General features: G+C 47.0%; 3 protein-coding genes across 3 annotated transcripts; all 3 read right to left on the reverse strand.

Annotated features, from left to right (window-relative positions):
- Positions 1-10,468: 10,468 nt before the first annotated feature.
- TMEM275 (transmembrane protein 275) lies at positions 10,469-11,183 on the reverse strand. Its single transcript, XM_042781770.1, has 3 exons — positions 11,180-11,183; positions 11,084-11,090; positions 10,469-11,006 (listed from the first exon to the last, which is right to left on the reverse strand). Exons 1-3 carry the CDS (start codon positions 11,181-11,183, stop codon positions 10,469-10,471), a joined length of 549 nt encoding a protein of 182 aa, XP_042637704.1.
- A 10,764-nt stretch (positions 11,184-21,947) lies between these two features.
- KNCN (kinocilin) lies at positions 21,948-25,022 on the reverse strand. Its single transcript, XM_042781771.1, has 4 exons — positions 24,872-25,022; positions 23,649-23,717; positions 22,902-22,976; positions 21,948-22,027 (listed from the first exon to the last, which is right to left on the reverse strand). Exons 1-4 carry the CDS (start codon positions 25,020-25,022, stop codon positions 21,948-21,950), a joined length of 375 nt encoding a protein of 124 aa, XP_042637705.1.
- A 7,096-nt stretch (positions 25,023-32,118) lies between these two features.
- On the reverse strand, positions 32,119-57,520 carry MKNK1 (MAPK interacting serine/threonine kinase 1). The gene is made up of 12 exons (XM_042781765.1): positions 57,418-57,520; positions 54,470-54,567; positions 48,884-48,963; positions 47,252-47,325; positions 44,411-44,515; positions 41,802-41,857; positions 39,349-39,444; positions 37,282-37,476; positions 35,237-35,401; positions 33,983-34,026; positions 33,582-33,584; positions 32,119-32,359 (listed from the first exon to the last, which is right to left on the reverse strand). Exons 1-12 carry the CDS (start codon positions 57,515-57,517, stop codon positions 32,119-32,121), a joined length of 1,257 nt encoding a protein of 418 aa, XP_042637699.1. The 5' UTR covers positions 57,518-57,520.
- Between the last annotated feature and the right edge of the window lie 13,677 nt (positions 57,521-71,197).

The following is a 71,197-nucleotide window of genomic DNA, read 5'->3' on the forward strand; positions in this document are numbered from 1 at the left end:
CCCCGGTTTGCTTCTTGGTTATATGATATTGGAAAAGGCCCACTCTAAGCCTCAGTTCCTGTTTCTAAGTTGGGGCTTGGACTTGGGCTCAAAGACAACTTCTAAACTTAAGTCCGCTGGACTGGACAGGGTGAGAGCTGCAGATATATACCAGCAGGAACTCAAGTAACTGGAATTGCAAAAGCAATGCTGCCTGCCTCACTTCCCTCTTCCCCACTGGAGTCACTGGGGAGTGGACTAGGATGGAGTTAGGAGGCTACCTAGTGGAGGGCATGGCCTGCTGATGGCCTGAGGGCTGCTGGTGCAGGTTCTCAGCCTAGATATCCTCAGTAGTCTTTAGTCCGGCCTCCATCCAGGGCAGGAGTGATTAACATGCAGCCTCTGTCTACAAACTTGCAGGGACAAGGAACTCACTGCTTTTCAGGGAAGCCAACTTCAAGTCTGACTATTAGGAAGTTCTGCCTCATATTGAGCTGAAGCCTGCTACCAGTGCCCTTTCTATTAAGCCTAGCCTGGCCTAGGGGCCACAGAGAACATGTCTATTCACATTGTCTTGGGACGTCCAACCAAACTGGACCATATGATGGCCCATATACTCACCATGCCCTTTCCCACCCATCGTTGTCCCTGCTAATCCCTCCTGGAAAAAGTCTATAAATAATAGACCATCCACATGCCACCCCCTTTAGGAAGGCTTGCCTGATTACTCTAGGGAAGGAGGATGCCCTTTCCTCTCTGGACAATTTCTTGGCTACCTGGTACAAGTCTTATCTGTCACCAGGTGGTGAGCTCCCTGAGCAGGACTTGGCATGGTGTACAGCCTGGCTCAGAGTTGGTGTTCAACCAACACCATACTTGTTGAACTGATTTGGAGCAACACAGTGTGAGTGACAAGCTCTGCCAGGGACCTAGGGGAACCTGGTTCCTGTCTGCTTTGCTACAGCCATACAATGTGGCCTTAGGCTCTTAGCCTGTTTCCTTTGTAGAGGCTGGAGAAGGTGGTCTACATAGGGCACCTGCCTCAGACAGTCTTGTTTTCTGGGTTTTCCCTTCCATGTCACGCTTACTTCTTAGTCTCCTCAACTACTTCACCCAGGACCTCTTCCCAGGCCTTGGAGATAGATGGGCCTTAGAGGCACTCATTTGACAAAAGCCCAGCAATGGTCTAAGGAAGTAGGGTAAAAAGGTCTCCTGAGATGACACCCATGAGCAAGTGAGCATTCTCTGGCCAGGAAAGAGCTCTCCTTTCTCTGGCTTGTCTCACCCATGGCATCCTTAAGGGATGAAGCTGGACCTGAGGTGGAGACCATCCTGCAGTCCCCTGTCCCTTCCTGAGGACATGGCCCTATCCTGGCATGGACTCCCTCCTCTTACTCCTAAGCACAAATGTCTGCAGTTTAGGGATCCCACCTGGGACTTTGTGAGGTGGCTGGGAGGGGGCTCAGTCAGTTAATGTTTATTGAGCACCGTCTGTGTAGCAGGTAAATCTCAGACAATGGGGATACAGTGCTCAACAAGACAGAGGCCCTATTCCAAGGAGTTTACAGGCTAGTGAAAAGACAGACAATAAATAGGTAAGCAATGAAATAAATAGTTTTGGGCTAATTAAAGATCATGAAGAAACTAGAGAGGGTAGGGAGAGCTCAGTGCATGGCTAGGGTTGGGGTTCAGTGAAGGAGGCAGATGGTATGACTAGACCAAGAGTGAGGCCAGAAATGACTGGACAAATACACAGCCAAGTGGACACACCGACCACGGGTAGACAGACGGTGAGGCGAGAGATGGCCCAGGCCTGGAAGCAGGACTGAGACTCCTCAGGGGGAGGGGGCAGGCAGAGGAGGTGGGCTCTATTAAGCTGATGACTCTTAGACCTAATCCTGCACCAGGCCTAGACGGGTTTGTATGTGTGCTGGGGGGAAGGGGCGCACCCCTGCTGGGGTGTAATTTCACGCTGAAGGGCCTGATGGGGCATCCTGGGGACTGATCCTTTCTGGATCAGAAAACCTACTTCCCTTTGTCGCACTCAGGGCGATTAGCGCCTTAACCCTTTGTGGGCTGGCCCTGGGCCAGCCCCGCCCCATTCCACCTCCAGCCCCTTGAGACCTAGCCCAGAGCCCTCAGCTTCCAGCCCAAACCACTCCAGGTCCTGGTCTCTTCTGCAGGAAGAGAGGGAGCTGCGACGGAAGTTGAGCAGGATCCTGAGACAACTTCTGTCCAGGTGCTGTTACCTGTGCACAGCTCCCCCTAGCCCTTAAATGCCCAGAGAAGTGAGCTCCCCACCATGATCTACAAATTCCTCTTATAGGTCAGCTCAAACCCAGTCTCCTTAATAATCCTGGGGTCTAGTCTACATTACACTGCTAGAAGTCTGGAAACCCCAACTCACAGCCTTCCTTACACATCCTATGATGCAGAGCTTATTACCTCCCAGGGTAGTCCATCCACTGTGACCCAGCAATAACGTCATAACCTTAGAGGCTTCCCTTTCTACTCCCACTGGCCTATCAATGGGGAATTATGCAATTGGTCAGCCCTGAACACTCACAAGCCATGCCTCCAGAGATATACCAGGCCATTTTGTCCAATGGTGACAACTCAGGACTGCACAGGCCATTGCAATCAGCTCCCTGCCTCTATGCTCTCCTTGTTCTATCTTTGTTCAAAGTCCATCAGGAAGTTCTTTTACCTTCTTTGGCTCCAATGTCTCCTTCCCCTTGAGGAGGTCCCCTCAATTCTCCCTAGTCTAACTTCGATGCAGCATAGGCTCTCTCCTCCAAAGCTCCCCTGGGGTCAGGGAGAAGGGCCCACTGAGCTGGGCCTCCTCTAAGCTCCCTGGGTCTCTAAAACCCCATCCCCATTAAAAGAAAGCCCCTAAATGTTATTTACACTTCGGAGTCTTAAAAACCATTAACAAAAGCCACTTAATTCAATTATCTTCCCGGCTGGCTCTGGTTCTCAGCGCTGAGCGTGGGCCTCCCCTTACAGCCCCATCCCTCTGCCTCCCCCCACCCACTGTCATTGTGTCGGGCTAATGAGGTAAACTGAAGCGAGCCCTGTCCCCCCTGACAGGTTTATGAGAATTTAATAAAGCGTAGCCGGGACCAAATGAGTTGCCTCAGTCTCGGAGAGCTCATTGTCTTCGGCGTCAGCGTTTTTGACTCCAGCCGCCCCCTCCCCCGCCCCAGCTCCTGCCTGGCTCAGCCCCCACCCCTTCACCCCCTCCGCCTCCACCCTCATTGCCTCCCAAGGTGAGTCAGAGGCCGGTGTGCCTAGCTGAGGTTGGCTTGGACCCCCCAGAGGCAAATCTCCCAGGCTGAACCCTGGGTAAGGCAAGAAACGGAATTGGTCAATGTTCTCTGGAAAGGGGCTGTGTGGTCCTTTGGAGGACTTCTCCTACATGAGACCTCTGAAATATTAAAGACCTGGACCTCTGCTTCCTACTTCTTGAGCCACACCTCCACCTTCTCCATGCTCCTGCCTCAGGGCCTGCTGAGGCCTGGTGGGTGCCACACTTGACAGTTCACTTTTTCGGCCTCTGTGAGTGAACAGCCACAGTGAGTTCCCGGAGTGAGGGGCCTTCTTTTCCTGCCACTGCACAGGGTGGTCACATGGGGCATCGATCAGGGCCTGGGCTCTCTTCACACAGAATGCCACCTTTTCCTCACATTCCTTGTCGGGATCAAGAAGTGGAGAGGTCAGTCCAGTGTGTGGAAAGGTTCCACAGGAGTAAGAAGTGCAGATGGAAGAAGCTCCTAATCTGAAGGCCTCCCAGACAGACAGGCAGGGAGAAAGGCCCCTGGAGTTTCTGGGTGCCTAGAGAAGGCCAGGTGCCTTCCTCCCTCCCTCGTGTCCTGGACAGCCTAGAACCAGCCTTTCTTTACTTGGCCTCTCAGGGAGTCCCATAGCCAGGAGTTTAAGGACCATGCAGACCCAAAATTTCTTGTCTCCCACAAAAGTGGTTTCAGAGTAACTTCCTCCTGGGGCTGAATGTTGGCCTGACACAGGAGCCTCATCTAGAAGGTCCTTATGTCAAAAGAGGTGGTGTGGGGAGAAAGTCTTAGAGATCAAGGCTCTGCCTGTGACCAAGATAAAGTTTTTGTCCAGGATCAGGGATCAGTGTATGGTCAGGGTCAGAGTTCAGTCTGGGGCCAGATTCAGGGCTCCGTCTATGACCAGGGTTAGGCTCAGTCTATGATAAAGATCAGGGTGCATGCAGTTCATGGGATCAGGCAAGGTCAGAGCTCAGAGAGCAACCAGGGTCAAGTGCAGTCTATAATCAAGGTCGGGTTCAGTCTGCGACTAGACTTGGGACTTACTTGTGACCTTGATAAAGACTCAATCTATGTCCAGGGTCAGGGCTCCCTCTGTGATAAGGTCAGTCTCTGGGATCGGAGGTTAGTAAACATGAGTAACTTCACTCTCACCCCTGGATTCCCCAGGGCTTGGGTCCTCAGAGAAGAGGCTAAGTTGTACAGGCTGGCTGGGCAACCTGCCTCTATCCCATCATGTGCCCAGGGTGCCCTCTGGTGGCATTCCTTAGCAGAACCAATTCCTCAGATGGTCCATCTGGCCATCTCTGTTCTAAGAGCCTGGCCCTCAGACCATCCACCCACACCATTTTGCCAGCTCTGCTTTCCTGCTCATCTCAGACCCTTCTGCTCTTCTGACTCCCCACTACCCGCACACACACACACACAAAATAATAAAAATAAAAGAAAGAAAGAAAAGAAATAGAAAACCTAGGAACTGACCAGGGGAACTTGGTGAAGACATCCCATATAGAGAATTCAAAGGCAGAACTATTTCTTCCATACACAGAATGAGCTTCTCTCTCCTCTGCCCAGAATCAGACATCTTGATAAATCTGTTACTGGGGACCTGGAGTCTCAGTTGCATGGTGAAATTAACATTTTTTATTCATTCAACAAATATGTATTCTTCCTTACCTTATATAAAAGGTGCTCTGGTGGTACAGTACCTAAAGCATTTGACTGTTAACCAGAAGGGAACTCTGGGCATTTGATTCCTAACCAGAAGGCTGGTTGTTCAAACTCACCAGCCACTCCTGGGAAGGAAAATTGGGCAAACTACTTCTGCAGAGATACTGCCTCAGAAACCAAAGAGGGGTCACTATGAGTCGAATCAACTCGACAACAGTTAACCAGAAGGTTGGCAGTTCAAACCCACCAGACTCTCTGTGGAAGGAAGATGAGGCCAATCTACTTCCATAAAGATCTACCACCTTGGAAACACAATAGGGGTCACTATGAGTCAGAATCTACTTGATGGCAGTGGGTTTTTTCTTTTTTTGGTTTACCTTGTATAAGGCACTATGCTAGGCACGATGGTACAGTGGTGGACAAGACAGAAGTCCCAAATTCTTAGAGCTCACATTCTATTTACTTCTCCCTAATTCCCAACCCCTAGCCCACATTCTTCATTAAAAAGGCCTTAACATTAGCAGAAGGTTGGGTGAGACTCATAATTGGGTAACTTGGAGTCCCTTCTCTTCCCTAGATTCAGAGGTTAGATTATTCTAGGTTCTGGGTCCTCTGTGTACATCTGTCATCATCTGCCTCATTCGAGCCCATCGCTTAACCACCGTTCATATGACAATGATTCTTCAATCTGCATCCTCACATCTCTCCGTAACTCAGGCTGTGGGTCCACCTCTCACTGGACAGCTCCACTGGGCTGACAGGCCTTTTGCCAGGTCAGGACCCTTTTCTGGCAAAACCCATTCCTCCACCATAAACCCAGGTGCTCAAATTAGAATTCTAGAACTTTCTCCAGGATTCCTCTCTTTCACTCCCCCTAAATTCCCCAAATAGGGACACTTGTCCATTCTACCTTGAAAACAGGTCTAGAAGCTGTTCGCTCCACACTCACCACTCTAGTCCCAGTCCTGCCATATCTCACTGCAGTAATCTCCTAACCCGCCCCTTGTTTTCCCTCTTGCTCGTCAACATTCTATTTTCCACACAGCAGGCAGAGCAATCTTTACAATCATAAATCAGATCATGTCACTTCCCTGGTTAAAACCCTCCAATGGCTCCCATCTTATCGAGAATAAAATCCCAACTCCTCACCCTGACTTACTAAGCTTTACATGATCTGAGCACCCTCCTCCTATCCCTACCTCTCCAACTTCATCTCCCACCCCTCTCTCTATGGCCCTTATTTCTGCTCCCTAAGCAAGCCAAGTTCATTCTCATCTGGCTGTTCCTGAGTTTGAAATGCTCTTGCTCCATGAATATTTTGATCAAAGATTCTGTAACAGAATCCTGATCAACAGGGGGAAAATGCAGAACAGAAGTTCAACTTCTCATAAAGTTCAGGCTTCCTGGAGCCGTGGAGGCTGGATGAACCCCTGAAATGACTGCCCTGAGATAAACTTTAAACCTTAAACCAAATATATCCCTGAAGTCTTCTGAAAACCAAACATTAGTTTACCTTCACTAGTAAACAATGTCTGCCTTGAGCACTGTGCTCTTTTAAGAACTAGCTATATGGGATCCAATTGACAACAGTAACTGAAAAGATTAGGTAGGAACTGTGGTAGTTAAGGTTGTGTGTCAACTTGGCTGGGACTGGTTGAGTGGCTGGGCAGCTGGATGTAGTATTCACCATAATGAGACTGGTAATCAGCTCCATGGTGGAATCTACTGTGAGCAGCTGAGTAGTTGCCTTAGGGATGTGGTCTGCTTCCTATATGTAAGGAGAAGCCTTGGTAACAGTCTGTAGGTTTTTGGCATACTTGAACCCTGCATGTAGCTGAGTCTTCATTCAGTAGCCTTCCATGTTCTGGGACTTTCAATGGAATTGAATTAATTGCCTGCCATGTGGTTTGATAACATTGGGACTGTGCCTTTTTACTTGTCAACCTTGGCTTTGTCAGCCTCAGCAGCCAGCAGCTGCCTGACTGAAGAAAGCCTCCAGCTTCAGTGGGCCGGGAGCCAGAGGCAGAGCTGAAGCCAAGGCTGAGGGGTTTTCATCCAGCCCCTAGAGCCCAGCACTTTGCACTTGGACTTCTAGCCTCCAAACTTTAAGAGAATAAACTCCTGTTTGTTAAAGCCATCCCATTTGTAGTATATATTCTTGTCAGAGCGGCACTAGGTAACCAAAACAGGAACCTCAGGGGGCAGTTTATGTTAATGGGGAAGGAAAAACTCAGAAAAGGAAGGTGTGAATGGTTGCACAACGCAAAGAATGTCATCCGTGTCACTGACCGTATAGGTAGAAACTGTTGAGTCGGTGTATGTTTTGCTGTGTACATTCTCAACAAAATATATAAATAATAAAAAAAATTCTTGCTTTAGAATTGTGCATAGCTGACTCTTGTCATTCAAAGCTCGGTTTGTTACTTCCCCAAAAAAGACTTCTGAAACTACCCAATAAGTCCCTCTATCTTACCTTCCTATGGCAATTTTCTGTATAGCATTATTCATAGAGCAATTTTTTTTTACTTGCTGGATTACTTTTTATTGCCTATGTCTCCTAAGAATAAGATAAACTCCAGCAGGACTTGTTCACCACCATATTTCCAGTGCCCAGCACATAGTAGGGTTCAGGAATTATTTGTTAATCAGCAAAAAATGGTTCTGCCCTCGTTCTTCATAATGGGGAGAGGGGGAGGGGACCTGATTTCCCAGCCCTTTAGTTGGCTGCCTTGTACAGGCCTCGCAGTACTTAGCAGGTAGGGTCACTGTGCTGTCTTAGAACTCCCGAGGCTCTGGGGAGCACCCCTCCATCCACAGGACCAGCTATGTGTCTTCCACTGCAGTCCTGGATCTCTGATGACAGGCCCTGGTGTCTCAATTCTCAGAGTCTCTGGGCCAGGATAGCAGTAGGGGTTTAGCCCTTATCCCACGGTCCCTATGAAATGTTGCTACAGGAGTCACCAGTCTCTACTCAGAATCCTCAAGGTCAAGAAGTTTGATAGCCCTGTTGGCTACTCCACTTGTGAGTATCTGTATCCTCACCTTCAACAGAAACTTGTCACCCCACTGGGCTCCCTCAAGCCCCGGATCTGCCCTCAGAACCGGGAGGGCCTGCCAAGGCAAGTGCACAACCTCCAGCCTCAGTGCAGCAGAGTGGGGGTGCTCTTAGGTCTCGCTGGCTCCTTGATGGCCATACTGCTCTTGCCCAGACAGGAGTGTGAGAGGAGGAGCTCCTCTATGGGCAGAGATATGATGGGGGACAGCTGCTGAGGCAGACTGGAAAGTGCGTCCCGGAGCACTGGACTATAGAGAAGATATCTATGTTTGTGTGTATGTGGTGGTGTAAGGCACATATGGGATCAATGATGACTTTTAGTTGGAATTGGCAGTAGAAAGAACTCCATGGAGCCAGTGCCCCCCTTAACACACACACACACACACACACACACACACATTCTACTCATACACACCCTCACTCTGTGGGCCACTGCCTTGAACCCTTATCACATGCTATGACTCTTTCTTGTCAGCAGCCAGGCTTCCAGAACTTGATCTGGAAGTCTTCTGGGTTGTTTGGAGGGAAGAAGAAAAGAGTTATGAAGGTGTAATTTCGGGCATCTGCTAGAAGGTGGATGAGGGATTTGGACTGGGCCTAGAGTTCCAGGACTAGAATCTGGGGTATCTTCTCCCAAGGAGGTGGTGGGAGAAGGGTAGAACAGATGACACCCCAAAGTAGCATCAGTTGTGGCCCCTATCATCTCCTACTCTACCAGGGCAGCAGGTGGCGTCTGAGGCTGCAGACCAGTGAACCAGGAGATGGCTCTGGAGCCTGGAGAGGTGGCCTTCCTTAAACACATACAAATACATACACACAGGAGGTGGGGTGGGGAGGTACTCTGAGAAGAGGCCATTGGCTCCAGGGACTGGATGCTTCAAAGGTTAGGGTCCATCGACCCACACCAATTAATAGAGATGACCTGCTTAGAATCCACTGAGATGGATTTGCTCCTCTCTAGGTCAATGGGAGGGGAGACATTAGGAGAAGCAAAGATGGAGGCAGAGGAGGGAGATTGAGCTCCAAGGCTGGCAGGAAGTGGCAAGTCTGTGGCACAAGAGCAGCAGAGCCCTGGAAAGAGCTGGAAAGAGAAAGGAAAATTGATGGAGCCATGGGTGGATGGGCAGGGAGCTGAGGCCAGTGTATGCTACTATCATTATGTACTGCTGGCCTAGGTCTCTGCAGGGAGAAGAGAGGTTGGGGCCAAGTCTTTAGTTCCTTCCTGAAAGGCACCCCTATCCCTCTACCAGATGCCTCACCTTCCTGTACAGATCACAGGCTAGGCCCACACTCTGCAAACCCAGCCAGACCAAGATAGAGGTCTGGACTCTGAATAGCCCTGGGGAGCCCTCCTTCCCTCACCATCCCTGGGTGACCCAGCTCTCAACCACCACACCTCCTTCCCCTACATACTCCCACATTCACATTCAATCTCAGACACAGTGTTACTCAAATACTCCCACACTCCCCACTTGTCCACATTACCAGGCAATCACCCATAGTCACACTCATCTATTCATCTGACACACCTGTTCCCACAGACATTCAAGGGACACAGAATCTCAGATACACAGTCTTTTGTTCACGGTCACACACTCTTCTCCCCTAGGATCCCTTCCAGTTTTCCAAAAGGGTCTGGTGCTAGGATGATGAAGCACTGGGCCACAGGCTGGGAGGATCCCAGAGAACCGGTTCTCCTGTCCTGCACCACCACAGAGGACTGACTCCAAAGGTGCTTTATTGAGAAGCGAGGCACATCAGGAATGCATAGCGTAGCACAGGTGGATGTGGCAATGCTGCCTGCAGCGATGATCTCAAGACATTCAGGATCTGTGAAGCCCCTCAGCCCAGCCTCAGCTCCTCTCTCAGTCAGGCAGAAATAGTGAGATGTGCTCAATTAAGCTCTGCCCTAGGGGCTACCCTGGCTCAAGGCAGATCCTTTCCCAAATTAATCCCAAAAGGTCATGGAGTAGAGGCCAGGAAAGTGGAGATGGTCAGGAAAGAGAGTTGAGGGCCTTCCACAGTGTGCAGGGAGGGGAGACAGCCCAGGCCCACATTCCTTTCTCACTTCTTCCTCTTCTCCATGGGGCACTAGGCCTAGCTAATACCCCTCTCCATATAGATGGATTCGCGGTTCCTAAATTCCTTTCAAGTAAGGGACTCTCAGGGTTCTAAGGTCCAGGGTCCCAACTTCCTCAAGTCTGAGGGTAGAGGTGAACTATGGCCTTGCAGACTCCCTCTGAGAGACGAAGGCTCTGCTCCCTTCTCTGAGGGGTTTGCCCCATACTGTCACCACATTCTCCCCTCCAGAAGTTTCGCATAGAGAACGAATGAGGACACTTGTGCACAGCACGGGATCTTTATAAAAGAAAATAATTTGTTGTTGTTTTGTTGAATGGCACTGAACGGAGGGAGGGAACCCAAATAGGAAGGCCAGGGCCAGGGGATCTGGTCCGCTAGTGGATCTGGCCCGCTAGGGGGCGGTCCGCTCCCGGGGCAGGTTGAGCTGGATCCTTTCCGAGCGCGGCGCATACACAGCGGCGGTAGTGGGGGCGTCCACGGCGAAGGCGCCGGGGCCCGGGCTGGAGCGGCCCGAGGATGCAGCCGAGGCAGCAGGGCTCAGCTGCACTGCCGTGGTGTCCAGCGCCGTGCGCTCGCTACTCTCCATCTCCAGAGCCACAGCCCCGGCGCGGCCGCCGCCCTGACCCGGGCCTGAAGCCGCCGCCGAGCGCTTACTGGGAGCGGTGCCCCGGCGGCTACATACGCAGCAGGCCGCGAAGAAACCGAGCGCCAGCACAAGCAGCACCGGCCCCACGACGAGTGGCACATTGTGCCCAGGCAGGAAGGAGGCGAAGGCGCCCACCAGCGTCACATTCACGCCCGCCAACAGCACGCAGAGACCGCAGGCGCAGCATAGCGCCGGCGACGGCAGCCCCCGCTGCCGGCCTAGAGCCCGGCTCGCAGGCACTGATGCTGAGTGCCCCGCGCTCTTCTCTGGGGGCTGCATCAGCCTGGGAACGCCAGGCGCGCATCAAGCTCACTCCTGCTGCCGGCCCCGACCAGTTCAGAGGCCAGGGGCTGGGCTCACAGTCGTCCTGCAGGCACAGAGCAAGAGGGCGTGGTCAGCAGGGCCTGAGTGCATATGTCTTTTTGGCCTGCCCCTATTTCTGGGAACCCCTCTCACCCATGGTTAGAGTCTGCCTATTGTTTCCCCATCCAGCCCCTGGAATTCCTCTAGGCTAATTTTGCCATCCTCTGTCCCTCCCTACTTCCTCTAGTCCTCCTGTGAAACACAACTCATCAACCTCCTCTCCTCCAGGAAGCCTTCCTGGGCTAATTACATTAAATGGGTGAATGGCTGTAAAGTGTCTAGCCCATTTTAGGTGCTCATTAAATGGTCATCAGCAGGAGCAGCTATCCTAATGAAGGGCAGGAGGCAGCTCTTGGGATTTAGATAATCCTCTCCCACAACTCGGAAGGAAGGTTGGGTAATCCTACTGCCTCGGAAACCCAAGGAGGGGTCGCTATGAGTTGGGGCCGACTCGACGGCACATAACAACAACAACAACAACTCCCACAACTGGAAGAGGTCTTTAGAGATCATCTGGTCCAGCCCCTCCTTATTCTGATGAGGAAACAAGCTCAGAGGGTCTAGCAATCTGCCCAGTGCCAGGAGCAGGACATAAGTAACCTGCTGCCTGGCGTGGGTATCCTCCCACCAGGCTCCAGTAGGTATAGCAATATCATTCACTTTCGTGAAATCAGATGAGGCCTTACAGTGAGTAAACGCATGCAAGTGAGAAGGTCCTGATGCTGCAGGTGTCCATGGAGAGGGGGCAGTCTTTACATGGACTAGGTTGGGCTAGAGCACACCCAAGGTCCTTGGACCCTTTCTAGCTTGGGCATTCCATTATTTTAGATTCCAATCCCACTTCCACAATCCCCAGGATTCTAAAGTTGAACCTGGACTACAAAGGCTTGATCATTGGATGCCAGAATTCCTTTCTAGGACTCTATAGTTCTATCTGGTTCTGGGATCTATCACTGGATTCTCGAATTCTGGGAATGCATGCAAAACCAAGGGTAATGTAAGTAGAGTCTAGGGATTTATGACTTCTGTTGAGGATTCTTTTCTGTAACATGAAATCAAAGATATACGCCACCCCACCAAAACAAACAAAAAAAACCCCACTGCCATCCAGTAAATTCTGACTCAAAGTGACCCTATAGGACAGAGTTCAACTGCCCCATAGGGTTTCAAAGGGTGTAATCTTTACAGAAGCTGACTGCCATATCTTTCTCCCGTGGAGTGACTGGTGGGTTTGAACCACCGACCTTTCAGTTAGCAGCCAAGGATTTTAACCACTGTGTCACCAGGGCTCCTTAATCAAAGATGAGATCATAGTTAGTGGACTGTGGAAGAACTGTGAAAACATGTCAGAGTAGGGATGAAAGGGGAGTAGTCAGATGGTACCACAGGCGGAGCAGACCATGCTGGGTGAGGAACAGGGAGTGATCTGGACAAGTGGCCTGACTCCCTGTGCTTCAATGTTATCACCTGGAATGTGGAGCTAATAACAGAACCTATGTAATAATAGTTCCCATAGTTAGAACTGCTTTAAGACAAATGAAGTAATTCTGCTCCTCACACGTGGGGCCACCATGGGTCGGAATCAACTAAATGTCACTAGATTTGTATAGATGAGGAAACTGAGGTACAAGAAAAGTTAAATAAACTCACCCAAGACAATGGCAGTGGTGGTATCGGGACTCAGATCCTCGTGTCCTGACGCCAAAGCCTGCTTTCTTACACTATTAACCCAGTGCAGGGCCTGAATAAATGTTTGTTGAATGACTGAACCACAGGACATCTAGCTCTCCTCAGAGGCTTTGTAGGTTAAGTTCCTGTAATTAGCATTTACACTGTTCAAATGTAAAGAGCATAAGGAGGTCATGGTATGTTTTCACTCTCTCTAGGAAGGTAAACTCACTTTGCTGTTTTGACTCAGCACACCTAGTTCAAGGAAAGCAAATTCCTGCCCAAGGGCTGAGCTTCCAAGTGCTGATTGCCAATGAATGATTCTTATCTACTCCTGGGAGCCAGAGGTGAATCCTAAGAAAAACAACTCCCAGAGTCTCCACCCCAGCAGAGAAAAGACTAAAGGCAGGCATAGTGGCTAAGGCACTTGACTGCTAACCAGAAGGCCGGCGGTTCAAACCCACCAGCCACTCCTCGGAAGGAAGGTTGGGCATTCCTCCTTCCGTAGTGATACTGCCTCGGAAACCCAAGGAGGGGTCGCTATGAGTCGGGGCTGACTCGATGGCAAACAACAACAACATTCCTGAAGTTGACTCTGCCCTGGATAATTGGTATCTGGGGTGTGCAGGGGTGAGGTGTTAAGGTGGTCCAGCTGTTGCAACTCGCACTACTATTTTCATCTGAGAGACTGTGGTCCTCCAGTTACCACTGTTGCAGTGGTTGGTCCTGTTTTGTTGTGGGTGTATTGGCTAGCTCTGTTGGGGGGTGTCATTAGTGCTATTCACTAAATATTTTCACTTCTCTCCTCTTCTGGTCACACAGTAAGATTGCCCTTCCAGGACACTTGTGATTAGGTGGGACCATGTGACTAGTTCTGACCAATGAATTATGATATGTGTTTCTTCCAGATTGGCATATTTCATTACTGAAGCAGGACCCTCCAAGTTGAGCTACTGCTAATCCAAATCCTTCAGGCCCTTCCCATTTCATTCCAAGTCCGGCCCTCAAACCCACAGCCTGACCAGGGGGGAAGATAAGTGCTCCAGATCTTGAGTTCTTAGAATTGGAACAGATCTTGGCTTTAAAGAGAATTCCAAGCCCTTAAGGAGCTCTGGTGGCATAGTGCCTAAGGCATCTGACTGCTAACCAGAAGCCTGGTGGTTCAAACACACCAGCCACGCCTCAGAAGGAAGATTGGGCAATCTACTTCTGTAGAGATACTTCATCGGAAGCCAACGGCAATGAGTTTGGTTTGGTTTTTGGTTTCCAAGCTGTTCAGCTTATAGAGGTCACCTAGGCTAATCCCTCCATCTAGAGATGGAAGAAAGTGAGGTTAGGAGAGGGAAAGGTCATGGAGGGAGCGTGTGGCCAAGCCAGACTGGAACCTAGCCATGGCTCTGACCACTGCTGTGGGCAGCTGTCTATGACCCTGGCCATGTAGTTCACCCTCCCTGCTGTTTTGCCAGGGAAGACATGAGGTCTCCACTGAGTCCAGGTCAGAAGAATCTGGGTCTCAGATGACTTTGGTCTAGTGTGCAACTTGGGAAGATTGGGACCCCTTTCTAGGCCTCAGCTGCCTGAGTGTATAGAGAGGAGTTTAATGAGGTTATTGTCCCCGAACTGAGTTCCCTTGTCCATCTTCAACTACCTGAGGTTTGTAAAGATGGAAATGGGAACCTGCTCAAGAATTATTGTCAATATAGCAAATGGTCTCATGCAAATAGTACATTTTTCTGTAATACTGCTGTACCTGCTCATTGAGATCCTCAAATTTTTTGCTTTGGGCTGGGATTAACCCTTCTCCTTAAGTTACCTGCTGTGTGGCATTATAGGAAAATTGCACTGAACACTGTGCTAAGCACATCCCTACATTAACGTGTTCAATTCTCACTACAACCCTGTGTGCCAGGCAATACTGTCCCCAGTTCACAGTAAGGAAACAGGCTCAGAGAGGAGAAGAGACTTGCCCCGGTTTATTCAGCTCATGGTGTTTCTTCTACACCAGAATTTCTGCTTACTGGAAAGTACATAGATGCTTGATTATTAAACAATTCTAACAGTTGATCACAATCACCCAGCTAATCATTGACAAGCATGAGGCTCAAGGGAGGTGGTCCTTAGTAGTGGAGGCAGGAGTTCCTGAGGAGGGGGGGTCTCTGCCCAAACCCCTCCAAGTTAGCCTACCATATTTCATGGTTCCAGGTTGACAAGCAACTGGCCCCTCAAATTCCTGCTCCAAGGGCCAAGAACCTCTCCGGGAGGGAGCTATGGCTGCCAGTCCAGACCCCAGCCACTGGTCCCAGTCCTCTATCCTCCATATGTAAGTGAGGCCCTCATTTGCCCAATCTGAGCTCTCGCACCTCACCGCGAACCCCTCTGCGTCCCAGATCCCCTGCGAGCCCCAGTGTTCTCTCTATGCATAGCACCCTCTCCTCTCCACTAGTACCCCATCCTCAGGGAACCTCCCACATCACCATTACTCACTGCCTGCTGGGGCTTATTCACCACCTGCAAGCTCTCAGTTTCTGCCAACTGATTCTGCCTCTCCTCACCCAAAGAGTTGCCACTATCCTACTCTAGCCAATCCTACAGGCTTTCCCTACCCCAGGCGTGAGGCAGGGACAAGCTGGTGGCTGCATTACACATACACACTCACACCCACACCCATCCCCTAAGCTAGAAACAAGGCTTGAGAATGAAGCCTGAAGGTGTGGCTTCCCAGCTCCTCTGTCCAACTCCTGGGCCCTATCATCCTCATCTCTGAGAGTATGCATGCATACGTACGTACACATACACTCTTACTAGGCATACCCAGACATAAAAATGCAGACCCATTACACACTGAATGTTGTAACATTCAGGTTAACCCACAGACAGTCAGATACACAGAGACACTCTCAGATGCCTGCCTCTCTGGTGGAGATGAGCTGCTGCCCAGCAGAGGTACCTCAGGAGACTTCTCTTTGCCTGGGAGTGAGGGTGTGGGGGAGATGTGCTCTAGCGGTGAGAAGAGCAGATTCCAGAGAGGTGATAGGGGAATGTGAATTCAGCCCACATACCCCCTGCCTGATGCCCTGATGGTGATCTCCCACTTACAATAGGCCTCCATGCCTGTAATAGGCAAGCCTCACAGAACCCTCTCTGGGACTCAGTTTCATCATCTGTAAAATGGGATTTTAGTTTAGATGACAGGGTCTATGACTTGGAACTGACTCAATGGCAATGGGTTGGGTTTGGTTTTGGTTTAGTTTCTGCAGGCCTTGTAGGTTTTGGTTTGGGGCACAGCTGAGGGGGTTCCAGTAACACAGGGCTCTGCAGCAGTCTCTGTAGAGATCTCACTGTGTTCATCAGACTACCCTCTGCATCTATTCAGCAGAAGTGTCCCCATCTAGTCCTCCCTGGTGCTCTCAGATCTGCCCACCAGCCTCCTCAGGCCACCGCTCCCAGCAGGGGTCATATCTATGGCCAGACTTTGATCTTCAGCCTCAGTCTGGGTCTCTGCCCCCACCCCAAGTAACTCAGCTACCGAGAGCCAGAATAAGGGGGCGGAGGGAGTAGCCTTTAGACTGGCTGGAGTGGGAATTGCCCCTCTTGTCTCTCCAAGGCTTTGACATGAGCACCATTTTCCCCTCCAGCCTAAGCCCTATCTCCCCTGAGGGACTTCAGCATCTTGTGCACAGCCATCCAACCCGTCCTAGTTCCCTCTCCAATACCCACTTCCTCCAGTCTCCTCAGCCACTCTCCCCTCGCTACACCTGGGACCTTGTCACTCTTGTCATCACCCTCAACCACTCCACTTCTGAGAAACCTAGACATCTCACTCTCAACTATAACCTAGACATCTCACTCTCAACTATAACGCCACTGCACCACTATATAAACTGCAAAGAACCTACTGTGTGCTAAACACTGTTCTAAGCCCTTTATATATTAACTCTTTCAAGCCCCACAATAACCTAGTTAGACACTGTTAACCATCCCCATTTTACAGATGAAGAAACAGAGGCCCAGAGGGCTAAAATTACTTGCCCAAGGTAGGGGGTGGGATTCAAACTTAGGTGAGTGTCTCCTTAAATCTGTGCTCTTCACAACTCCACCTGGTGTCTTGCTGTAACTGTTCTCTGGCCTCATGAAATTCCTGGAACTCTACATTTTCCCCATCAGTCTCCCACCTCTGCTTCTTTCTGCTCCATCAGAGCCCACACTGTCTAATTTCAGGTGCTCTCTTGGAATACCCTTAACTTGTTCCTTTGCCGTTCTCCCAGAGTTGCCCAGCAAAGCCTCAACCTTGCACACATTCAACTTTCTGCCTCCTCCAAGTCTATTCCCAAATTGGTAAGCTCATGAGATAAAATGAGCTGGGTAGTTGGGTTCTGTGCTTCCATGTCTCTAGCATCACTTGGGACCCTAAAGGCTTCCCAGAGAACTATCTCTTCCTAGTCAGCACTCACTACCCCTTATAGTGACAGCACCTCCTCTTGTACACACTCACGCCGCTCCCGTCTTAAAATAAAACCTTCCTTCAACCCCACAACTCAGCTATTAGCCTCAGCTAATACTTTGTCCCCTTCTTGAAGGAGCTGTCTACACTGTCCACTTCATTTCCTTCTCAAGAGCCAGCCCATTCCAATCTGGTGTCTGTCCCATCTCACCAGCGATGCCTCCTGAAACGGAGTTCACTGAACACTGTTCAGTCCTTAGCTCACTGGACCTCGCCACAGGTTTTGTCCTGGGAAACCCTCCCTCCTGGAAACATTCTCTTCCTCTTGGAAATGGGCACCTTAAACTTCATCTTCTCCCACAAAATGCAGATTCCCATTCCAGAAACCTGGGATTCATCCTTGGCTCCTCCCTCACCCTCAGGCCTCCCTCCACACTTCCAATCCATCACCAAATCCCGCAAATTCTTCTAATTATCTCTAGAATCCATCCCTTCCTCTCTAGTACTCTGGCCACCCCCACTCCACTCCAGGTCATCTCTCCCTACTGGTTAAAAATCCTTCTTGACTCCCCACTGCCGATGTCCCACCCTGGCTTCCTCTAGGTACTAGCCCTCTTGTGTTTTGCTCTAGTTGGGTTGAACTCAGCAAGTATGGTCCAGTGAACACTCTGGTCCCTGTGCCTGAACCCTGGGTGGTGCAGTTAATGCACTTGGCTGCTAAGTGAAAGGCTGGAGGTTCAAGTTCACCCAGAGGCATCACCCAGAGGTGTCTCAGAAGAAAGACTTGCTGATCTGCTTCTAAAAAAACAGCCATTGAAAACCCTATGGCACAAAGTTCTACTCTGATACACATGGGGTCACCCTGAGTCAGAACTGGCTTAACAGCACTAGTTCGTCGGTGCTTGAATCATGCATCTACTTTATCTTCACCTGGCTTACTCTAGCTCAACTTTCAAATCTCAGCTGAGACAAAATTTCCTTCAGGAAGCCTTTCTTAATTTCCCAAATCAGGGCTCCCAACCTCCTGACTCCCTAATAGCACTGTAACTCCCTGTACCCAGGTCTGCATCCCTTGAAGGTCTTCCTTGAGGACCAGGATTATGTCCACCTTATTTATGGCTGTATCTCCAATAGAGTGCTTGCCTCTCCCCAGGTGCTCACTGGGACACTAAATAAATGGTTAAATGGTGATTGTGGCTGGGGGTGGGAATTAATAAGAAGGGTCAAGTCTGCCTTATCCCTTCCTGGCTTTACCTTTGTCTTGTGCTTGCTCTGAGCCTACTGCTAATTCCTTTCTCACTTTGGACGTTGGGGAAGGTGTGGCAGGTGCCCAAGTAGACTCTAAGGCAGATTCTTACAGAGTCAAAGTGGGGCAGGGATTAGAGTAGAAAAGAGAGCACTCAAGGCAGCCACTCCAGACTGTGTCTCCCTTTCCCGTGTTTCCTCTCTGTCTTTCTCTTTGGTTAGAGAACTCTTGTCATAAGGCTACATACAGGTCCTTGACTCCTTGTCTTGGTACCACCCTCTTGCCCACTGAGTTCAGAGCTGGGCTAAGCACTCTCTTCTCCATTCCTTAAGGTATCCCTTTCTCCCTTACCTTCTCCCTCTCTTTCCCTTCCATGCCCTTTAACCTTTTCCGCGCACCCCCCCCCCCAGCTTCCACTTGCCTGAGCCGCACCAGTGGACACTTCCCTGCCAGTCGTGACCCGGCTGACCTCTGAGCACCCTGGGCCAGCCAGAGGGAACAATTTCGTAAGGGCAGAGCAGCCAGAGGTTCCCCCTGAGCCAGACCTCCTCCGTAGTCTGCCAACTTCGAGGACGCCGCGGGGAACTGGAGGTGGGCAGCGCGGGTCGGTACGGCAGGGCTTCTGGGCGGGGTCGGTGAGCTGAGCAGCTTGGAGATCCCGGATCAGCCCGAGGGGTTGGGGCAGCTGCGCTGTGCTCGCTCCTTCGCGCCAAGGGCTGGGTGGGAGGGCAGGGAGGGGGCGGCGCCGGCGATGGTGATCCGTGCGGGGAAGAGTCGAGTAAACCTGCGTCCACTCCTTCCAAGCGGCCCCTACTCCAGCCCCCGCCCCTCGCGGCTGCTGTAGGAGGGGAGACTGCCTGAGCCTTAGGAACGCCGGTTCGGAGCCACCCCCCTCTGCTGCCCCTGCCTCTCTCCGGGTGTTGGTGGCAGACCTTCGCTCCCCTTTAGCAGGGAAAAGTAGCGTTGTCACTAAGTATCCTCCCCACTCCAGCTCAGCAGCGCCCTTCTCTTCACTCTTCTAGGTTTCCCGGCTTTCAAGCATCCTTGCAAACAACTCCTCGCCCGCCCACACAGTCTCCCAGCATAGTCTTGACCAGTCCGGATGGAGTCGTTGTAACTCACTTATAGCGAGGGGCTCTATCTCCTGGTGGAATTTTAAAAGCCTGTTGAGGGTGAAGGATGGGACAGAAGGTTGGACTGTTAGAAAGAGAGCAGGGGTGGGAGTCTGCAGTGGCAACTCTCCAGATCCTGGAGTTCAGTTGGACGACATCTCCTCCAATCTCCCCTTCACTCACTCATTCATTCATAAACCCTCTGATCTGAATTAAGTGCTAGGCCCTTTATCCTGACAGTGACCACATGAGGGAGGTACCACAATCATCCCTGATTTGCCTATGAGGAAACTGAAGCCACACAACATCTTGCTCCAGCCCCTCTGGGGCAGAACTGGGAGGTGAGTCTTCAGTCCTCCTCCAGACTAGCCCAGCAGGGATGTGACTTTAAGTGGGCTGCCTGAAACAAGCTCTGTCCACTTTTGGAGCTCCCATAGCATAGTGCCTAAGGCACTTGACTGCTAACCGGAAGGCTGGTGGTTCAAACCCACTAGCCACTCCTCGGAAGGAAGGTTGGGCAATCTACTTCCATAGTGATACTGCTGGAAAAAAACCAAGGAGGGGTCACTATGAGTCGGGGCCCACTCGACGGCATACAGTAACAATTGTGTTCTCAGCACCCAGCCCAGGGCCAGGCACAGCCACAGTTTAGGTGTCACAGTAGGGCTGTTGACTAATTTCATTCAATGAACAGGCCACTGGGAGAGCTAGGTCTAAGGAACTGTCCCTGGTCACAGTACCCTCCCATGCTGAAATATCAGAGAGTTCTGGAGCGTTTCCCCAAACATGACCTTTCACTGTGGGACTCAGATGAGTCCTTTTACCCACAAGGACTCAGCCTTCCCATGTGAACAATGAGATGGTCCCTTCCACTTTTGGTTTGGTTTACCAACATCTTCTGGGTGCCTGGCCCTGTGTCCCCACTTTGGAGAAGAGGAAATAGATGACAGCCTCTCAGAGTGATTTGTGCTGTGATGGACGGAAGGCCTGGGGCTGTGGGAACAGCAAAGTCAGGAGAGGTATCCAAGAGGAGGTGCCATCTACACCAATCCTTCAAGAATGTGACCATTCCTAGCTTGCCTCCTGCTTACCAAACCTAGGCAGAGGCCACACAGAGCAGGTCTCTCTATAGAGGTCAAGCAGCTCTGCTCTACCTTGAGGGTGCAGGCATATGAGGAGTATGCTGGGGAGAGGAGTGATGTTTACTGCACACTCACACCTGGGCCAAGGCCTCATTTGCCCCAAATTCTGATGAGACCTTGGAATGGCTCTCTCCAGGGAAAGCCATTAATTTTATGCCACTAACATTTATTGAACACCTCTCATGTGCCCTGCCCTGTGCTAGGGATAGAAAAAAAGCTAACATACAGTAGATGCTTGATAACTGTTTTGTGAGAAAGTAGACTCAATATCTCTATGCCTGGAGGGTGTCAAGAAAGCAGGAGACACAGGCTGCCAAAGCAGATGAAAAGAGTATTGTGGTTAAGGGGATTCTTGGAATTGGGCCTTTAAAAATGGGAAGTTTGGTAGACAGGAGGCAGGTGGGCCCTCTGGCAGAACACAGCAAAGGCCTGGAGGCAGGAACATGTTTGATTATTCAAGGAGCAAGGAGAGCATAGAGAAGAAAGGAAAGGCTAGAGGTCTTATTGGAGCCCAATAACAAACAGCCTTGAATAGCAGAGTTAAATACCAAGAGTCTCAGGGCAGGGCCCAGTTCAAGAGTCACCTCCTCCTGGAAGTCTCCCTTGATCCTAGGCCAGACAAGTGCTTCACCTGGGCTCCTATGCTGTCTGTTCCCTGTCATAGCAGTAGTCATTGTGCTTATATCTGTCCCTCTATGAGTCTCTCTCCTCTGGGGACCAGAAACCCCTCAAGGACATGTGTCCATCATGTTCATTGCTGCCCAAGGTCTATCCCCAGGGAATTGTCCAGGAGGTTTTGATATTCTGAAAGGAATCTGGTGCAGCCCTCTATCTGGTGAGTTCTAGAGACTTAGGACCAGGGGGCTGAAGGACTCAGCTGGGCCCCCATCTGTGGTCTTTGTGGGTCTGTGGCCAGGATGAAGCAAGGGACTAGGGCATCCGTGGTTGTCAGTAAGAGCTCAGAGCCCCAAATTCCAGAGAAACCATTCAGTAGATCAAAAAGGGAAGGAAGCTAGGGCTGCAGTCCAAAGAGAAAAACCAGGTGAAGAGCCTGAAACAAGGGAGCTCTCTGGGTCCTCCTGGGATCGCCATGTGAGGCCCTGCCCAGTGGGATACACTCAGAAGAGTCTTGGTTGTGCCTGGCTTCTCCAGGGCCGGGTTCACCTCTGGTTTGCATCTTCTAACTGGAGGGCTCTGAGGTGGGATGGCAGGCGTGGTGAGAAGGAAGGGCAGGGGATGAGGGCCCAGCCCCTTAGCCCTCCTCTGTGCCCCGGCCCCCTGGCTTCAGCTTCTCCAGGGTCTTGCTCACGGTGGACAGGCTGCTGCGGGTTCCTGGGGGAGAGACCAGGCATACAGCTGACTGAGTAGACAGATCCCTAGTGAGTTACTGGGGTCACAGGAATTGGGGATACCTGGTAACCCCAGGGCAGAGCTGGGATAGAATGGGGAGAGAGTGCCATCCCGGTATAAAGAGACTCAGATGGTGAAAATGGCCCTTTAAGGGGGGAAGCAGTGTAGTGTGGGGCTTAGAGAGAGGACCTCAAAGCCGACTGCCTGGGTTTCAGTTCTGGCTCCACCACTTCCTGGCTGTATGATTGTGGGCATGTTCCTTAATCTCCCTATGCCCTAGTTGTACCATCTATAAAATGGGGCTACTTCTAGTATCTCATCATGTAGCTGTTATGAGATTTAAATGAGTTAATATCTGTAAAGTGCCTTAAATGGTGTCTGCAACGGGACCCCTTGCTGAGTGTTAGGCATCCTGCCACTGGCTGCCGAGACTGTGGCCTGAGGTCACCTTTGAGAAAGTCCTGCCCTGGAATTTTCCAGTATGTGGGGATGGACGATCAAGAAGATATCCAATTTCAGGTACCAGCTCTGAGAATTAAATTCTACAATGGAAGCAGACAGCGGGAAAATAAACCAGGCCACAGGACATAGTGGAGGGGAAGAGGCTGGGAGATGCCCTCTGCCCCAGAGTCCATAACAGGCATGACAGGGAACTCTGTGGGTCAATAAGAGGAAATCAGTTCTGCTTGGAGCAAGAAGGGTTTTGGTTAAACACATGGAAGAATACCTAACTATGTGGACTCTTGAGATTGGGGAAGTCCTTTCTGCATCCCCCTCAAGGTTTTCCCTGGAACCACGGTGCTGCTCAACCAGAGAGGGAACATGAGAGACAGATTCTGGAATTTCTGGGACTTACCCTCCTTATTGCCATTGGCGGTGGAGCCTCCCTCCCCATGGTCTGGCCCTGATTGAGGGCGGATTCTCAGACTCCCTGCAGGATGAGACCACCCCAAACCCCATGGTTACCAAGTCATCCTCAAATCAAGCCCAAGAGAAGTCCTTCCTGCTGTCTAATATTCATCCCTAAAGAAGAGAAGTCTCTGCTCTTCTGATTCCCCCACATGGTCTGGGTTGATTATTTTTGGGGCAGAGGGAAGAAATGGAGTCACGAAGGAGAAAACAGTTTTTTTTTTTTTTAAAGGAGATAGGGGTTCTGGGGAGAAGTTGGGGGATATGTACAACCCCACAGATTGATGGAGGTGGGAGTCCATCTGGGGAGTTGAGATAAAGTGGGGAGTTATACAGGGTCCGGTGGTCTTAGGGGACACCGAGGGTCTATATGGGGGCTCAGGGATGAAGAGGGGTTATCTGGAGAACCTGGAGGCTTTAGGGGAGATGGAGAATCTCTTAAGGGAGATGGGAGCGCTAGATGCTTTGAGCTACTTCAGCCACCTTTGTAGCAGGCAGCAGGCTAGAGTCTGCTGCATTGTAGTCATGGCAACGTCTGCAAAACACACACACACACAGAAACTCCAGCACACACAGCCAGGATAAATCACACACGTGGGCCTGGCTCAGCTGCACAGTGGGTCACAGACATACACATAAAGGGTCTCGCCCAGTCCTTGGCAGAGGGTCTGCTGGAGGCGATGAGAAGACTCACCTATCATAGGCAGGATGTGGTCCAGGTTGAATCGCGCCTTCAGGAAGGGGTAGGCGAAGAGGAGCAGCCCTGAGAAGAGGGACACAAAGGGATTTTGTGATGGGGGGTAGGGGAATGCTCAGTGTGAGGTGCGGAAGGCTGTGGGTGGAATTTGAGCCTGGGGGTGGTTTGGGTGTGCATGGGATGAGCACAAGGATGCAAGGTTAGGTCTGTGGGTGTATAAATGTGGGCCTGCCAGTGTGTGTGGTGCAGCTCCCCGTGCCCCCCTGTGCCTCAGTGGAGCTGCCCAGGGCTTCTGTCTCTGCTCCCAACACCTAGTCCCTGGAAAGGATGAAGGTACAGTGCCTATCTGGGAAGGGGGCCCCAGACTCCTGGTCTACCCTGCCCAGGTGAAGAACAGAATGGCTTCCTTTCTCTCTCAGTGGGCTGGCAATGGGCCCAGCTGACACCAGCACCACCAACTCTCCCCTACCCCACCCTCCTCTGGCCCCCCAGGGCAGGACTGCAGTTAGGCTGGGGGCTGCTCAGAATGCTCTTCCCCACCTAGATCTGGGGAGAGGGTGGCAGTAGGGCTGGTCCTACCCTGCTGACTTCCACGTCAACCCCAGACCCAAGTGCCTGTGACCTTTGGCTGGAACTTGCAAAGATGTATGCCCAGAGCCCATCCAGCCCAGAGCCTCTCGTTTTACTTTTGGCCTAGAGTGGTGAGGTGGAGTGAGGGAAGGAACTCAGCATCCCTGTGGGGATATCAGTAGGACTGGTTCAGACCGACGGACAGACAGATGGCTGGTCAGACAAATCTGCTGCTGAGACAAACAGGGAAGGAAAACTCTTTATCTGAGTTGGAGTCCATCTTGACCCAGAAGATCCCACTGAGGACTCTGTCCTCTTTTACCTGACATCCATCACCGCCATCCCAAACAGGCTTGTGAGTCCCACCACAAATCCAAGAGCCCAGGGCTTTGGTGCTGGGGGCCAGAGTGACAGGATCTTCAGAGGAGTGTGACATCCAATTCCTTTCTCCACAGCCCCTTAACCCTCAGCAACCCCTGACAAGGAACTTCACCCCTAACCTTTCTGCCTCTCCTCATGCCCCATGGCTGCCTTGCTCATACCTCTAGCTCCCATTCCCCTCAACTCAATGCCTGGTAACCCAGCCCTTCCTCCATTTCTTGTTCACCTAACAGAACCCTGTCTCTCTAGCACCTCCTCCTCCCACTTACCCAGACCAGCAGCACCAATGAAGACACCACCCATGGCAGCTGCAGCTTTGGACACAGAGACACCGATGATGATGCTGCCAGCCACCAGGCCAATGGCCACACAGGCCAGTTGCAGGCAGCGGAAGTCTCTGCTGCTGATGTGGATGTCCATGCAGGTCTGCCCAAGGCACTGCTTCCAGCCAGTGGGTTATGTCCCCAGACAAGTCCTATAGGTCTTGTCCTCCCGTATGTCCCTTTGTTGGAGTTTCACCTTCAGGGTGGGAGTTTCTGGGCAGTAAGATCCTGTGCTGGTAACCCTTGGATTTATCTGCAGCCCAATCCCACAGCTCTCCTAGGGAATTCACAGCCCCCCTTGACCTGGGTCTTTATCAGGTCATCCCCGGCTTACTCTTCCTCCTCCCAAACCCTCTGAAGATGGAGGTCACCCATGGGGCTCCCGTCTGGCCACATCTCTCCTGGGGAGCTGGGCCTGTCTCCTCCACCCCAGTCCTCCCCTGTCAGCTTCCTCTCAGGAGAGCGCAGACCAAGCTGCTTCCTCCTCTGCTCCCTAGAGAGCCTGCTCAACTGGCCAATTAAAGTTTAAAGTGATAAGGTTGGAGGGGTGGAGTGTATGCAGAGGTGTTGGTCCAGGAACAGTTTCCTCAGAGATATAGGCAGCAGGGAGGTGCTGAGTTATTCATGAGGTTGCAATATGAGCTGCTACCTTGGTCCCAGAGGCCTGCTGGGGTAGCCAGCCCAGGTTCCACTAAGGGGGCAGGTTTCTGAGGAGGCAGGATTAGTAGTGGCTTCACATGGAGTCCACAGGCCAGAGATGTGAGCAGACTCCCTGGTCACATGCTCAGGACCCATTTTGCTATGTTCTGACCCCTGGCCTGAGTGCACACCTGAGGCCTATGATTAGAGACCTGGAGACTGAGACATGGCAGGAGACATAGACAATGCTCAAGAAACAGGGACAGAGACTGGGACAGAAAGAGGAACAGTCCACCCTGTACGCCTGCCCCTACCTCTCCTTGCCCCTCTCCTCCATTCTACCATCCCATCAACCTTTAGGGTCTCAGGTAGGGCTGAGAGTCCTAATTTCAGACTTGATATCAGGGGACACATTCCTCCTCATGTGGGCTTGGTACCTGATCGATCCCCTTTTAGCTGCCAGTGGGTTGAGCTCCCTCGTGGCCCCACCCCAGGATGCCTGGCTAGGGGCTGACAGGAAAGTGTGGTGGTGGTGGTGGTGGGCGGGGGGCAAGAGGAAAACATGTACTGGTAGGGTTGGAAAGGGGAATGGCAGGGTGGGTGTCAGCTGGCTGGCGGCAGGAGACTCTTGGCCTCCTGGATTGAGCACCTCTAACCCAGCCTGTCTGACCTACTTGCAGGATCCAGAATTGGTAACTCAACCCAGCCCTGTCCTGCCCCTAGTTCCAGCATTGATCATTAGTTGTATTCTCTAGCTCTTTATGGAATAGTATCTCCTCAGTCCTAGAATATGGCCTTGGTCCTACCCCTGGACCTGGGCACAGTTCTCAGGGACCCCTACCGAGAGTCCTCTCACCGACCCCATTGGCCTCTCCCTGGCTCCTCCTTGTCCCCCAACATGTCTGCAGTCTGACATAGCCAGCCTCAAAATATTCTGCCTCCAAGCTGCTCCTCCTGCCTCTTGTGCCTCCCGTTTCCTCTGATGTTCTCTCTGCTTGAGTGGCTGCCTGGTCCCTACAGCCTGGAGAATACCTACTCATCCCCAGGACCTTGCTTGGCCAGCCCCAGCTTGTAAGGCCCCCCTGGTTACTCCAAATGGCAGGGCTGCTCCCAGGTCCCCGCTCTTAAGTGCCCACATTCTGTCCTTGTTTTCTCTACTTCTCCTCCAGACTGTGAGCCCCTCAAGGGAAGGTTCAAGGTGTGTTTGAGGGGGTCTCTGAGTTCCACAGGGTGCCACAGGTGGAGAGGACCAGACGGGACCATACTTGGGCTTTTGGACCCAAGGACAGAGCTCAGGGGGAGGGCTTGGACCTGCACAGCCACCTTGTTTCATCAAAGAGGAAAGCTGTGGGCACCGAGGAGCCTTTATCCCTAACAGAGTGTGGTGCAGTAGGGGCCCAAGGTGGCCAGGGTCATCTGAGCTGAGCTGAGGAATGGCACTGTCAGGAAGCTGAAGAGGCCCTGGTGAGGACAGGAGTGAACTTAGACAGTATCTAGGGAGGAAAGGTGACTGCAAAGCACAGATGGGCCCTTAGGCTGTGTTCCTGGCTTCTTCCATAAGGACACTCCTGGAGTGGGGCATTCCCTAGCCACTACCTCCTGCTGCCAACATCCCCAAGCCTCCTGCCAGAATGAAGTCTGATTATTCCTCTAATTAGGCATCAAATGACAGCCCATGTCTCTGTCACACATAATTGATCCCCTGCTGACTAGTTTCAGAAGTAGCAGCCAAAATAATTGTCCATGAAAACATGTTCCCGAGCTGTTTGGTTTTGGGAATCTGAACACCCTCCACAACGCTCCCCACCCCCATTAGGTGTTTGTGTAACTCTGGGTGGGGCAGAGCTCACGTGGGCTCCTTTCATTATCTAGGGTTGAGGACAGCAAGCAAGACGGGGGGTTCCTCTGAACCATGTCTCAAGCAATTCCAATCCCTGTTCCACCACCTACATACACACTGTGGGACTTGGGCAAGCCAACTCCACCTCCCTATATCACTTTCCTCATCTGGTGAATGGCGATGGGGGTGGCAGAGGCTGAATCTGGAAATGTCGGTGCAGATTCTGGAAGAACACAAAAACTAGAGACAAATTCTAAATGAAGAGTTTTTCTTTGATGTTATAAATCCCTCAGGGCAGAGAGTCAGGGGAGGAAAGACACACAAGCCATTATGAGTTACAGGATCACAGAACCACAGAGCCATCCCAGCTCCTTTATTGAACAGATGGGGAAACTGAGACATGGGGAGGTAAAAGAGATTGCCCCAGATTCCTTGCTCAGCTGGGACCTACTCCAGGACATCTTTGCCCCTGCACTTCTACCTTGAGTGGGAGGATTTGGCAACCCCACCATCAGAGGGACACATTGTATTCAAAAGAATCAGTCAAGCCCATGACAGTAGGAGCATCATTAAGGGCTACTGAAACTCTTTTGGGATGGCTGCTCCTCTGCGGATTATAAATGTGGAGAGGAAATTTACCAATGCTTTCCTCAACATGGATTTGGATGCTATCAGCTTTGAAAAAGAAAATACGTTTGTCCTTGAGTGATGTGCTTACTGTAATAGGTAGATAAGTTCAAGGACCCTCTTTCTGTGGGGACCTTGAGGCAGAGCCCAAGGCACTAGAGCACGAGTACTCTCATCTACTCCCCACCCCTCACAAGTATCAATTCCCCTTTGCGGAAACCTGGAGCTCCTGGAGGCCACAGGACTCAGGGTGTGGCCGGGTCAAGGGTATACTTCCGAGTTCCACCATGAGATCGTTCCTCTTTGTCTCCTGGCGAAGCAAGGGTGCAGAGTGCCCGCTCACACTCTCTCCTTCTCAGACGCACCAAGTCCAAAGCATGGCATGGGGGTGGGGGGAAGAGTAGGAGAAAAGGCCCCAGCTTGGTTTAGTTCTGTTTATTTTCCTCGAGGGGTGAGAACTCTGGAAAAGAGCGTGATTAATTCACTGATCCCCGGGGGGACAAGCAGCTTTCCTGAACCGTTTGGAAACTGAAGTCAGGGAAGCAGCTTCCAAGGCAACTGCTACCATAGTAACAAGAGGGCCAGCCTTGGGGGGACTTGCTCCTCGGCCCCCTCCAGACCTGAAGCAGCTCAAGAAGTTGGCATGGGACCAAGGCCTTGATGGTCATGGAGCTGGGTCTGGGAAGGAGCAGCCAGCCAGGAGGGAGGAGGAGCCAGAGCTCAGGCAGATAGACATGTGGAGGGAGAAAGACTGGATGGTCCCTGTGCCCAGGACTCCTCAGACAGGGCGCAAACAGGAGTCCTCAGGGTCTGGTTGAACCAGGACTGTGCTGGGCCCATGGCCAGCTAACTGGATTGAGAGAAGAGGCCTGAGACACTCCAGCTGGCTGCGACCAGCTCTCTCCTTCTAAGGCCCAGCCCAAGTATCAGCCCCAGAGCTGGGGAATTGGCTTCCATAGTTCCAGGTCCCCTGTCTGGAATGGGCTCTGAAATCCCAGTGTCTGCTACATCTGCCCCTGCCCAGCAGAGCCAGGCACACACTCTGGTGCTCACAAAGGGCAAAGGGCCCAAGATCACCTAACAAATAGGGGCAGAGGCAGGACTAGAATCCAGGGCCACTGGTCTCTAATCTCAAGCTCTTACCCTGGTACTAAAGCTGACTCTCTGGGACAGGGACTCCAGCCCAGAAGGTCAGGACAGCAGGAGGATCCCCCATCTTGAAAGCCGTAGGCCCATCTGCACAACACACGAACCCTTCCATAGAGGGAGAAAGTTCATCTCCATCAATAGGACCATGAATTGAATAATTCTTCCCCAGCAGTCAATAAGTAACAAATTACAATAGCTAATATTTACTGAGCATTTACCATGTGTGTCTGGAGCTGCTCTAAACACATTCATTAATTCATAACTTCCACAACAGCACTATGAGGGAGGCACTATCACTGCTAATTTATAAATGAGAAAACTGAGATCCTCAGAAATTAAGTGACTTGCCCAGAGCTCACAGTCTTGGCAACCAATAGTTAAGTGGTAGAGTTGGGATTTAAACCCAGGTAGTGTGGCCCTGGGGTCACTCAGGCTTGGTCAGGAATTCCAGTTCCACCATTCCTGCTGTATTGCCTTGGACAGACTGTTTTTCCTTTCTCTGCTCACTTTTTCACGTCAAGTGGTATGAAATAATACCTACCTTATAGAACTGCTGTGAGAATTAAATTAGTGACTGTAGACTTCTTAGAAAGTACCTGTTACTTAGTAAGTGCACAACAAGGCTAGCTAAAAATGAAACCAAAGCAGGCAGAATGGTACTTAAACAGAGCCATGAAGGATGAGAAAGGCTTTGCCAGGTGGACTATGGTAGGAGGAATGGTGGTAGAAGGCACAGCTTGAGCAAAGGCATGAAGGCTTTGAGACAGGGCAGAACTGCAGGCTGGAGAGGGTGTAGGCCAGGAGCGAGAGGTGGAGAGAGCTTGGCCCAAGAAGCCCCCATCAAGTCACAACCTGTGGGGCCAACCTGGACAAAGTGATCAGTCTGGGGCTGGCATCTGGAGCTAAAACTTACACCCTGGTTATGCCTCAGGGGCTGGGAGATGGGGCAAAAGGCCCATTTTCCAGCTAATCTCACTCTACGTAGATGAAGGAGGGATGTGAGGGTTAACGTAAAGCAAAACTGTCAACAAAAGTAATGTTCTCCTTGATATGGAGGCTTTCTGGTCTACGATAGGATAGGTTGTCTGGTCCATCCCCTGGCTCCAGACTGGGCTCCTAACCTCGTCTCCCCTCTCTGCTCTCCTGAAGGAGAAAAGCTGTCAGCAGCACCTAGTCAGTACCCTGACACTTAGACCTACTCTAGCCACCTCCCTGGGAACATATAAAGGTCCTTCCCACCGTCCTTCTCCAGACTGGTTCTGAGGAGTACATGGAACAGTGTAAATGAATGTTCTTCACATGATGTACATGAGGGCCGTTCTTTGTAGTCAACTCTGGCAGGACAAGCACAGTCCCAGGTACACAACAGGTCTCCAACCCAGGCTCAGTAGTGCTTTCAGACAGAGGGCACATTTGTTCCTGCTTGCGGTGGATGCTGGGTACAGGGGACATCTATTAAAGCACTTTTTGATGTTGGTGTGATAGCTGCTGACACCTCTTGATGGGAGTTCTTAAAAGGCAGAGACTTTCTGCCTTATCTTTGGGTCATGGAACAGAGTAGATAATTGATCAATGTTTTATTAATTTCTTCACCTGAAAAAGCAAAAGAGATGCTATTTCCCTTGCCTTGTTTGTGAATCAAAGAAGATGCTATCGTTAGAGGTCCTAACAGGAGTGCCTTCTCCCTCTTGGCTGTGCTCAGTGCCAATTAGGTGGCCTTTCTCCTTCTCAGGACTATAGGTGAAGAAAAGAGCTAGGACCATCAGAGCTAGAACTGAAAATTTTATTAAAACACACAATGTATAATAGCATCACTGTGTAGTACAAGTTTAAATGTCTGTCTGGCATGTGCAAATCTATTTTCTTTATGTAACTCAACAGTTTGGCTTATTTGACAGTGGGTAAACCTTCATGTTCTCCAGCAGTAGGTACCATGGTGCTCAGACCAGGACAAGTGGGAGGCCTCTGATGTCAGCTGACTGGCCTCCCACTGACTCCATATCAGGCACCCAGCCCTACTGAAGTACCCAGTCCTGTGCCACCTGTATACCACATCTGAGGGACTCTGCAGCTGCCTATAACAGTGACAGCTTACAACCAGTTAGAATAATAAGGAAAAGTAGATTAAAACCCAAATGTATGGACATTCAGGGAAGAAAGGCAAGCCACGGAAAGTTCATGGGCTTGCAGTAGGAATTTAAAATCCCATCTTTGCTGGAAAAGCACGTTTTTTTAAAAAAATATGCCCCCCCCCCTTTAAAAATGAAATAATACTGACTTTAGCAGCAATCACAAACAAAGAAGAGGATGATAAATGAGGGACACATTTTGGTCACGGCAAAGAAAGATTATGTGCTTCTGTGTGCTACAGACTGGAAGACTGCTCTGGCTTTCCTAATGCAGAAGGCTCCCTGTCCTTCCCCGACTTGGGGGGATGGCTCTGCTCAGTCAAGGGAGAAGACAAGCAAATAGCACGTCCACCCGGAGGACAGAGGAAGATGGGAAGGACCACTAGAGGAGGGGACAGTGCAGAGAGGGAATAGGCACATGTCGGCAGCTTCTGTCAACTGATGCTTCTCAAAGCTAGCTCCCTGAAGGCTGTAGCCCCAGCCACCGCCGCCGCCACCACCACCGTGAGAGCAAGCTGGTTCTGCAGGCGGTGAGCAGAAGTCCAGGAAAGAGATGTCCCCACTGCCGCCACAGGCGATTATGCAAAGTGACAAGTGATTGCTTTCCTTTTTGATGATAACCCCTTTGGAGAAAGCTTTTCCATAAGGATCCTGGGGGACTGGGGGCTGGGTGGGAGGCTCAGGGTCTGTGTGGAGCAGAGGCCTGAATGGGGCTGCAGAGGTCCCCCAGAATGCTCTTCACACCCTGACCTCACAGCTTTCCAGGGGTAATACCTGGATAGACTTCGGGCCTGGAAGGGAGGACCGCACTAGAGTGCCGTGGCTGCTGAGCACGGTACAGCATCTACACTGCGGCCTGCCTGGGCCAGGGCCCGCCGGCGGGCCAGGCGTGACTTGGAGGGAGGGGAAAGCTTCATTGAGCAGAGGCCCTCAGCCAGCGTCTTGGCCTCTTCAGCCAGCTGGTCCTCATTCTCCTCGTGCTGAGACAGCTGGCGGTTCAGGGCGATGGCCTCAGCAGCAAAGAGAGTCAATTCCACGGTGCTGCTATTTCTGCCGGGGCAAGGCAAAGGCAGAGAGAGAGGCAGGGCTCAACTGGGGTCAGACAGGCCAGTTCCTGGACATTCTCGTTAGCTACTACAGCTCTAGACTCCCACCAGATTTTCATACCAGTGTGGGCTACTCTCCCCAAAGCAGTTCTTGCTTGAGTTTGTAACCTCAGCAACTGAAGCTGTAACCAAGGCTGCCTTGGCTTCTCTGGGAATGTCCTCTCAGCCCAAGAACATTCCTGGACTTGACCAACCAAAGAAAAAAAAAAAACCAAACACCTCATTGCCAGAGTCACTTCCAACTCATAGCGACCCCTCCTTGGGCTTCTGACGCGGTATCTCTATGGAAGTAAATTGCCCAATCTTCCTTCTGAGGAGTGGCTGGTGGGTTTGAACTGCCAGCCTTCTGGTTAGCAGTCAAATGCTTTAGGCACTATGCCACCTGAGCTTCTCTTGGACTTGATAGTCAGGGCAAATGTCACCTTCTATCCCAAAGCCCCTCTGAGTTTCCACCACTCTGTACACATCCCTCCTGTGGGAAGGGCCACAGCAGATCAAACTCACTGAGTAGATTCCTTTCCCATCAGGCAGGAGCACCAAGAGCAGATGCTGAGCCTCTAGGCCTGTGTCCCTAGAACCCAGCCCAGGGCTAGAATATAATAGGTTTTTGGTTTGCTGAATAAATCTACAGTGGATCTGAGGTTTGAAACCAGCCATGGGTATCTGGAGGCAGCTCTAGAGAATAAGGTAGGAACCTAAGCTGGACAAGAGCATCTTGAGCCAAATCAACAGAGATTATAAAGGTGTAAAATAGTCAGTCTTCCCTGTTTAACTCCTAAACTGGCCATGAGGATGCTTCCTAAAGGTGTTTACCACAATGCTTCAGTCCTGTCTGTTTCGGGAATAGGCGAGTACTCACTAGGAATACAATCTAGATGTTAAACAAGCCCTGGAGTCAAACAGATTCGGGTTCAAAGTCCAACTCCAAAGGCTATTGTGTGGCTTTGGACAAATTAACTTCATTCTTGTTTTCTCACCTATAACATGGGAATAAAAGTAGTACCTCTCTTTTAAATTTATCATGAAGATTATGGATGTAATATATGTAAAGTCCTTAGCACCATGCCTGGCATGGGGTAAATATTTGGTATCTGGTAGCAATGATTACTATACATCTATTAGTGGGTACGACAATTGATCCCATAGCCTTACAGTAATCCTGACACCTGCTACTTTTACCAATCCATGGCAGCAGAAGACTAAGGTGGGAATAATCCATAGGTAAGGTCTGTCTTTGGGCTGTGCCTAGTGATTTCCAGTTATAGGTAAGCCTAGTTCTGTGGATTTAAGCAGATATGCAAAACTTGCCTTCAGTCCAAGGAGGGGCTTGAAAAGTGTTGCAGGGCAGAAGCCATCCCAGTGGAGGAGGTGAAGAGAGGGAAGTAGATATACAGTACAGGGAGGAAAGAGGGGCGGTAGGGAGATGGGAGGCCCAAGAGCCCCTTGAGGAAAATGATTCCTGCGTCTTGAGATGGGCCCCCCGATCCCCACCGGCACCATGTCTGAGAGCTTGATGGAAAGTCAAAGCCAAGGAAAGAAGGGCGTTGGGTGTGGTTGCAGCATTTACCTCTGGAGGACTTGCGGCGTGGGGAGTCCCCTTTCTGGAGCTTGCTAGAACGTGAAGGATAGACGTGTGGGTAAGTGTTGCTCCCTCCTTCCAAGAGCTGCCCCCACCCAAGCCAGCACAGAGTGAGGAGGTTGCTAGTTTCTCAGCCCAGCACAGGGACATGGCTGTGCTTGCCTGCAGGGTCAGACTTTCCAAGTAGACAGCAAGAAAGGTATGGTCTGAAGTCACAGCCCTCAACACAGCTCCCCCTGCATGGAGAGTCCTTTTCTCCTCTGCCTGGCAAAGCCCTGATCATCCTCCAAGATCTAGCTCAAGGGTCACTTCCCCTGTGAAGCTTCCCTTTCCCTGTCATCTCCTTACCTCAGTTCCAAGCAGAGGCAGATCCTTGTCCCTTTGTGCCACTAGCCCTTTTTATTAGTGTTTATTACACTGTTGTGTCATTTATTCCCATCTACCTCTCCCCACTAGAACATGAAGACAAGGATTGGGTTTGACTGATCCCTGTACTGCCAATATCTGGCATGTGCCAGGTGCTCAGCAAAGACAGTAACTCTTTGGTGGCTGGGAATTAGCCACTTAGAGACTTTGTGCCTTGGATTAGGTCCCTGTCTGTAACACGGGGCTGGCAACTCTTGTCTCCTTCCACCAGCAGGGTCACTGTGGCTGACTAGGGCCTGACAGACCAAGAACACACAGTCACTCACAGGTGGGGTTGGCAGACTCCACACAGGGGCAGAGGTTAAACATTGTGACTAAGCAATTTAAAAAATGATTCTAATGAACAATGAATCCTTAGCCTGAGGGTAAGCACCACTATTTGCTTTTCAGGCCAGCTGCATCCAGAGCCCTGGCACCATGAGAATTTACCTGCCCCTGATATACTCATACAGCAAGCAGGGCAGCAAGGCCTGCTTCTGGGTGCTCTCAGCTTATAGATATTTTTGAATAAGGGGATAATACTAAAGGCCCCAAATGACAATGCCAGGCTGTTTCCTGGGCTGTATGTCTTTGCCAATAGTAGGGTGTACGTGCCAAACCCTAGAGGTCTCTGCTGACTCCAGAGAGGCACAGGCCAGCTAGGAGCTTGGTCTCTGACCTGTGACAGGGGTCAGTTTACTCTGAGTGCACAGGATTGAAGCTGCTGTACCTGACATCAGCCACCTGGGCTGGTGTTCAGTACCTGTTGCTATGAGAGCTTCCTCATGGCCATGCTGCATGCCTGAGAAGGTAGAATGCTTCTCTGGAGTCACTCACCCCCTGCACCCATGGGTGCTGCAGGACCTGGGCAGCACTGAGTCTCTGCTTTGCATCTCGAACCAGGAGCCTGGAGATGAGGTCTTTGGCCTCACTGGAGATGTGTGCCCAGTCCTTGTCAGGAAACTCATACTTGCCTTTCTGGATGCTCTCAAATAGCTTGTTCTAGGGAAAGAAGATTCATGTGAGGCCACAGTGGCCAGAAAATGCACAGGATGTACCTGTCATCAATCTGATCACCTGGGTCCAACTGACTCAGTTGAAGTTGCAGCTCATGGTTAAATCATCACTACCTGGAACACCTCTGGCTAGGCAGGGTGGCTATGCTGCTTGGCTAGCCGAATGGATGATGAGAGGGTAATAGCATCAACAGAACAAAGCCCAAATTCCTTGGCCCTTCATACAGGGTCCCCATGAACTGGCTCCTGGCAGCTCCTCCAGTCGCACTTCCCACCATCATCGGCCTCACATTTCTACTGCTCTTCCTTGCACATGCTCTGCTGTTTCCAACCTCTATGGTTTTGCTTGCACTGTTCCTTTCACTTTTATTTTTCTGGTCTCTCTTCCCCTGGGGACATTTTGCTGTTGTTGTTAGTCACTGTCAAGTCAGTTCTGATTCATGGTAACCCCATGTATGCAGAGTAGAACTGCTCCGTTAGCAGATCACCAGGCCCGTCTCCTGAGGTATCTCTGGGTGGGTATGGATCACCAACCTTTCAGTTAGTAGTCCACCACTTAACCACATGTGCCACCCAGGACTCTCTGGGGAACTTTTTGTCACCCTTTAAGACTCAGCTGAAGTACAATCTTCTCTAACAACCCTCCCCTGACTCCTAGCTGGGCTGAGGGCAGCTTATCTCTGTTTTACCTCGTTCTATTGAAATAATCAGTTTACTTACTTATCCTCCTTACCCACTAGACCAGTGGTTCTCAATGGGGATGATGATTTTGCCCCCAAGGGGATATGTGGTAATGTCTGGAGACACTTCTGGTTGTCATAACTGGCAACTAGTAGGCAAAGGCCAGGGATGCTGTTAAACATCACGCAGTGCACAGGACAGCCCCACACAACAAAGACTTACTCAGCTTTAAATGTCAATAGTGTGAAATCTGAGAAACCCTGCATGAGCCCATGAGTTCCTTAAGGGCAGAGATCATGTCTCATGTACTTTGTCTGGGTCTGGCCCACAACCACTACTTGTTGCATGCTCACTGAAATAAACAGGATCTTGGCTCCTTCCAGCTCACTGCTGTCCACTCCTCGCAGAGAGACAGGAAGGGACTTACCAGGGGGGACACAATGAGTGGTTGGTGGATGGTACAGGGACTAGAGATTGGGTCTCACTCCAGTTTGGTGCCCTCTCCACACCAACTACCCAACTGCCTTGAGCACTTTTCCCATTTCTTTTGTACCCTCAGAAAACAGAAAATGGAGTTTGTCTGTGTAGGTGACATGTCTGGCCCTGTCAAACAGACAATGGAATGTTCTCTAGCACAGAAACAGTCTCAGGCTAATGACCACCACAGCCCTGGCTGGGATGGCTACTCTCACCTGTTCTTCACTCGCTTGCCTCTTGTGGGGCTTTCTCTGTGCTCCAGCTGAATGTCCCAACAGCTCTCAGGTTGATAGGACAGGTCTCATTATTCCCTTTGGCAGATGAGGGAACGAATGCCCAGAAAGGGGAACTCCCACCAGTGCCAGTGGCAGACCAGGGCTTGAGCCTCCATCTTCTCATTCATAGTTCAGTGCTCTGTCCTCTGTATCAGGGTCTGGCCTCAATGTGCTCATCAGTAGAATGAATGGGAAGTGGGCTGGGCTTCCTCCACTGTAGGGTCTTTAGTTTTGGCCTCTAATCCCTGATTCTTTTTCTCCTCTTTTCCTACAGTCTCTTGGAATCACTGCTCTTAGATAGGAGAGGACACAGACACTATAAAACTCTTTCTAGATCAGGTACAATCCCCAAGCCCAGTCCTGCTTGGCATCCCCACAACCACACTGGCCCCCCAACAGGGCCTAAGGAGTAAGTCCCTGGGGCTGGGCTCACCTGGCACACCCTGCAGACCTCACCCCGGTCCCAGCCGCAGTCGGCCCCACAGTGACCTACGAAGGGGGGGTAGCCGCTCAGCATGATATAGAGGACCACACCCAGGCTCCACAGGTCACAGCGCTTGTCGTAAAAAGTAGCCTCATCTGTGAAGACCTCCACCACCTCGGGGGCCATGTATTCTGCAGAGCCACACTGTGGGGGTCAGGGTTGGGGGAAGGGAAAAGGCAGAAGAAGAGAGAGGCTTAGTCACAGGAAGAGGGAGTGACAAAGAGCAGAATTTAATGGGAATTGACCAAGGCACTGAGAAAAAGTGGGCCAACTGAACATTCGTAAACCAAGTCCTAGAATCCCTCATGATGCACATGACTAGCTTCAAGTCACCTCCTTATATTTCAGGTCCTTCTCCAGTAGGCAGATACCCTTGGTCAATAAGCTCTAGGAATCTCCCTGCCTCAGCTCTCCATAAACAGACATTTAATATACAAGTACTTAAACGCACCAAGAGCACTGCTCTGCAGGGAGACTGTGGAGATCCAATGTCAGAAAACAAGGATTTCTTTCTTTTTTTTTCCCTCTTCCTAGCAGTGTGACCTTGGGCAAGTTCCTGGTGTTTCTGGATCTCACTGTTTGCATATCGTTTTGTTTGTTTGTTTGCCTATCTTTAATGTCACAGCAGCACAACAGGCTGTGTAACAGCCCCAGAATCTCAGTGGCTTAGAACCACAAAGGTCTGTTTTTCACTCACAGGATGCATCCACCACTCATGGGGTCTGGGAACCATGCTCTACTGTAGAGTGCAGAGCAGAACCTGAGGGTCCTGCACCAACATTAAATGCTCTGGCCTAAAAGGGACCCACATTCCACTTTTCTCATGTTTCACTGGCCAGAACAAGTCACAAGGTCATGCCCAACTTCGAGACGCCCATGTGTACAGAGTGAAAACAAGGATTTCTTAGTGAGTCCCATCAAACTGTCCTACTAGATCAGAGCAAGAAAGTGTAAGCATTTAGGATCAAGAGACTGTCAAAAGTACAAGAGCTTTTAGAACAAATCCAATCTCCCCAACCATTTACAGATGGGAAAACCAAGGCCTAGAATGGGACAGGGATTTGTCCAAGCACATCAGTGGCAGCCCCAGGACAGAATCCTCCAACTTACCCTTGCATAGAAAACTGCTGATAGGAATAAAACAAACAACATCCCCTTCATGTTATTTCAGGTTCACCAAGATAGACACACACACACACACAAACTAATTGGATGGGAAGATGGTAATTGAAGAAAGGATATTTTCTTTGTTATTGGTAATTAGAGTTAATGACTTTGAGAACAAGATGGCCCAGTGTATTACAAGCTAATATAGAAACATTCCTAATAATGTTGTTTAGAATAAGACAGAATACAGGCTTATTTAAATTAATGTCTTCTAAAAGGGTTATTAAAAAAATTCACTCATGAAGCACATAAATCTCAAAATAATAATTATACTGTATCAAATACATACAAAAAATTTCTTAGAAGTATTTCCCAAAAGGACTATCTCAGTTTGAAATGTGAAGTCAGAAAGCAACAGATAACTTAGCCAAGCAATCGTAGTACATACAGTCAGGAGCCTCACACTTCTGGCTTCAAAGAGACTATCTACCCTCCACTGGGTGACGGGAAATAGCTCCCAATCCTCTGTCAGCAAAGGCTGGTGTGCTGTGACTTCAGCAGTGGGCAGAGGACTCACAGAACTATCCTCATAGGTGAAAGGGAATACTGTCTGTCTTTATCTGGTTCAGGAGTCAGGGCTCAGTCCGTCCTATAACACAATTCTTTGTCTCTTCATCTGCAGAGACAACCCACCAAACTAAAAGCTCTAAAGTCAGTTTCATTAGCAGCTAAGCACTACCTCTGTCAGCTGGGGCCTATCAATACAAAGGAAATGACAACTCAGGCAGCAGGAAATAGTATAGATACACTGACTTTCCCTTCATTAGCCCTCTGTTCTGGACTTCATAGCTTTGGCTCAAATGTACAGGCACCCTAAAGAGGATGGCACAGGTGCCCAGCCATACGTACTGGAGTGGTCAGTTCTGGTGTGGTTATAGGGGTGCAGGAGTTGTTTAGTTTCACTCCACTGCCCAAGTCAAAATCACAGATTTTCACTGGAGACACCTAAAAAGAAAATAGAAACCAAAGGTTACAAATATGTTGCATTAAAGGGCATGAGGAAACCACAAGACTAAATGGAAGCATAGTTGTACAGCTGTCATACTGACGCCCAGCTTTTTCTATCAGCTTGTGTTTATTCTCCTTGGGTTATCTAGAAATCACCTGCTGATTGATCCCAAGGTATCCTCTTTTCCATGTTCTTTGCTTATTGTTGTTGTTAGTTGCTGTCAAGTTGATTTGACTCTTGGTGACCCCATGTGTGCAGAGTAGAATGGCTCCACGGCATTTTCAAGGGTATGACCTTTTGGAAGCAGATCGCCAGTCCTGTCTTCTGAGGTGCCTCTGAGTTGAATGCTTAAACGGTTTGTGTCCCCCAGGGACTCCACTCATTACTTATTTTCCTGCTATAGTGTGTTAGATTGTCGTGAGCTTAATATAAAACAAGTAGGAAACCTCTAGAACACTTTCTAGCAGATGATGGTATAGGTCGCAGCAGAGAAGCTAGAAGAATTCATATGTATTCCTGACAGACAGACTCTTTGCAGCTCATTCAGTGGAGAGCAAGAGAATTTTGAGTAAAACCTCTGAGCACCTCCCTCAGGTGGTGTAGGGTGACCAACTCATCCTGGTTTGCTTACCTGAGACTTTATCGGTTTTATCACTTAAAGTCTCACATCCTGGAAACCCCTCAGTGCTAAAAAAATTGGGATGTTTAGTCACCCTGGGTGGAGTCAACATAGCAAACAAGCCCACTATAAATGGATGCCGTGTCTGAGACCACAGCCAGGGTGATTTGTGTCTGGTGCTGACCAGGCAGGCAGTCTGCCATGTGCACGACACCATCCTACATGGCAGAAGCAGCAACAGTGAGTGTCCTTAAAGGGATGAAAAGGCTGGTTCAGTGAGTTCCAGGTCATCCATTTACCCATTAGAGCAGCCTGGGTGAGTCTCAACTTCTCTTCCTTTCTTTCTCACTTAAGAACAAACCCAAAAAACAAAAACCCACTGCCATGGAGTTAATTCTGACTCACAGGAACAAACAGAGCAGAACTGCCCCATAGTGTTTCCAAGGCTGTAAATCTTTACGGAAACAGTCTGCTTTATCCTTCTCCTGCAGAGCTCTGAACTGCTGACCGTTTTTTGCTTAGCAGCCAAATGCCTTAACCACTGTACCAACAGAGTGCCTCTTCTCACTTAGCCTGTCTTTAGTTTTTCAATCATTAAAAAAATCTTCATTGTCCCATGAAGATCAAATGAAATGAAGGACATGAAGTATACTGTAAACCAGAAGCACTGGAACAGGGTAGTTCAGAGCACCCCTGGGGTTGTGAGGTCAGGCTACCTTAGTTTTCAGTCTAGGCTCCTACTTTTAGCTGAGTGACTTTGAGCAAGTTTCTTAATCTCTCTGAATTCTGGTTTCCTCATCCACAAAATCAGGATAATAATATCTGCCTCAAGAGATTTTATGAACACTAAATGAAGTAAGGTACTTACCCTATACCTGGCACAATGCAAGCACTAAATAGATGTTAACTATAATAATTATTAGTAAGTTAAAAAGTTCTGTGCCAGAATCATTGATAGGAAGGCATAAGATCTTATTTGAGCTAGCACACATGAGATAAAAGTAGCAGGCTGATCCACATAGTTGCTAACAGCCACTCCTTACTTACGAGCCATGGTTTAATTGAGTGCCAAGACGTGTGTTCATGCACACGCACATGTCTACACACACAGAGACGTGAACATGGGTCATGCAAACCACCAGTGCCTAAATCCCACCTCAGAAACACAGAATTTGGCAAATTCACACACTTATGGAAATGCACATGTTTCCACTTAACTAGCAGTTTGAGTTAGGGCAAAGTTTAAAACACACAGTATTTGTTCAATACCAAGCATGAATTTTTTTTTCTTCTTCTTTTTTCTAATGGCCATCTTTGGAAATGAAATGAAAGAGAAATCCTTTCCAAGGATTTGCTAATTATTCCAGTTGTGGAAACCATCTGGCATATATATTATACTATAAACAACATTTAGGCAGAGACATGCTTCATGTAAGATTGAGTTGTTGTTTATGGCTCACATCAAATGCCATGAAGGTGGGTGCACTGGGTTGGAAAACGTTAATTTTGTGCAGGTCTCATATAGTTTATAAACTCTCAGGCTTAAGTCCACACTGATGATAAAGGGCAAGGGACAAGGAATACCCAACTTGGAACGTAGGGCTACTGCATATTAGATATAACATATCTCAAACTGGTATTTGAGGTTGAGAGGATTGCCAGCAATCTATATTGAAATGGATGGGGGCTTCCTAGACTCAGTGTAAACCTGGTCCCAAATCAGGTGTCAAGTACCTTTTCTGGAGATTCACACAATATATTTTCTGGCTTAAGATCACGGTGAGCAATGCCTGGAACGACAAAGAGCAAAGAAATGGTTAACACATGCACATAATTATCAAACATTCCACACACAATTAATTTTTTCCAAATGCTGTTGTTCGCAGATTAATTCCCAATTATGGTACATTAAAAAAATCAACGAGCTGCAGGAGGCAGAAGCAACCAGAGACACAGACCAAAAAGCACAGTTGATTCTGCAAGTTCTTTTGAAGCGGGGGCTTTAGAAGTCTGGCTGGGATAAGAAAGGCTAAATGAATCCCAGTCAGCCTACCTTTCAGCACTGCAGAGACAACCAAGAGTAAGAAAGCTTAATGCAAAGCAGAGCAAAGAGCTCTGCATAGTCAGTGCTGGGAACAGCAATGCAGAAATAATTAGTGCCTTGTTTAAGAGCCTCTCAGGGGGCTTGGACTGCTCTACCTCATTTCTTCTTGTGTGGCCGATTAATAATAAAAAAAATAAAAATTAAAAAAAAAGAAGAGATTCCTTCAGTGGGACTCCCTGAATGTTTGGAGGATCGAGTGTTAGTTAACAAATCTCCCAAAGCTTATCCAGTTCCCCCCTTGCCTGCTCTGCATGGCCAAGACAGCTCTGCCACCGGATGTAGAGCAAGGGCTGTTGTGGCTCCAGGGTATTGTTCTTGTAAGGTGCTTCCCTTGCCTTTTGGCTAGGACCTCTCTCCTGAAGGAGAATGCAAATAGCAGCTTGCTCTACGAAGGGTTAAAAGCTGCTGACCTGGACAAGAAGGCACCTGGGGAAAACCACCTTCTAACTGAAGACAGGGACAAAGAACCAACTCATGGGGCCATGGTGTTCTAGAGGTAGACTCAGAAACCTCCCACTCCTCTTTCTTCTGGCAGAAAGCACAGCACAGAGACAGGCTGGAGGGTCAAGCAAGAGCCAGACAGCTACTGCTTGTAAGTTCTGGGAAGTACAAAGGATTTTCAGGGAAACGGGAATAGGGGGGAAAAGAATCTGCTTCATTGAAACTGTCTTGATCAACTTAGTCAGCCTACAAGTCCTACTCCAATTCGTCCCATGGTGTGACGAGGGCTCAGCCCACCTGAGGTACTTCACTGTTGTTGTTGTTGTTATGTGCCGTCGAGTCGGACCCGACTCACAGCGACCCCTCCTTGGGTTTCCGAGGCAGTATCACTACGGAAGTAGGTTGCCCCATCTTCCTTCCAAGGAGGGGCTGGTGGATTTGAACTGCCAGCCTTCTGGTTAGCAGTCAAGTGCCTTAGGCACTATGCTACCAGAGCTCCCGAGGTACTTCACTAGAGAGGGAAAAACCTGAGCTCCAGCAGCCTAAGTAACTTCATCAGTCACCTAATTGAATGAGAACCCAGAGCAACTTGGCCCAGGCTGCACAAATTGAGTCAGGCTATAGCTCGCTGCACTAAAAGTGAAAGATATTTTCCATTATAGCAAGTGCTCCCACAGATCACGAACCACACATGAAGCCTTACTCTCCAAATAGGTGGCAATGGCCCAGTCGTCCCCCAGCCTGAGAAGTCGGAGAGCCATGCTGTAATAACGGGCCTGCCTCTGGCACACCAGCCATTGAGTTGCTCTGGTTCATTTCCCAAAGGTTAAGCGGCAGTGTGTCCAGTATTTAAAAGTATGGAACTTGTTTCCGGGCTGACCCATTCTTGCCCAATTCATCTTCCCAGTATGAAGTTATTTAGAAAACAGCCAAGTTCAGCTGGAAATCGTTTTTCATCCCCTCCAACTTCTAGTCACATGGGCAGCTGGCCAGCTAGATGTTAACAAGCACTTCAGAACTCCTAAGACACCACAGCCTCCATTCCCTTTAGTGCGTTCTTGTAAAAAAAAAAAAAAATAATAAATAAATAAAAATAAAACCACCTTTACCCTCCTCCAAGGTATGGATCTTGTGAAAAGAGTGACCCAGTTTTGCAATCTACAGAGGCAGCTTGGGGAGCAGTTGTAAATCTCTGTCAGGCAGGTGTTACCTACATGCATCCCAGCTTTCAGAAACCGAACTGCTGCTATTCATCATGCTGAGGAAAGCACAGACATCCCCTTCTAGGAATTTCCATCCCAGGTGCAAGTCAGGTCCCCAAAATGAATACTGTCAGTATGGAGATCTCTTTTCAGCCACTGGAGGAATCAATGAACCCGAGCCTCCCCACACATGCACACTAGTCTGTACTTTGCCAAGCTGTGCTGCTGGCACCAAGTGGGATATATAAACTGTAGCTCACATATGGTCCTGAGCACTCACCACCAGTGTGGCTGGCCATTATCCACAACAGTAAAGGGAATGGAGCCAAGTCACAAATTGTTATTTCCTCCCTGCTCTTTCTCCTGTGTCTCTATCATGGTTAGGAGCTCTACCACCTACTTACCATTTAAGCCATAAGCCTAGGACTCATCCTGGACTGTCCCCATACCCTCATGAGTGGGCATATTCAAATCTCAAGCTGACTGCCAGCTGCACTATCTTTTGGACCAAGCCCTCTGCCTGGCCTGTCACCTATGTCTTGGGACCCAGAGGCTGGCCAGCCCAACCTACCCACCAAGGCAAAGTCGTGGTTCACCTTTGGTATGCAGGAAGTCAAGGGCAGCAGCAACATCCCGTACCACTCGGCTGGCTTCTCGCTCATTGAAATGCTTCCGCTTCTGGATGTGGGCCAGGATGGAGCCTGGAGAGCAGAGGAGACACAGAGGCAAAGACTTTTCAGGCTCTAGCAAGCCTAACTTCTTAAGAACCTAAGTTTTCACAAGTTTGAGAGCTTCCTGAAGGTAGAGACATAGTCTACCTTCACAGGGGGATGCTAACTGTTTAGCAAGGAACCTGGGTGACACAAACTGTTAAGCATTCAACTGCTGACCAAAAGGTTGGTGGTTCAAACCCACCCAGTGTGTTAGTGGGAGAAAGAACTGGTGATTTGCTTCCATAAAGATTACAGTCAAGACAACCCTAGGGGGCAGTTCTACTCTGTCACATGGGATCATTATGAGTTAGAAGTGACAGTATCTAACAACCACCACAACAATAACTGTCCAGCACCAAGTATAATGCCTGGCATAGAGGAAGTACTACCATATATCTATTGAACAAAACTGTACTTCTATTTCCAGGACCTATATATGGTGAGTACAGAAGGGAGAGAGAATAACTAAATGACCAAAAAGCATTAATGTCCTTGGGGCTAATTTGCCTTCTGAAATCAAAAGGAACTAAAAGAGAATCCACGTGGGGCTGAGGGAGCCTCTCAGTAGGAACATTTCCTCCTCTGCATCTGATCTCAGATCCAAATAGGGCATAAGCCTTCAAATGGAAATGCCACACCTTCACCAGATATGTGAAAGTCTGAAAAAAGGGAAAAGACCTGTTTTCCCCTCTAAATTTTCCCATTTATTGATTATATTATTTTATTCAAAATAACTGCATCTATTGAGTAGTTACTATGTGCCAACCACTATGCAATACTCTATAATTAAATGATCTTCTACTTACCACAATTGTACAAAATGGGAAGTATAGCTATCCCTATTTATAGATGGGGAAATGGAAGCCAGGACTGTTTAAGCATCTTGCCTAGGATCATGCACCAGTCTGTGGAGGAACAAGGACTTAAGCTGAGTAAGTCTGAGCCTATGCATTCTTTCTAGCTGTAGGACTTGTGGTTTAACTGCTGTGAGGATGGGTTGCCTGTGTCAGCCCCACTCTCTTTACCCACTTGGTCTAGCGTCAAGACTCTAAGCATATGGCTACAGATCATTCCCATTGCATCTAGCATTTCAAACATATCATTCAGAGGGAAGACATAGGCATGAATTTTGACTTGGTTCCATGTGGTCTATACTCACAGTATTTCTAGGCCAAAGGTGTCATTTCTAGTCCTAAAAATGGTACATGCTTATGTATGTATTTTGGCATGGGGAGGGGATGAGAGAGGAAAGGGAGGAATCGCCAGTTATTTCACTTACTAGGTTAAATAATGAGAAGACCACAGCATGCTAGGGTATACTCCCAGGAAACAGGCTCTTGACTAGGTTGCTAGCTTGCTCTACTGTAGTGAGCTTGTTTCCAAATTCATTAAAAGGGAAGGTGGGTGGAGAGTAATATGCAACATACATTTAAGATAGCCCCCCCACCCCAGCATACTCAATTGTTCTGTTGTTGTTGTTGTTGTTGCATGCTGTCGAGTCAGACCTGACTCATAGCAACCCCTCCTTGGGTTTCTGAGGCAGTATACTATGGAAGTAGATTGTCCAACCTTCCTTCCAAGGAGTGGCCAGTGGGTTTGAACCGACAGCCTTCTAGTTAGCAGTCAAGTGCTTCAGGCACTACGCTACCAGAGCTCAGCTAATTTTTACTGACATTGTTAACACACTTGGCTGCTAACCAAAAGGTTAGTGGTTTGAGTCCATCCAGAGGCACCTTGGAAGAAAGGCCTGACAATCTACTTCTGAAAAATCAGCCACTGAAAACCTAAGTGAGCACAGTTCTACTGACACACATGGGATCACCACAAGTTGGAATTAATTTGATGGCAACTGGTACTGGTAGTGTCTACAGGTAGTGCACTTAACATTTCACATGGATTATCTCATTTAATATCTGCAGGGACCCAGTGAGGTAGGTGCTATTATCCCTATTTTATAGATGAGAAAACTATTTGGAAAGGTTAAGTGATTTGCTTAAGTTCACACAGCTAACAAATGACAGAGCTAGACTCAAACCTAGCTCTGTTGGTTTCTAAAGAACCCACCCCTAAACACCAAGTCCTTCTATGTAGTCCTCTACTCAGCTTCAGACATTCCCTCCCCACCAACCTTTGCCTTGCAAATGTGGCCTGGGGTAGGGCAAGTGATAGAAAGGCAAAGGGGCTTCTCCAGCTCCTTCTCTAGAAGAGTAACTTAAAACATGTATCCCAGTGATTACATGTGTGGGGTGATGGCAGTAGGTGGTGGCCAAGAATAGAATCTTTCCATCAGAAAGGTGGCACATCTTCAGGCTTCCTCTGTATCTTGGGTCTGTGTCCCAAACAATGGGCCTCTCCTTCCCTCCAGTGAGCCTTTCTAGATCTCACAATATATGTAAGAGCTTCCACCCCATAATTAATTTAGTTAAATAGTGAACATATCAAATTAGGGGATTGATAAATTGGTGACTAAATGTATCTATATATGACTCCTATTGTAATGAAAAGGCATTTATAGAATGCCCACACAGGTGACATTCTAAGCTCTGCAAAATGCTAATTATCATCCTTCCCTCTGGCCTCCCTTCTCCCAAATCAAGGGCAGTTTTTAAGTCCTTCATCCTTTTTATTAGCTTGACTCGTTTTAGAAGTCTCTGGGATTCATGATGGATGATCACTACCCTGGGTCTTAATCAGAAGTCCAAACACATACTCAACAGTAAGTACCTCCTTGCAATTTCTCAAAGACCAAGTAAAACCTTGTGTCATCTTCAAAGAACTCAATCAGCTCCAAAATGTTCCTTAAACAGAAAAAAACAGGAGGAAAGGGAAAAGGCATTATATATGAACGTCCACTTACAAATATACACCAAAAAAAATATACAATGCCCTGTAGCAGGGCAGAAATCAACTTGAAATGAGAATGCTTATTAAAGACCTATGTTTGAGAAGTAGCCAATGGTGTTAGCAAGATTCAGGTCACCTTATCTTTCCATAATGTTTAGTCTCTGGTGTTTTCACCAAGTCTGTGCTGTCAAACCCCAACCCTAAAACCCACTAGGTAGAGTTATAAAAAAGTCCCGGTCACATTAAACTGAATAAAATCTGCAGCCGACTGGAAGCAATTGCGACTAATAACACTGAATAGTAGGTGTGTGTCCTGGAGGCAAGCAGCAAATAATTACTTGCCCTCCCTCTTGCCCATAAATCACGGGGCAGTATTTACATTGCCTGGAGAAAATGGAAACATCTGTCAAATAGACTTGGGGCCTAACATGGGCACTGCTAGACCCTAACTGCTAAGCGCTGCTTAATGAAACGGCCGCGTTCCTGGCCACTGTAGCACTTGTGGCCTTCCCCGGTGAGCACTCTCTGTCTGCCCGAGTATTACAGTGCTCTGCCAACAAGGTCGTCTTGTAACTCAGTAGGGAAGCCACCAGCCTGGATATTGGAGATGTTAGGGGCTTTTTTCTTTTAAAGAACGAAATAAACCAATAGAGTCTCTAATGCTGAACTAAGACGCTGCAGGGCTGAAAATAAAAATCTGTCCCTCATAAAAAAATGCTGACCACTTTGGGAGACCAGGCTTTTACTAGTTTGAAGGCATCCGAATAGGATGGCCAAAATGGCCTAAATTGAAAGAAGACTGTAGCAGTAGCGCCTGGAGTTAAATCAACAGCAGCCCCCATCCTCCAAGCTTAATGACAAAGCCATCAATACCAGTCTACTGGCTCCCTGCTGACCTGGCCATACAGGGAGAGAGAGGGGGAACTGGAATCTTAAAGGTGACCCTGATTTAAAGCCACAGTGGGAGAGCCACTCATTTGGAGCTGGTGGTGAACAGATCAAAACTGGGCTAGACATTACCTTGGCCTAGTTATTAAGCACAGAGTGTAAAACAAGGCTTCAGGACCCTTAGTGTATCTGTGCATATGTGAATATGCTAGGGATGGAAAATAGCAGCACATATTCTTAACAGCTCTCATTATCCTTCTCCATGAGCAGGTCCCTAAAGACTGCTACAAGGCAATACTAAGACTAGTTCCCACAGGCACTGGAAACAAACAAAACTCTATTTTTTCCCCCTAAACAGCCACTGATTAAGACCACTCACTCTTCTAACTTGCCTGAATTGCTGATATTTATACAATTTTAGCCTAAACAGAAGATAGACATCTTTGCTGCTGTTCTCCATCCCCCTACCCCCCTTTTTAACACTGAAACATGGAATTGCTGTATGCAGTTGTAGGAGAAGAAGTGAAGCTAAATGCTGGGGTCAGGAGATGGTAAGAAATAATAGCATTTCCTGTGGCCAAGCTCCCCCCAGAGAAGCAGCAACTAACCCAACACTATACTCACTTGTTTCCTTGACACTGATATAGTGTCTCCACCTCTCGAAATACTCTACTCCGACTGTGCCCTGCTTGTTTTTCGATGATCTGTGGGAAGAATAAAATCTGTCATGTACACTCACATGACCTCGAACCACTCTCTCAGCAGGAGCCCTCTGGGAGACTGCACGGCCAAATTCAGTCCAAATCCAGGTACAAGCAGAAGTGTGGAGTAGGCCTTGGTAACACAGACACTGTGGCTCTATCAACAAAGCAATAGATTGGCCTGAGGGCTTTCCAGTCCAGCTGAGCCTGTTTGACTCTGGCCAGGCACAACACCAAGGAAGCCTATGAGGCTGCTGCCCCCAGCTGCCCATGGGAGACGGAGGCAGCCAGCAAGACAAAGAGCTATCTCCACCCAGCTCCTATCCCTGATAGGGCATCTCTTTCTGCCACAAGAGGAAGAATTAAAAAACTCTCCTGAAGGATCTTCTAGTGCTGGAGGAAGAGTAAGGGAGATGAAGGACATAGTTGGAGAAAAGTTTCAAGGCCCAGCTCAAATGCCACTTCCACAATTTCCCCAGGAAGGAGTAAGCTCTTCTTTTTCTGATAGCTTATTCTTTGACAGACACTGTATTAAGGTCATTCAGGACAGTACATTGCATACATAATCTTGGTTAACCCCTACAACCATTCCAAAAGATAGGAAAAGGTTACACATTTTGCCCATAGCTCTGGTAAGTGACATGGCTAGCATTCTGGCCTAGAACAGACACCAAAGAGCATGCTGTTCTATCCCAGCTTATACCTTACACAGCTTCTCTTAAGAGTACTTAGAGGCTTTGTCTCTCCTATGCTACTGTGGGCTGACCCCCTCCCCTCCCTTATATTTGGAAGTGCCTGGCAAATGCTGACTGAAGGAATGAATGGATGAGCCAGTGGATGAGCAGGTGGTTTATGCAGGGACTGCCTGACTCTGGAAAGATCTATGGATCCATTGAGAAGATCTATGGAGCCTGTGGGCAAGTCTGCAGAGCCTGGCTCTGTCTTACAGCTCCCAAGTGCAAAGTGGGCAGCACAGATGATTCATGCTGCTTCTTCATTCAAATACTGCTGTGTAGAACACTTCAAACTGCAGAAATATCCATGACCAACTGCAATTTTCTATGTAAGTCCATGTCTGTTAGTAAACTGCTATGGACCTATTTTTTGAATAGTCAGAGGAAAGCAGTGCTGAGGAACAGAAGCTATTCAACTCACCCACTGACCAAACTTCCAGATCAAAGTCAGAACTTTTTAGTAGGCAAGCAAGCCAGCAACAGCATAGTTTCTCTCAGAAGGCAGTGTGTGCTGGCTACTAGAGATGTGTGAGGAGAATGCAGACAACTATTTGAGGAAGTTGTAGAGGAAATTCAAGACCAGAGTATCTTGAAATTCAATTTCAACTCTGAGACTCTAGAATACCTATTGGAAAAACCCTAATAAAAAAACTCCAGCATCCTGGAGTCATGCTGGGAAAAGTAGCCCATCTCTAGGGAGTTTTCAACTAGTAGGGGAGACAAGAGACATGGGCAGAACTGCCCAAACAAAAGATTGCCGAGCCAGGATCCAGTGTTTGCCCAATGATGCCAAAGAGCATGGAAGAAGGGCCAGGTCTTCCTCCTGTGAACAAACCTTGAAGAAATAGAACTATCATCTATAAATGTATTCAAATCTTTGAAAATCAATTTATATTTGCAGTTTTTACCACAGTTAGCCATACTTTTAAAAATTAATTGTAATTAATACTGATCTGTTTCCAAAAAGGAATTAAGGTAGCTTTTTTGTGAAGCAAGACCCCAGCAAATAGGAACATGGGTCATTAAAAAGTGTTCTCCTTTATAATCCACAGCTGGGACTGAATAGTTAGTTAAAAGATGAGATGCTTCTTTCATGAGCCAGTTTGGCTGGACTTGTCAGTAGGAGGCAGTCCTTATATTTAGTGGCTCAAGTGGATGGTTTGAAATAAGTTTAAATTGCTCCCTTGGATTTAAGTAAGACCTTTGATCTAGATGAGTGGTTTTCAAACTTTGGTGGGTATCACAATCACCTGGGGGAACTTGGTAAAAATACAAAGATGCAGGCCCTCTCCTGTATTAAAAAAACCAGATCTGTGTGCTTTATTAGCTCTCCAGGTGATACTGATACACAGAAATGTTTAAAACAGCCTCACATCAGTGGTTCTCAAAAAGTGAGTACCAGAATCACAAGGAGAGTTTATTAAAACTAATACAGCTGGGCCCCATCTTAGTTTCTGATTCAGTATGTTAGGGATAGGGCCAGATAGTATGCATTTCTAACAAATTTCCAGGTGATCCTGATGTTGCTTATCTAGGGACCATGCTTTGAAAAGCACTGCCCTACAAAGGACATGAACAGACACTTCACTAAAGAAGATATACAGGTGGCCAACAAACACATGAGGAAATCCTCATGATCATTAGCCATTAGAGATGCAAATCAAAACAGCAATGAGACATCATTTCAAAACAACAATGAGACATTAGCGGTCATCTAAGATGCAACTACTTAGACCAGAACTAAATGGTGCCTGGCTACCAATGTCAACCACTTGGAAAGGGATCAAAGTTGGAAATCCTGGATAGAATGGGAGGAAAAATGTGGAATGAAATTAAAAAACACAAAGTTCAACAAAACAGAAAATAACAAATGCTGGTGAGGGTGTGGAGAGATTGGTACTCTCATACACTGCTGGTAGGATTGTAAAATGGTACAACCACTATGGAAAACAGTATGATGTTTCCTTAAAAAACTGAAAATAGAAATACTATCTGATCCAGCAATTCCATTAGTGGGAATATAAACTAAAGAGGTGAGAGACAGGACACGAACAGACATATGCACACCTGTGTTCATCGCAGCACAATTCACTACAGCAAGAGACGGAAACAACCTAAACGCCCATCAACAGATGAATGGATAACCAAACTATAGTACATTCACACAATGGAATACTATGCAGCATTAAAGAATAATGAAGAATCCACGAATTACCTCCTAATGTGGATAAACTTGGAGGACATTACACTAAGTGAAGTAAGTCAATCACAGAAGGACAAATATGAATCCACTGCTGTAAAAAGTCAAGGAAAGGTTTATGCAGGGAAAGATATTTACTTTGTTACCAGGGATAGGAGGAAAAATTACTGACTGGTTAACAGTCACACGTTGATTTTGTTGAAGGGAAAGGCAATATAACAAAAGTGTGTGACCAGCACAGTGACAATAGTGAAAAGGAGGACACAGAAATGTACACAAAAGATACAGACAACAGAGCAAATACTATTACACGCACAATACTGCACTGCCAGTGGCAGCAAACACTGGGCTATGGGTGGATGCACAGATAGGTAAGAAGACCAGATGGGGGTAGGTGAACAGGACTGTACCCAAGACCAAGGATAGATTTGGCTGAAGATAGTCTTACAGTATGTACTTATGCTACAAAAATATCCATATACAGTGCAGAAATAACAGGGGACAAGGTTGAAGTAGCTTCTCATAGACAACCAAACACTTTGAGGAAGAGAGTCACCAGGCCTGCAGGCTCGGGACACACCATGCTCAATTGGTACAATATAGTACATAAAAATCTTGTTCTACATCCTACTTTGGTAAGTAGTGAGTGGGGTCTTAAAAGCTATGGAGAGGTCATCTAAGATGCAACTATTGGTCTCCCCTTGTTTGGAGCAAAGAAGAGGAAGAAAATCAAAGTTATTCGGAAACGATAAGTCCAAGGATATGATGGACCACAGGGACCTCAGCCTTCATGACCCTGAGACCAGAACTAAATGGTGCCTAGCTACCAATGTCAACCACTTGGAAAGGGATCAAAGTTGGAAATTCTGGATAGAGTGGGAGGAAAAACGTGGAATGAAATTAAAAAACACAAAAATGACCAGAATTACAGGTTAGACTTTGGGCCTGGAACTGGACTCACTTCCATGGATTAGCTCTCAGCCAAACAGGAGAAAGACCTACAAGCAGACCACCTATCCAGAGAGATGCACCCACATATCTTAGGGAGATATACCCCCTAGATCAATCAGCCACGAGACATCAGAAGGGCAGCATTTGCACAGAGGGAAAGCTGGACAGACAGGAATGCATAGATAAGAAGGGCACAGGGAGGGGATGGGCACAGGGAGGAGATGAAAGGAGAGCTTTTTATGGTCGGGGATTGTAATCGGAGCAGTGAAACCAAATGCATAAAACTGTTGTATGTAAAATGAATCTGCTTTGTAAATTCATACCCACATCACAATAAAAAATTTTGGAAAAAAGAAAAGCACTTCCTACATTCATCCCTTCTTCCATGTGGGGTAAGCAAATAGAAGCTTAGAGGGGTTAAGTGAGCTACATCTTAAGCTATACTGATAATTCAAATGAGGCTAAAATCCATATCTACTGCCCTAAACTGAGTGCTCAGGTACTAGAGTCTTTAATCCCATCACCATGACAATGTTCATCACTTGTATAGTGATTTTGTAGTTTGGAAAGTGTTTCTACCTCTACTCAAAAAAACCCACTACCGTTGAGTTGGTCCTGACTCAGCAACCCCTCCTTGGGTTTTCCAAGGTGGTGGTGGTGGTTGTTGTTATGTGCCGTCAAGTAGGACCTGACTCATAGCGACCCCTCCTTGGGTTTCCAAGGCAGTATCACTACGGAAGTAGACTGACTCATTTTCCTTCTGAGGAGTGGCTGGAGAGTTTGAACCGCCAGCCTTCTGGTTAGCAGTCAAGTGCCTTAGGCACTACTTTACCAGAGCTCCCTCCGAGGTGGTATCTCTACAGAAGTAGATTGCCCAATCTTCCATTTAAGGAGTGGCTGGTGGGTCTGAACCGCTAGGCTTTTGGTTAGCAGTCAAATTGCCTTAGGCCTTATGCCATCTATCAGTTCTATTTTGATTTTCATCTTCATAACCACACCTAAGACACGAAGGCCAGGTATTATTATCTTCATTTTAGACATGTAGGGATTGAAGCTCACAGAGGTCCAGTACTTCCCCCAAGTCTCCTAGTAGTAGTTTGTCAAAACAGATGCAGGTGGTTGTTGTTGTCAGTTGCCATTAATTCAGCTCTGCCTCACATTGACCTTTTGTGTAATGGAACAAAACACTGTCCAGTCCTACACCATCTTCACGATCATTGGTGTGTTAGAGTCTACTGCTGTGGCTATTCCAAGTACAATTCCAAATCTGCTCATCTACTCCCTGAAACTGATTCTATTTACCATGAAGCAGCAGCAGCAATGAATTAGGCATTGTTCTAAGTACTTTGCACATATTAATTCATTTAATCCTCACAACAATTCTACATAGGTTCTATTATCATACCTATTTTACAAATGAGGAAACTAAGGAACAGAGAGGTTAAGTAACTTGCCAAAGGTGACACAGCAAGTAGAGAAATCAAGGTTTGGATCCAGTTAAAATAGCTCTGGAGCCCTCATTCTTATTCAGCCACTACAGTGCAGAACTAAAAATTATTTGGTTTAGCACAAGCCAGGAAAGACTATTTGCATAGTAAAGCCTGGCCCCCAACGAGACACTCACTTTGACAGCATACTCTTTGCCATTCTGCAGGCTCACAGCACCTTGAACTTTGGCATAGGCTCCCTCTCCCAGCAACTCGGAGGTCAGCTTGTACACATCTAAAGATGAAATTAATAAGAACAACAAAATGAGTCACAATTTTGCAAGGTAACATGGAAAGAAGCCTCTGTCACTAAGCTTTCCTGGACTGACAACACAGACAGAACAGGCACATGAGAAATCCATAGCATTCAGTGAAAACAAGACCTATAGCTTTGCCAGCCATCTCAGGTCTCAGTTTCTTCACAAGAAGACCACATGGAAAGTATCCTACTTTCATGTTAGTGATCTGATGAAAGAGTTTCAATTCAGCACATACTTTCTGAATGCCTACTGTGTACCAGACAGCATACTGACTCATAATAGGGACAGAGTGAAGAATAACACAGCTCTGTTATGGGTTGAATTGTGTCCCCCATAAAGAAATGTTCAGGTCCTAATCCTGAGCACCTGTGAATGTGACCTTATTTGGAAACAGTTAAGTTAAATAATTATAGTTAAAATGAGGTCATACTGGAATAGGGTAGGCCCTAATCCAAGAAGACTGATGTCCTTATAAGAAGAAGAAACACAGAGCTAGACAGACACAGAGAGAAGATGGTTATGTGAAGACAGAGGCAGAGACTGGAGTTATGTCGCCACAAGCCAAGGAATGCCTGGGGCTACCAGAAGCTGGAAGAGACAAGGAGGGAGCTTCCTCTGGAAGGAACATGGCCTTGCCAACATCCTGAATTCAGGATTATAGCTTTCAGAACTATGAAAACAGAGTTCTGCTGTTTTAAGTCACTCAGTTTTCAGTATTTTGTTTCAGTAGCCCTAAGAAACTAATACAAGTCCCCACCATCTAAACATCACAATCTAGGAGGGAAGGCAGGTATACACACAAGTGACTCCAGAATAAACCAGGCAGTGGTAAGTACCATCACAAAGGGGCAAGAAAAAAAAGGTTTTTTTGGGGAAAAAAAAAAAAAAAGCAGGGGAAGGGAAAGATGAAATCTGCTTAAGGCATCTAGGGAATTTTCATAGAAGGGGTGTGATTTGAATGGGCATCATTCATTCATTTACTCATTTACTGAACACCTGCTATGTGCCAAGCTCTGTGCTAAGCTGTGATGGACAATGATGATACGAAGGGGAATAAAACACTATTTTATTTTATACCGATACAATGGAAATCACACAAGGTTTTTGCCGAGTTTCCAGAAGTGATCAACAGGAAGTAAGAGACAGAAGTAGGATGCAAACAGAAGCCTCGAGGTTTTTAGGGTACTGAGTCAGAGCAGTTCTAACTGAGTAATATGCCTGGGTTAAAAGCAACATCTGGGTGACCTGCCCAAGCTCACAAATAAGCACAAGCTCTTTGAACCCCTTACAAGGGAAGCCACAAGCCCACTGTGGCCTCTGTTGGGCTGGGTTAGTCCTCTCTTGGCCTCCATTTTTCAGTTTTTTCCTTTTGAGCAGCCTAGTATTTAAACCCACAGACTGAGCAGAATGAAATTAGATTTTATCACTCTTAGTCATGAGAGGCCCAGTAATTGCCCAAGCTATCCTTGAATAACAGGAAATACTCTCTTATGTTCATTGAAAGAGCAAGACTTGTTGATTTGGAAACTATTCTAAAAACCTTGGGACTTTTGCCCCCTCTCCCTCTTCCCCACATGTTTGAGTCAAAGGCAAAGACAAAGCAAAACAAACAAATAACAACAACAACAACAAAAAGAAAACAAATATAACCCTGCACTTAGTACTTTCTTGGCTCCATCATGGTTTGGTCTTGCAGCTATTTGTAAGAACAGATGGCACACTGTTGTTTGCCAAGTATTTTAAATAACACGCTTCTCTCACAGTAGACACTTTGGCATTAACCTTTTACCTATGTCAGGATACATAGGTGGTTCCAAACCAAACCAAATCAAACTCACTGCCATCGAGTCGATCCCAACTCATAGTGACCCCTCCTTGGGTTTCCAAGGCAGTATCTCTGCAGAAGTAGATTGCCCAGTCTTCCTTCCAAGGAGTGGCTGGTGGGTTTGAACTGCCAGGCTTCTGGTTAGCAGTCAAGTGCCTTAGGCACTATGCCACCAGAGCTCCTACATAGGTGGCTGGAAGTCCAATACCGCTGACTCACAAAGACCTTGTTAGAATCACTCTACAAACAATGATGGAAAGAGGGACCATGAGGGGAAGCTATTTCAGGTCTCACAATGAAAGAAAAAAAAAAAAAAAAACCAGATGAAGGAGGACATGTTACTCCTAGGAGTAGCTACTGATCCTTTCAGTTCTTTGCAGAAGTATCCAATTCACTTCACCCCATCACATGCTCAGGATAAGAGGACCAGCCCTGAGCTTGGTGTCTTGCATATAGATTGTTCAAAAAACGTTTGCAGCATTGTGCCCACTGAGTACAACATGCATCCTTTAAAATATAGTCAAACATACAGCACAAGCAGCTGCAGTCTTTCACAGCCAAATTCTCCGCTTGCAGAAAATTTAAGTTTCATTTGGGGCCATGGCCTTCTGCAGTTTTCTCTTCCTCCTGCATGGTTATTCTACTACTCAAGCAGCCCCTCTAGAATAGCTGAAGGAAAGAGCACATGTGAAAAGGAGTGAAACATACCAGGCAATCTCACTACATATACACCTATGATAGACTGGTATTCTGCCCACTATGAGGTGGATAAGCCATTTAAGGGAGGCCTGTGCATCTGAGACTTTGCTCTCATCTCTCTCTCTGTGTCACTCTTATGAGTAAACCCTCTCACTCTTCTCATTGTTCAACACCTATTATACAGATAACCATGAACTGGCTCTCATATGATTCATCCTACAATCTAGACACGAGGCTGACCAGGATGTTCCTCCCATACTTGGGGAGTCACAGGCCCAGATCTAGAAGTTATGTGACCCACCTTCAAACTTTCCGGGCAAGGAGTCAGTGGCACGGGCCTTCCGCTTTTTCTTCTTCCTCTTGTCACTTTCTGCAATGGGAAGGGGCTCACTGCTGCCCATCTCTGGGAGGTAAGAGAAGATATAACGGAAACATTATTGTACTAATCAAGCTGTAAGTTTTCCTAGGGGAGGGGAGAACCCAGGAGTTTTAGACTGATGGTTTTTAAATATCTATGCGGACTATTGATTTGTTTTAACCCAGGAGGCAAAATAAATGGCAAAACCATTATAGGAGATCATTAACTGTGGGAAGGAACTCAGACAGGTGGGCTAGATTAAAAGAGGATAGTAGAAGCCTGCTTTAACCAAGCTCATTAGCACATGAATTTAGATCCGCCACCAGCCAAACTATATTCTCAAACAGAACAAAAAATCCATAAGCAGAATTTACCTGTGACATCCTCCAGCTTCAGCATCACAAAGGCAGGGCCCAGGGAGCTAAGCAAGAAGGGGTGGGTAAAATACTGTGCATAGTGATACAAAGCCCTTCAGTAGAAAGTGTCTCTGTGAAAGTAACAGTAAGGATTGGGGATGGGTTGAGAATGACCCCAAATTAATCACGTTCAAGAGCACAGACTTGAGTCCCTGTGGAGTCCACAGAATCCTCTCCTTCCTCAATGCCTTCATTTGAAAGGATGAACGTTGGGCTCATGGAGCAGGTGACAGGTTTAGGCCAGGCTGTTGAATGAGGTTACATATTGCAAAAGCATTATTATTCCTCACTGGCAAGCATCTGGCTCCCCATCTTAAAGGGTAGATTTGTGAGGCAGACATTCCAACACTGGCCAGACTGGGCAGGAAAGGGTATAAACAGAACAAGCAGGAGATTGAGATGGGGAAAGAAAAAGAGGAATAATGAGCCAGTGCCCAATCATAGGGCTGTTTCTAAGACACTCCAGTAAAGGCCGTCCCCTGTTAAAGATAAATTACTTATAGAACATGTCATGCCCCTGATCCAGAGTGGAGCCTTAATACTCTTTGCCTGCAGTTAGAAATAATAAGATTTCTCTGAAGTCTCTGGGTCTAAATCCCCACCAGGGTGATTAAACCTTTACATCCTTCTAAAATAGAGGCACTTGAGTGCTGATGGGGCATATGATGTGAGAGACTTTTCGACCAACCTTCAATAAACACAGGCTCTGGGTTGTAGGATTTTTTTTTTTTTTCTCCTTCTCGGAGAGATTTTAAAATGGAAGCTGTCTCTCTGCCATTGAAGGAAAGACTCACTCTCTTCTCAGGGCACCCTGGCTAAACAAGATCAGAAAAATGGCGAGTCTGCTTGGGAAGACTGATTACCACGGATACATGTCTATACACTGTTCTCAGAAGCAAGTATACATGGCCATCCAGAATAGCACTTCTCAGCAACACAACCCAGAAGGCGTGGGTAAGCAGCCAAGTGTCTCAATTTGGGTGCAATCTTGCTTCTGTTTTTGGGGATCTGATGACAGCAGATTTTCAATTATACCTTAGAATAGAGAGCAGGTAAGCAAATGGATAAAAGGAATCCATACAGAATCTCAAAATATTACTCCAGTTAACAGCTTCAAGAACAAGGTATTTCTGGAGACTGCAGCATGCTATGAATCTCAAGAATTAAACCTAAACATCAACACCTCCTCACCAAGTTAAATTAAAATGAAAAAGGCTGCCCAAATGCTGAACATAGTGAGAAATTCCATAGAAAGAAAATGAAGGGTCACTTATCTTCAGGAGTTCATGGAGGGGACTCTGGCCATTGGGGCAGTAGGCTAGGAAGAAAGTGGCTCAAAACACCCTCCAGCAGTACTTGTCCTGTCCTTGTGTGCAGTCAGGTGTTAACCCTTGTCCCCATCTATTTTCCCATCAGCAATGCAAGCTGAGCACAGTGGACAGATTTTGGTCTCGCCTCTCTTCTTCCCCTGTCCACACTCTGATGGAGGGCCTAAGGACAAGCAAAATACCCAAAAGGCAGGCAAGGTAGAGGAGCAGTAAGAGAGCTGGTGGCATTATAATTCACAGGGGATGCACAGATATACTATGACTCCAGCTAGAAAACCCTGTTAGCAGCAATTTATACTTGGTTTTTACCACAGCAGGACTAGGGGAGCCTCTTGTGGAAGAAGCATACCTCTGGGCACCGCCACACACTCAATATTAGATTTCATGGCTTCATACACACACACAAAGATAGAGTACCTGGTCTATTCTGCATGGATTTCAATGGAAGAGAGTGAGCCAGAAGGGACAAATGGTTAAGGCTTTCCTTGGAAACAGAACCTGTTGAAGGAGAGTTGTTTTTGAAACTAGGAAGAAAAAATGTAGAAGACAGTGATGTGAAAGAAACATGCTTAGACTTCCATGTTTAAAACAAAGGGCAGAGAGAGGGGCGGGAGAGGTGTTACAATCATACCAAGGGGCCGGCAGTTCCCCATCTGGAGCCTGTCCACACACTACTCTATCAGGCAGTCTACTTGCAGGGTCTGTGGTGCCTTAATCCATTTACACATGCAATCATTTGATAAATGCTTCCTCAAGGTGTGCGGCCCCACAATCAAGCTGGACCTTGGCTTACCCACTTACATGGGCCTAGGAATTTTTCTCAGCCATCAAAACCCAGTTCAAAAGTGCCCTCCCCTTTGAAGCTCCTTGATAACTCTAGATGTGCAAACATGTAGGAAATCAGTAAGGCATTAGCAACTATATGGTATTACTGCATAGAACTAGGACTAGTGCTCCATCCTCTGCTTCCAAGGCCTATGAGAAGCACTGATTTTTGGCCCTGAGTTCTCCCCAGAGTTCCTAAAGGCCAGGCTGTCTCCTGTCCATCTACCTCTCTCACAAGTTGTGGCACAATGTCAGACACATACCAGCCACCAGAAGATGTGCACTGAAATGAAAATTATATGAAATGAAGCCCATACTAAGTGTTAGGTATAGTACACATCACACCAGCCCTTTAAGTACAAAGTGCACACACTGAAAGAAATGTGGGTACACCTTTACCCTGTAGAAAACTCAGACTAAAGTACTTCCCTTTTACAAAGTCTCTGACAAAGTCCCTCTCAAAAACAGCCCTAGGATCTAAAAGGCCCCTAACTTTCTGTCCAGAAGCCTGGCCCTGAATACAGGACTGGGCAATGTGTCTGTTATAGCAGAGAAGGAAGTAAGCACTTCTAAGTTTTCACACAGACCCCAACTGGTCTGGAGGCTCCCAGCACTTCTGCTGCCTCTAGCCCTTGCCTTTCTCTTGGGCAGTGCTCAGCAGCTCAGTGTTCAGTGCTCAGCGGCCCACATTTGTGTATACCGGCGGAGGCGGGGTTGTAGAGAACACATACTGCTGACAGAGAATGCACACTGGGCTTGGAATCAGGAGACTAAGGCCAAAGTCCTGTTCAGATATTAGTACCATTGTCAAGTTACTCTGACTCTTAGAGCCGCAGTTTTCCTAATCTATAAAATAAATTTTAAAATAATACCTGCCTTGCCTACTTCACAAGTTTACTGTGAGGGCCTAATAACATACTTCACATGAACATGCTTCACAAATTTATGTGTGTATACAGGTATGTTTATACACACTTGAACACACACATAGTAGAAAGACTGGAAGGACATACACGAAAATACTACTTTAATACTCTTTAATAATACTACAATTTTAAAGAGTGTCCACTATGGATGGGTCAGGTAATGTGCTTAGTATTTTACATACATTATTTTTAATTCTTACAATAATCTCACAAGGTGCATCCAAACCAAAAAACCAACTCACTACTGTCGAGTTGATTCCGACTCATAACGACCCCTCCTTGGGTTTCTCAGGCAGTTGTTGTTGTTGTTGTTGTTGTTATGTGCCGTCGAGTACTCTACAAAAGTAGACTGCCTAGTCTTCCTTCTGAGGAGTGGCTGGTGGGTTTGAATTGCCAGGCTTCTGGTTAGCAGTCAAATGACTTAGGCACTATGCCCCATAAGGTGCATATTTTTGCTATATTTCAGGTGAAGAAACTGAGACTCAGAGGTTAACTAGCTTATCAAACGTCAAACATCTCATTAGTGGTTTAAATGATATTCAAACTCAATGCTACCCACTCAAGTCCAAGCTGTTCCTAATCTATAGTACTTTACTCTGTGTAATGGTTGATTTTAGTTTCTTTATATTTTTCAGTATTCTCTGAATTGTATACAATGAAATTTTTTAATTTTATAATCATAAACAATAAACATTTAAAACATAAAACAATAAATGCTATTTTTATCTTTTTTTAAACACTGTTTTTTAAAAGGCAATAAACCTGTTGCCATTACATCAAGTCTGACCCTACAGGACAAAGCAGAATTGTCCCACAGGGTTTCCAAGGCTGTCATCTTTATGTAAGCAGACTGCCATACTTTATCTCATGGAGCAGCTGGTGGGTTGGAACCACAGACCTTTTTACTTAGCAGCTGAGAGCTTAACCACTGTGCCACCAGGGCTCCTTAAAAGATCATATTTTGCAAAACCAAAACCATAAAAATGCAGTAACATTTAGGTCTGATAAATTCATGTTTAAATCCTGGCTCTCCAGCACTATATGAACTTTGGCAAGTTGCTTAGCTTCTCTAAGTATCAGGTTCCTTAAAGATAAAATGAGGATGAGAGTAAGACCTAGCATGTGAACAGAGACCAAAGTTTATTGGTGGTTACCAGGGATGGGTAGGAGGGAGGGAGAAAGGAAGATAGAATGCTTAGGAACAATGAGCTTCCGTTAGGGTGATGAAAAAATTTGGGAATAGTTAATGGTGATATTTGAACAACAAGATTAACATAACTAATGTTACTCAACTGTACATGTGAAGACTGTAGAAATGGCAAATGTTTTGTCACCGATATACTTACCACAATTAAAAAAAAAAAAAAAAAGTAAGGCCTAAGCTTCTCATATCACAAGGCTTTTTGTAAGGAACAAATAACAAACTAGATGTGACAGCACTGCTGATACATCCATTCAATGAATACTGTATTTACTGGGTACCTACTGACAGTGAACATACAAGGGAAGACACAGTTTCTCCCCTTATGGAATTTAAATCTACTGACAAGTAAAAGAACAGGTGGACAAGTACCATGACAGGGAAATACCAGCTGCTGTCGAGCAGAGGAGAGGTATCTAACCCAGTTGGTAACTACAGAAAGGGACAACTACACTGACACTTGCAGGATGAGTAAGAGCTGGCCAGGGTGGGGGCTGGGAGGAGAGTGCCCCAGAAAGAAAAGCAAGTGCTAAGGCCTGACAAATGCTAAGGGAGCTCTGGTAGCATAGTGCCTAAGGCACTTGACTGCTCACCAGAAGGCTGGAGGTTCAAACCCACCAGCCACTCCTCGGAAGGAAGGTTGGGCAATCCTACTTCCGTAGTGATACTGCCTCGGAAACCCAAGGAGGGGTCGCTATGAGTCGGGGCCGACTCGATGGCAAACAACAACAACAAGGCCTGACAAGAGGCAGCCAGTCACTGCAAATTGTTAAGGCTGGCTGGAGCAGAGTATGTGGGGCAGTGATGACAAATTAAGTGAAGGCAGGGGCAGATCATAAGTACAGTATCATCATCATAGTATCATTACCATTTTCAGTAATAACCAAAGTTTCTGTTCCTAGGCACATGTTTACCCTGTTTACTAAAAGAAGAGTAGGGATATATGCACTTCCTTTGCAAAACGTGCTAGTTAAACACTGATTGTACTAGAAGTGCAGCAGTTTTTAAGGATACAGATCCAGCAATCACTCTTGCATGTGGAGAGGACCCCGGAGAGCTCAGAATAGATGAAAAGGGGCTGAGGAGCCTCACCCACTGAGGCTACAACAGCAACAGATATTCCTGACATGCAAGTACCCATCCTCTGCAGTGCCACCAAGGTGACCCCAAGGCTGCCTTCTGAAAAAAACTGTATCCATATTGAACCACATTTTCACCAAGTCTTTGGACCTGTACTGGACAGAAGCTACATAGAACTTGTGAGCTCTGACATCTGGTATGTGATACTAAAGATGCTAAATCTTCCCATTAAGAATATGACTTTGCTGGCTAATGTAGTTCTGCAAACTTGGCTCACACTCCTCTCCCAACCACTTGAGTTCTTCTCAAGGTTTAAGATTCACTTCTCTCTTTTTCCCAACCCATAAGTTATTTCCTTCAGCCACAAGAGCTTTTTAGGGAAGGAAATCAATGAGAATAGCTGATGTGTATAATTACCAACTCAGTGCCTTTTCACCCATCAGCTACCTAATGTGGTAGTTAAAGTTGTGTGTTGACTTGGAAAAGCTGTGATTTTGAGTGGCTTGGCAGCTGTGATGTAGTTATTCTCCATGATGAGATTGGATGTGGTGTAACCAACTCCACGGTGGGATCTACTGTGAGCAGTTCCTCAGTTGAAGAGGACTTGCCTTCAGGGTGTGGCTTGCTTCCAATATATATGGAAAGGATCTTGCATTTGGTTTGGGAGTCTTCATCTCCAGTTTCTGGACTTGAACCAGTGGCCTGCAGTGTAGCCTGCTGATCTTGGGACTGTTGCCTTTGCAGCCTGTGAGCCAACAATCTGCCATTTTACCTGCTGATCTTAGATTCATCAACCTCAGCAACCAGCAGCTCTTGAGTCAGGAGATGCCTCCAGCTTGCTCTAATGGGCCTGGAAGGCAGAGCTGAATCCCAAGGTCAAGGGGCCTCCACCCAGCCTCTAGAGCTGGCACTTTGAACTCAGACTTCTAGCCTGGACTGCCCTAGAGCTGCCACTCTGAGTTTGGACTTCTGGCCTCCTGGACTGTAAGAGAATAAAGTTCTTTTTGTTGAAGCCATCCACTTGTGGTATTTCTATTATAGCAGCACTAGAGAACAAAGACAACCAAAAAACCAAACCCACTGTCATTGAGTTGATTTTGACTCACTGACTCCATAGACCAGAGTAGAACTTGCCCTATAAAGTTTCCAAGGCTGTAAATCTTTATGAAGAAGGCTGTCACATCTTTCTCCCACGGAACAGCTGGTGGGTTTGAACTACTGACCTTTCAGTTAGCAGCCCAGTGTTTAACCACTGTGCCACCAAGGCTACTTATTGGTTACCTCCAAAAATAAAAACAAAACCAAAAACACCTCACTGTCACGAGTCGATTTTGACTCATAGAGACCCCCTTTAAGTTTCTGAGGCAGTAAATCTTTATGGATGCAGGTTGTCCAGTCTTCCTTCCATGGAGTAGCTGGTGGGTTTGAACTGCCAACCTTCTAGTTAGCAGTCAAATGCATTAGGCACTATGCCACCAGAGCTCCTTCACTGGCTCCTAAGAGCCCCCCAAAAATGGAGAGCTAAGAAAATGAAAGGAAACTGAAGGGATGAAAGGAAGTAGGACTTACATTTCTTATGAAGGAGACTAGGTCTAAGAAACATGGAATGGAGGGAGGTGGAAGACGGAGGGAACTGGAGAAAGTAACCCTACAACATTTACTTCTTTGAGGTAAGTAAGTTGTTACAGTACATACTACTACCACTAGTAGTTACAGTACAAACTTACATGGTGCTTGCTATATGTCAGACAATGTTCTAAGCAGTTCATAAATACTATATATATATACTTGGGAGTTCTGGTGCCTAAGGCATCTGACTGCTAACCCGAAGGCTGGTTCTTCAAACCCACCAACCACTCCTCAGAAGGAAGTTGGGCAATCTACTTCTGTAGTGATACTGCCTCGGAAACCCAAGGAGGGGTCACTATGAGTCAGATCCAACTCGATGGCAGTGAGTTATATATATACTAATTTCTTTAATTTTCACAACTCTATAAGGTAGGTATAATTATTATCCACATTTTACAGATGAAGAAACAGCGATACAAAGAGATTAATTGATTTGTCTATATTCACATAACTAGTAAATAACAAAGCTGGGATTGAAATCCAGACAGTCTGGTTTAGAATTTAATCATTTCACTATATTTAAACATGAATGCAGAAAAGTGGAAGAGGGATACCCAGTAAAAATTAGCCACATACCAACAAGGATGTTTTTATTTAGAAACCTTAGCACAGAGCTTCCCTGCTGATGTGCCATGAATGACAATATTGATCCCCTCATCAGCCCTCCAGTCCTTAGGCTCACAGTTTACTCAAGTGTTCTGAACAGGATCACTTTCTATTTGTGCTATGGTGTCAAAAAGTTTGGGTGATACTGCTCTAGCTTATATAAATACAAGGGCATTATTACCACATTAATGTGGTGATAATAATTAATAATAATTAATGCCATTAATATATTAATCTAAAATCTAATTTATCAAAGTCTTTTCTTCTTGCTTCGAGGTAGGTATGTATTTTGTGTTTTGTCATCTTATGAAAGATGAGCTACAAACCAAAGTCCAACCACATTATTTCATGGCAGTTTGGTATCAGGTGTAAGGTTATGTTCTCCTTCTGTGTGACCCATTTGTGGGTTGACTTGGTTTCTGATGGTATCATTACTATGCAGGGGACAAGAAGCTAAGATCACAGAAACAGAAATTAGTCAAATTTTACATATGGTGGATGAAAGGGGACACCTGTGAAAACAACCCATCCAAAGGGCAATCTGTCTGTAATAGTGATGCCAAGGGACTGAGGTATTTCATAGGTCTTTCCCCCGAGTCCTATTGTGGTAAGGCTGGGCAGAATTAGGAAGACTGTAGTGTCTCACTTGGCTGTGGTGCAAGCTGGCAGTTTGAGGCCAGCTAGGGTGCCAACAAGATGGTGATCCACAACAGATCCCAAAAGAACAGGCTGAGATAGTAAGAGTCACAGAGGCAAAGGGTCTAGACTTCAGGCCCATCTTCCCTCTCTGTTCTGATGCTGGGCTCTCAAGCAGCCTTCAGAGCTGGCACTGCATCTCCTTTGAGCCTCCACCATGTCCCCACTCCTGGCTTGGGACAGAATGTCCATACAGAAGATGAGACCTTATAAATTGATATATGTTCAAACTGGGTGACAGATACATGGGAATTCATTATACTATTCTTTATACTTTATTATGGAAAATTTCAAACATGTATAAAAGTTTTAGGCAAATCTGTTGCAAAAGACCTTTTTAACATGTTAAAAAGCAAAGATGTCACTTTGAGGACTAGGAGCACCTGACCCAACCCACAGTATTTTCAACTGCCTCGTACACATGCTAAAGCTGGATAATGAATAAGAAGACAAAAGAAATGATGCATTTGAATTATGGTGTAGGCAAAAAATATTGAATATACCATGGACTGCCAGAAGAATGAAGAAATATGTCTTGGAAGAACTATAGCCTTAGAAGTCAGGATGGCAAGACTTTGTCTCATGTATTTTGGATATCTTATCAGGAGGGACTAGTCCCTGGAGAAAGACATCATGCTTGGTAAAGTAGAGGGTCAGCAAAAAAGGGAAAGACCCCCAATGAGATGGACTGGCACAGTGGCTGCAACAATGGGCTCAAACATAGCAATGACTGTAAGGATGGTGCAGGACTGGGCATTGTTTCATTTTGTTGTACACAGGGTTGCTATGAGATGGAACTAACTCAATGGTACCTAACAACAGTAACACAAAAATTTTACATATATATATATTTTAATGGAGGAAAAAACTGCCCCTATTTCTTAAGCCAATCCATTTCTATAATAATTTAATAAACTGGCATTGGGATTAGACACTGGCTAGTCTCCCTGAGGACACTGCTGAAATCAAGTATCTGGTCATGTCCAGCTAAGAATCAGATCATAGTCTAGGAGTTGCCACTAAAACCATGTCCACAATGATAGTTTCCTGTAAAGCCCTTTTAGCTAAAACTGTATTTTCCTACCTGTGGGGGAAACTTGTCTTCAAATGAAAGAAACGGCCATCACCTCTTAACTTTTTGAAGGATACACAGTGGCTACTCAAACCATTCAAAACAGTAATGTGAAAACACAGACAGAATGTCCTTAAATCTTGAAGTCAAGATGAGAAGGTGCAATAAGGCAACATTACTGAATCTTGCTATCATGGCTCAGCAGGCCCCAGGACACTTTAGAGCAAGGAGCTAGGGGAAAGAAGCTTGCTGCTCTACTATCTATTCCAAGGTGTTGCAGAATGGGCTTCTGATGCTCAGGGTCCTGGCCCAACCTGAAGAAATCCCCTTGGTAATCAAAGACCAATCACAGTATTGATTCTGGGCCCCACTTCTTGGGTCATCTTGAGCATACTGACAGCAGCATGGGCAGGCCTGGGTGGGGGGGATCCTACAGACAGGACCAAAAGCCCCTCTAACTGGTCAAGTGTAGCCTTATGATAAAACGTCAAGATTCTGTTGATCTTGGGGCAGCAAAAAGATGGGCCAGGAGAGATGGTTCTGTTCTCAGAGTCCTTAAAGAATGCCACTGTCAAGTGGGCTATACCCAGGGAAGGACAGAAAAACTACCAAGTGTGAAGGGAGTCAGAATCAATGTTGGGATTCTCAGAGCATCACTGGGCCAAACAAGATGAAATCCTAGCTTCAGTCTACTGTGGAACACAAAGCAAGACAACCAAGGCTTTGGAAATCTCCCTTTTTAATTAATGAGAGGCTACTTAAGGTAACCACCACTTGTCTGTCAGTTTGTCGTACTGTGGTGACTTGCATGTTGCTATGAGGCTGGAGGCTATGCCACTGGTATATCAAATACCAGCAGGGTAACCCATGGTGGACAAGTTTCAGAGGAGCTTCCATACAAAGACAGACTGGGAAGAAGGACAGGGCCATCCACTTCTGAAAAAAACTGGCGATTGAAAACCTTATCAACAGCTGTGAAACACTGTCTGATACAGTGCCAGAAGATGAGCCCCTCGGTTCAGAAAGCACTCAAAATACGACTGTGGAAGAACTGCCTCCCCAAAGTAGAGTTGACCTTAATGACATGGATGGAGTAAAGCTTTCAGGACCTTCATTTGCTGATGGGACGTGACTCAAAATGGAAGAAACAGCTGCAAACATTCATTAATAATCAGAACAGGGAATGTATGAAGTATTAATCTAGGAAAATTGGACGTTGTCAAAAATGAAAAGGAATGGATAAATATTGATATCCTAGGCATAAGTGAGCTAAAATAGACTTGTTTTGGCCATTTTGAATCAGACAATCATATGATCTACTACACTGGGAATGACAAATTGAAGAGAAATGGTGTTGCATTCATCGTCAAAAAGAACATCTCAAGATCTATCCTGAAGTACAATGCTGTCAGTGATAGGGTAACAGCCATGTGTCTGTAAGGAAGACCAGTTAATACTACTATTATTCACATTTATACACCAACCACTAAAGCCAAAGATGAAAAAATTAAAGATTTTTACCAACTTCTGCAGTCTAAATTAAAGATTTTTTTTACCAATTTCTGCTGTCTAAAATTGATCAAACATGCAAACAATATATACTGATAATTACAGGTGATTGGAAGTGCTTACTTGTTTATGCCAAGAAATTTGGAAGACAGCTACCTGGCCAACTGACTGGAAGAGATCGATATTTGTGCCCATTCTAAAGAAAGTTTATCCAACAGAATGTGGGAATTATTAAACAATATCATTAATAGCACATGCAAGTAAGATTTTGCTGAAGATAATTCACAAACGATTGCAGCAATAAGTTGACAGGGAAGTTCCAGAAATTCAAGTTGGATTCAGAGGAAGATGTGGAATGAAGGATAGCATTGCTGATGTCAGATGGATATTGGTTGAAAGCAAAGAATACTAGAAAAATGTTTATCTGTATTTTATTGACTAAAGGCATTTGATTGTGTAGATCATAACAAATTATAGATAACACCACAAAGAACAGGAATTACAGAACACTTAATTGTTCTCATGAGGACTGTACATAGGCCAAAAGTCTGTCATTTGAACAGAATAAGGGGATACTATATGGTTTACAATGAGGAAAAGTGTGTGTCAGGGTTGTATCCTTTTACCATACTTATTCAATCTGTATGTTGAGCAAATAATCAGAGAAGCTGGACTATATGAAAAATGCAGTATCAGGACTGGAGAAAGAAACATTAACAACCTGCAATATGCAGATGACACAATTTGCTTGCTGAAAGTGAAGAGGATTTGAATTACTTACTGATGAAGATCAAAGACTACAAACAGTCTTCAGTATGGATTACACCTCAAGATAAAGAAAATGAAAATCCTTACAACTGGATCAATAAACAACATCATGATAAATAGAGAAAAGACTGAAGTTGTCAGCGATTTTATTTTACTTGGATCTACAGTCAACAACAATGGAATCAGCAGTCAGGAAATCAGATGTCATATTGTATTGGGAAAATCTGCTGCAAAAGACCTCTTTAAAGTGTTAAGAAGCAAAGATGTCACTTTGAAGACGAAGGCATGCATGACCCAAGCCATGGTATTTTAAATTGCCCCATATGCTTATGAAAGCTGGGCAGTGAATAAAGAAGACCGAAGAAAACTTGATGCCTTTGAATTGCGATGGCAAAGAAAACCAAAAACCAAACCAAACTCACTGCCACTGAGTTGATTCAGATTCATAGTGCCCCCCCTCTGTTGGGTTTCTGAAATGATAAATCTTTACAGAAGTAGATTGCCCCATCATCCTTCTGTGGAGTGGCTGGTGGGTTTGAACCGCCAATCTTCTAGTAAGCAGTCAAATGCCTTAGGCTCCTTGTGATGGCAAGGAATACTGAAAATATCATAGACTGCCAGAAGAACGAACAAATCTGTCCTGGAAGAAGTGGAACTGGAATGCTCCTCGGAAGCGAGAATGGCTAGACTTCATCTCACCTACTTTGGCCATGTTGTCAGAAGGGACCATTCCCTGGAGAAGGATGTCATGCTTGGTAAAGTAGAGGGTCAAGGAAGAAGGGGAAGACCCTTGATGAGATGGATTGACACAGTGGGTGCAAATGGGCTCAAGCATAGCAAGGATTGTGAGGATGGCACAGGACCGGGCAGGGTTTCATTCTGTTGTACACAGGGTCGCTATGAGTTGGAGCTGACTCTATGGCACCTAACATTAACATTTAGGCAAGGAACTTTTCGTTTATAGGGGCTCCAGTTTGAATAGCAACAATCTATGCATAAGAGCATAGGTTCATTCCTTTCTCAAATATGTGCTTACAATCAGGGTGAGATATTTAGGCTGAGATAACTGTTTAGCAGGGAGGAAACTCAATTCCTTATCCAGGAGTTAACTCTTTAGGAAATATTCTGGGAACTTGTGAGACAATTCTAAGATATGATCATAAAATCTTGGAGGAGTTAAAGGAAGGTGAAGGAGACCCACATCCTGCCTTCAATAAGCTTACAATCTAGCATGGAGGCTGATGTAAATACACACAAAGTAGCGTTATAATTGTTATAAAAGGGGAGTAAAGTTCTATGAAGCTCAGAGAAAGGAGAAATCCTTTTTTTTTCATTCAGGAGATCCTGAAAAGATTCATAAAAGAAGTGGCCATGAGCTGGAAAGGATTTCCCCAGGCAGAAAATGGAGAAGGAATTTAAGGTGAAAGAAATGACAAATGAAAGGACATGGGGTGGGGAAAAGGGAGTGTATGCTGAAGAAATAGCAAGCAGGAGTAAGGGATTAGATTTGGTGAAGAGCATGGCATATAAACCTGAAAAAGGTGGCTGAAGTCAGGTCACCCAAGATTATTAATATAGTAATATATACTATAATATAGTAATATATACTATAATAAACAAGGCCTTCTAACAGCTTTCTACTTTCCAGCCTCAACTACCAACACTCC

Source organism: Orycteropus afer, unplaced genomic scaffold (genome assembly GCF_000298275.1).
Source record: "Orycteropus afer afer isolate SDZICR_OR568_19922 unplaced genomic scaffold, OryAfe1.0 scaffold00169, whole genome shotgun sequence".
Lineage (NCBI taxonomy): Eukaryota > Metazoa > Chordata > Mammalia > Tubulidentata > Orycteropodidae > Orycteropus > Orycteropus afer.

Bases quoted from the DNA above. Each gene is read 5' to 3' on its own strand.
- KNCN (XM_042781771.1), bottom strand. From the start codon at position 25,022: ATGGACATCCACATCAGCAGCAGAGACTTCCGCTGCCTGCAACTGGCC. The intron at 22,977-23,648 runs GTGAGTCTTCTC...CTCATCCTGCAG, and splicing joins CCACATCCTGCCTATGATAG to GGAGTCTGAGAATCCGCCCT. The intron at 22,028-22,901 runs GTAAGTCCCAGA...TCTCTCCCCCAG, and splicing joins CGCCAATGGCAATAAGGAGG to GAACCCGCAGCAGCCTGTCC.
- MKNK1 (XM_042781765.1), bottom strand. From the start codon at position 57,517: ATGGGCAGCAGTGAGCCCCTTCCCATTGCAGAAAGTGACAAGAGGAAG. The intron at 41,858-44,410 runs GTGAACCACGAC...TTGTCGTTCCAG, and splicing joins TGACTTCCTGCATACCAAAG to GCATTGCTCACCGTGATCTT. The intron at 34,027-35,236 runs GTGAGTGACTCC...TTCACGTTCTAG, and splicing joins AGCACCCATGGGTGCAGGGG to CAAGCTCCAGAAAGGGGACT.